We start from the raw sequence: 72,089 nt of genomic DNA on the forward strand, positions 1-72,089 counted from the left end.
CTGGAAAGGGAGGGAGAGATGAAAAAGACGAGAGGGTGAAGAATACTGCCCGGTGAGACACCAGTGTTAATGGGTAGAGTGGGAAAATTGGAATCACTCACAGAGACATACTGGAGCCTGTCACTGAAGTAAGATTGTAGGTATTGGAGGGAGTGACCTCTTACTCCGTAATGTTGCAATTTAAGAAAGTTAATGTGTTTACAGTATCAAAACGTCTTATGTAGGTCAACAAATAAATGAATAAGTTTTCCAAGGGCTGCATAAATGAAATTAATCATACTAACTGGGCATGATTGGTCCTTTTTTGGGCCTGAAGCTGTTATGGGAAGAACTAAGTATAAATAGGAGTAAGGCTGCGTGTAAATTAACTTTAAAATAATTTAGACAAAATCTGCAGAATTGATATTGGTCTATAATTGTTGACTTCAGAGAGATTGCTGCTTTTAAGGACTAAGGTTACTCTTGCTTTTTTTCTCAAAATATCAGGAAAGGTTTAGAGTTCAAATAATTTGTTGTAGAGCAATGCAATGGCTGGAGCTAAAAATCTAGAGGCTTTTTTTGTAAATTAGGGGTGGTATCTCAACATACAGTATCTATGCATGAGGTTCATTCATCCACTACAAACTACCTCAAGCCCATCATCATCCAACAAAAATCTGCTATCAGAACAATAAAACTGTCTTCAAACAACACCCAACCTCTCTTTTTAAAATCCCTGAACATGCTACATATACACTCGCTCTACACATTCTCTTGTGCTATTTACAAGTACAAAACCTTGTTCCTAAATGCTAACCCTGATCTGAAACTCTCCATTGATAGATGTAATAGAACCCACAAGCACCACAACATAAATATCTCTTCGATATAATTTTTTTATATAAATTGACAGTCAGGATAATATAATTGCCAATCAGACTAATATAACTTTGAATCAGGGTTTTTCACCCACAGGGTAATTGATCAATGGAACTGCCGACCCACCAAACCCATAACTGCCAAAACTGTGCTGAATTTCAAAATATACCTGGAAAAAATCATGAAGGCAAACTGGGAGGGGGAAGGGAACCTTCAACAAGCCGACGACTTCCTGTTCTCACTGAGGCTACTAGGGTTAGTGGCCCTCAGGTAAATCGGGTAAAATATTATTCCCAGACAATTACAGCATAACTGATAAAGTTAGGCTAGAGTAATAAATTTCTGGTAAATTTAGAGTGATAAATTTTTAGAGTAATATAAATTTAAATTTCATATTACTTGACTGACAGCTATAAATGCCAATCAGCCTTCAATATGCTCTTCGGTGAAATATTTATAATCAAGAATAGAACTCATAAATAGGCCTAAACAAAAAATAAAAAATGGACATCAGTTTGCATATAAATCTCCTGAGAAGATTCCTCGATTAATATACATTTCCTTACAAATCAAATAGTGTCACCTTAAGTACATCTCAGATTGTCTTCTTCACCAACTCCAATGCTAAATAATATTACAACAAAAATGTCCATAACTTAGCTACAGAGTATATTACATTTTAAATAAATTTCCACAGGAAGCAAAAAAAGGAAGCACATTATTTACATATATATGAAGAAAAACATTTAAAGCTTTGTTTTACCTTTGCTAAATTAAAGAGATATTTCTATACAGTACTTATAAGCAATTTTGAGTTTTCCTAGTGACAGCTTCTCCAGTTCTTTCTTGGTCATCTAACTTTCATAAAAGAACAATATAATAAAATATCTTCATATCTTTACCTTTTCATTGTGAAGTGTATTTCTCAAGCAAAATATAATTACCTCTGAAGAACATCCAACTGGCATTGTGATAGCACACTGTTAGATTAAAGGTAAGATAATATACCATTATCTGCCTCATTATCCTTCAACATTCTCTTAATTACCTTCCACACTCTAAGTGTTTAGCCTATTATCTGCATGTATCATCTTGTGCCTCTTCATATTACCAAGACGACTGAATCTCTTCCCACACTCTGGACACTCGTGAGGTTTGTCACCTGAATGCACTAACATGTGCCTTATTATATTTCCACGTTCTCTAAATTTTTTGCCACACTCGGCACATTGAAAAGGTTTCTCATCCGCATGCACCATCCTGTGAGTCTTCATATGTCCACGCTCACTGAATCTCTTCCCACACTCTGGACACTCGTGAGGCTTGTCACCTGAATGCACTAACATGTGAGTCTTCATATGTCCATGCTGACTGAATTTCTTCCCACACTCTGGACATTCATGAGGTTTCTCACCTGAATGCACTAACATGTGAGTCTTCATATTTCCACGCTGCCTGAATCTCTTCCCACACTCTGGACACGCATGAGGTTTCTCACCTGAATGCACTAACATGTGCTGTATTATAGTTCCACGTACTCTAAATTTTTTGCCACACTCGGCACATTGAAAAGGTCTCTCATCTGCATGCACCATCCTGTGAGTCTTCATATGTCCAAGCAGACTGAATCTCTTCCCACACTCTGGACACTCGTGAAGTTTATCACCTGAATGCACTAACATGTGAGTCTTCATATTTCCAAGCAGACTGAATCTCTTCCCACACTCTGAACATTCATGAGGTTTGTCACCTGAATGCACTAACATGTGAGTCTTCACATGTGAAGGACAGGTGAATACCTTCGGACACTGTGGACACTGGTGAGTCTCCATCTTCTTTATGACAGGTGGAGTTTGTGTGAAGGTTTTCTCCCCCGGATGTTGGGAGAAGCGTCAAGGCTTGAGTGTTGTTTCTTAGAGTTAGACTTGATGTGAGCACTTGGCGGTCAATGGTGGTGCTTCTTCTTTATGATAGGTGCAGTGTGTGTCAAGGTTTTCCCTTAATGCTCGTGCTGGACATCACCGGCTGGCGCGCTGCTAAAATGGCGGCGGTTGTTTACCCTCTCATCACCTAAGCGTTCCAATGTTTTTGTCTGGTTCCACATATCATTTTTCCTACTTCTTATTTATGTTTATAACTGGTCATTTACAATTAACGCTTGTATTTATCCTCATGTTTTTCAATCAAAGAATGTACTTTGGAATTGTTTCTTTAAACATAATGCCACACGATTACACTTTTTGAAGGAAACAGCTCTCTCACTGGGATACAAGATACTCCTTACATTGACAACACTAATTTTTTTGCCATTTCGGAAACCAGTTTTGGACGTTTCGCTTATGTGTACGTGTTCAATATTAAATCGACTATATAATGTTATTAATAATTAAATTATTATAAATTAAATAATTAAATTATTTATTATAAATAAATACTTAAAAAATGTATTATGTATGTTGTATTAAAAATTAAAAATACGGATGTACACTATTTCACTCGGAGATATTTGCATAATACGAATTATAATCTGAAAATATATACATATAACAATGTATAACCATGAATGAAAAATCAAACAGGAAATTACTTAAGCACATACGTGATAATCAATTCAATTTCTTTCTTTATTATGCACCCCATACCCATCCCGTGTGCGGTGGTGTAAAGGATTACAGAGGCATATAATTGGTTCAGGAACTGAACCCTCTAGTTCGTTTAGCTAAGCAAATAACAATGTTTGACGCTAGTTACAAAATTAACAATGTTGCATACACATGTACACACCCTCATATATACATGTACATATATATATATACGTATACACATATACATACACATACATATCTAATCACCCACACAAATAATCTTTGTGTCACAAGTGACACAAAGAGGTGTCACAAGTGATCAACAAGAGGCTCACAACAGTCACTATACAAGGCACTTTACATCTATAGTGAGTCACACAGTTACTATAGTCTTGCTCCACACCCACCCAACTGGGCGGCAGCTTTACAGTCATGTGCTCCACACCCACCCAACTGGGCGGCAGCTTTACAGTCATGTGCTCCACACCCACCCAACTGGGCGGCAGCTTTACAGTCATGTGCTCCACACCCACCCAACTGGGCGGCAGCTTTACAGTCATGTGCTCCACACCCACCCAACTGGGCGGCAGCTTTACAGTCATGTGCTCCACACCCACCCAACTGGGCGGCAGCTTTACAGTCATGTGCTCCACACCCACCCAACTGGGCTGCAGCTTTACAGTCAGGTCCATGCATTACCTACAGTAAGCAAATTTTGGATACTTCACTAAGATTTCGGGCAGCACATCATTATGAATGAAGTACTTACACAATTCTTGGACACTATTAATGGTGTTATCTCTAAATTCCGCAATTTTTTCACATTCCATTATATAATGCCGCAAAGTATGCGAATAGTTCTGCTGACAGTTTACATTTAGTCAAATCTACATCAGGAGATGTTACAAACTGCCAGAGGTATTTGTAGCCGAGCCTAAGCCTAGCAGTGGTAACATCTAGAAGTCTGCTAACATTATTGGATGACCCATAGACGTGCGGTTCTTCCTGCATAGTAGAATGATGATAGATGGAGTAACTGGTGTGAATTTCACTTTGCCTCAAGTCTCCGTAATTTAGTTGATGTTCCTGGGATATTGCTGCCCTCAGACTGCTCAAAGGCAGTCCAAGTTGGTAATCAATCAACCTGTCCTCTTAAAAAGAACGTCGCTTTTGGCCGTTTGCCCGTATGGCCGAATATGGACGTAATTTGAAAATGAAAAAAAATTGAAAATAAATTTGGGATTTTTTTTTTCAACAACAGTAAGTCAAGGGTCCTCTGCTAGGTTAGGTGGGCAGAAAATTCTCATAAAGTTTCAAAACGTTATGAAAAACGTTAATTGAAAGTTCCTCCTCTAAGCTCTCCGAGGAGGGCCGGACGACTCAAACAGAAAACGGAACAGTACGTCACTTTTGTGAGTCGATTTCATTTCAAATTACGTCCAAATTTGGCCATAGTGCGCATACAAGCCAAAAGTGACGTTATTTTTAAGAGGACGGGTTGAATCAATTCCCTCTTTACGAGCAAAAGTCTTGGCTAGCTCATCGGTTCTATCATGCATTCGGAGACCAATAATCAACACGTCATAATATACTTTGGCTGATATGCTCATCAATATGGAAGTTCTTAAGTTTTTTCCTTTCATAATTTTCCTTCGTGGTTATACATTGTCTTCAACTCTACATTGTCATACTATTCATTACGTGTTAATTTTTTCATGAAGCCTGTGAGGTGCGGATAAAAGATAAACTTATAGCCAGTTTTTTTTATTTACTCTTTGTAATTCTTCATATAGAATATCGTAGCATTATATAGAATAGGGGAGCAGCACAATGCTGCGTATACCTAAGCTTATCAATGAAAAAAAGGGATTTATATACACACACACACAAATATATATATATATATATATATATATATATATATATATATATATATATATATATATATATATATATATATATATATATATATATATATATATATATATATATATATATGTCATACCTAGTAGCCAGAACGCACTTCTCAGCTTACTATGCAAGGCCCGATTTGCCTAATAAGCCAAGTTTTCCTGAATTAATATATTTTCTCTATTTTTTTTCTTATGAAATGATAAAGCTACCCATTTCATTATGTATGAGATCAATTTTTTTTTATTGTAGTTAAAATTAACGTAGATATATGACCGAACCTAACCAACCCTACCTAACCTAACCTAACCTATCTTTATAGGTTAGGTTAGGTTAGGTAGCTGAAAAAGTTAGGTTAGGTTAGGTTAGGTAGGTTAGGTAGTCGAAAAAACATTAATTCATGAAAACTTGGCTTATTAGGCAAATCGGGCCTTGCATAGTAGGCTGAGAAGGGCGTTTTGGCTACTAGGTACGACATTGGTTCTTTATTATGCACCCCATACCCATCCCATGGGCGGTGGTGTAAAGAATTACAGAGGCACATAATTGGTTCAGGAACTGAACTCTCTAGTTCGTTTAGCTAAGCAAATAACAATTTTGACGCTAGTTACGAAATTATTAATGTTGTATATACATGTACACACTCTCATACATACATGGAAATTCCGGGCTGTGACGGGTTCAGAGACTGCACAACAGGAACTATAACAATGGGTGGACCTAAGATAATAGTGGCAGTCATTTACAACCCTCCCCTAAATGACAGAAGACCTAGACAGGAGTTTGATAGGAACAACATGGCAACCATTAATATAATAAGAGAGAGCAGCTTCAGTTGCCTGCAGGAATGGCTCAATAAGACTCTTAATCATGAGCGATTTCAACCATGGAAAGATAGACTGGGAGAATGGGGACCCACATGGTGGTGCAGATACGTGGAGAGCTAAACTCTTGGAAGTGGAAACAAGGAATTTTCTGAGTCAGCATGTCAAGAAACCCACAAGAGTGAGAGGCAATGATGAACCAGCTAGACTCGACTTGATATTCACCCTAAATGAGTCAGAAATAAGAGAAGTCAAAGTTGAAGCCCAAATAGGAATGAGTGACCACAGTGTACTGACCTTTGAGTACTTGGTGGAGGTAGGAATAACCTATCCAAGGATGGGATCGGAGGGAAAAAGATTGAATTACCGAAGAGGAAAATATGACGAGATGAGGAACTTCCTCAGGGGAATACCATGGGAAACAGAACTTAGAGACAAGAATGTGCAGGTCATGATGGATTTTGTCACCCAGAAGTGCCAGGAAGCTGCAGACAGGTTTATCCCTGTCCAAAAATCAAATCAAATCAAATCAAATCAAATGTTTATTTAGGTAAGGTACATACATACAAGAGATTTTACAAAGAGTGATGGATTTATAGATAGAGCTAGTACATACAATGCCTAAAGCTACTATTATGCAAAGCGTTTCGGGCATGAAAAACTTAAATGACTAAAGCTTAATACTAATTTGAGCATAAGGAATAAAATGAGTTGAGAACAAATAAAAAAAGAGTTAAAAAGGGGGGGAACATGGCTGAAAAAGCAGCACAAATACAATTCGATCGACAAACAGCGTCATTAAAAAAAAAAAAGACATTGGTTGACAACAGAGGGGTAAGGTAGGTTACAGGGAATTTATTAGGTAGTGCTTCGTTTTTATCTTAAACTGGTTGAGAGAGGTACAGTCTTTAACATGGTTGGGAAGGTCATTCCACATTCTGAGTCCCTTGATTTGTAGAGCACTTCTAGATTGATTAAGTCGTACTCTAGGAATATCAAAACTATTTATTTCTGGTGTGGTGCTCATGGGCTCTGTTACAACCTTCAATGAAGCTTTTGAGGTCAGGATTGGCGTTACAGTTCAGCGCTTTATATATGTATAATACACATGAGAGAATGTGCAGTGACTTAATATCTAACATATTCAGAGATTTCAGTAGGGGTACCGAGTGATGTCTGGGGCCAGAGTTGGATATTGTCCTAATAGCAGCTTTGTGTTGAGTGATTAGAGAACGTAACAAAAACCTGAACAAAAACAACAAAACAAAAACAAAACAAAACAAAAAACAAAACAAACAAAAACAAAACAACAAACAAACACCACCAAAACAACAAAAACTGAACAAAAACCACCTAATTATCGCAGGGGACTTTAATATTGACCTCTGCGAGCCAGAACACCCTACTGCTGTTAGCTTCCTCAACTGTATGAATTCCTGCCTCCTCATACCCTTAATCACTAGACCTACTAGAATCACTGATAGCACTGCCACGACTCTAGATCACATCTGGACCAACATAACCTCTCCGCTTACTTCAGGTATAATCACCGATAGCACTACAGACCACTACCCCACATTTCTCTTAACTAACATTAGCAAACCACCTCTAGAAACAAGGGAGTTAAGCTTTAGGCTGCACAATGAAACTGCTATAAACAATTTTATAACTGCTGCTGATAATGTCAACTGGGAGTCCGAGTTAGGTAACATAGGGGACATCAACCTAGCAGTGCAATCTTTTCTACAAACAACTCTTAGCCTTTATAACACCCACTGTCCTAGGCTTACAAAACAAGTCACAAGCAAAAGGCTTAACAATCCTTGGCTTACAAAGGGAATACTGAAATCCATTAACAAAAAACACGACCTTGAGAAGAAGTATAGGTTAGGAATTGTCTCCAAAGAATTCTCAAAGAATTACTCATTATTGCTATCTAAGATAATTAGACGAGCCAAAACTAATTACTACGAAGATAAATTTACTCAAATAAAGAGCAACATTAAACAAACTTGGAGCACAATTTCACAAATATTGGGATCAAAGAAATCTTTAAATAACAAACCGACTCTCCTGTCTAATAACGATGGTCAGCTTTCAGCCTCTGATTCTGCTATTGAGTTTAATAGGTTCTTCTCTTCCATTGGTTCATCCCTTGCAAATGATATTCCATCTTCCAGTACTGACATTAAGGACTATCTTACAGGTAACTATCCACAGTCTCTGTACCTAAAGCCTATTAACTCCACTGACGTCAATGAGATAATCCTTTCCCTTAAAACCAAGTCTGGTGCCCTTGAGGAGATACCAACTTTAATTTACAAAAAAGCCTCCAGATCTTTAGCCCCTGCTATTGCTTTGCTCTTCAACAAGTCACTTGAACTCCAAACCTTTCCAGATATTCTAAAAAAAGCGAGAGTAACGCCTGTCCACAAATGTGGTGACCCCACAGATGTTAACAACTACAGACCTATATCAATCCTGCCAAACTTGTCAAAAATTTTTGAAAAACTTATATACAAGCAGCTTTACTCATATCTAGCCAAACTCAATATACTTAGCCGTTGCCAATATGGCTTCAGACCCAAAAAAAGCACTAACGATGCACTTATTAGTATGCTTAACTCGATTCATACAGCTCTTGATAAAAAGGAGTTCCCTGTTGGGTTATTTGTGGACCTGCGTAAAGCTTTTGATACTGTCAACCACCATAACCTTCTTCTTAAATTACATCATTATGGAGTCAGAGGACACTCCCTACAATACCTCGAGTCCTACCTTACTGACAGGCTCCAATATGTTTCTGTGAATAATACAATTTCTCCCACCCTACCCATCAACATTGGTGTTCCTCAGGGCAGCATACTTGGCCCTCTCCTCTTTCTCATCTACATTAATGACCTTCCAAATGCCTCCCAACACCTCAAACCAATTCTATTTGCTGACGACACAACCTTCATTTACTCCAGTCCTGACCCTCTTGCTCTAAATGCCACAGTAAATACTGAGCTAAATAAAGTCCATCTTTGGCTAACTGCCAACAAACTCACCCTTAACATTGACAAAACCTTCTATATTCTGTTTGGCAATAAATCCTCTAGTCTTATAAATCTCAAAATAAACAATACCCAAATTTGTAACAAATTAGATGGCAAATTCCTTGGCATTCTCATTGACCACAAGCTGAATTTCCAGGGACACATTCTAAATATATCTAAAAAAGTTTCAAAAACTGTGGGCATTCTTTCTAAGATCAGATATTATGTACCACGCCCTGCCCTGGTGACTCTCTATTACTCCCTTATCTATCCTTATCTCAACTATGGTATTTGTGCTTGGGGTTCTACTACCCAAAATCACTTACGTCCTCTAATTACCCAACACAAAGCCGCTATTAGAACAATATCCAACTCTGGCCCCAGACATCACTCGGTACCCCTACTCAAATCTCTTAATATGTTAGATATTAAGTCTCTGCACATTCTCTCATGTGTATTATACATATATAAAACGCTAAACTATAATGCCAATCCTGATCTTAAAAGCTTCATAGTAGGTTGTAACAGAACCCATGAGCACCACACCAGAAATAAATACAGTTTTGATATTCCTAGAGTACGTCTTAATCAAACTAGAAATGCTCTGCAAATCAAGGGGCCCAGAATGTGGAATGACCTTCCCAACCATGTTAAAGACTGTACCTCTCTCAACCAGTTTAAGATAAAAACTAAACACTACCTAATAAATTCCCTGTAATCTACCTCACTCCTCTATTGTCAACCCATGTCTGTTATTTTCTTTTTTTTTTTTTTTTTTTAATCAACACTGTTTGTCAACCTATTGTATTTGTGCTGCTTTTTCAGTCATGTTTCCCCCTTTTTTTTTTATCTTTATTTGTATTTGTTCTCAACATCTTTTATTCTTTATGCTCAATTAGTATTAAGTTCTAGATATTAATGTTTTCTTGCCCGAAACGCATTGCGTAATAGTGGCTTTAGGCATTGTATGTACTAGATCTATCTATATATCAATCCATTAATGTAACATCACTTGTATGTATATACCTTACCTGAATAAACATCTGAATCTGAATCTGAATCTCTGTAAATGATTTTGGGTAGTAGAACCCCAAGGAGTTCTAGGAGAAAAGGAGAAAAACGAAAAACAACAGAAAAAACCATGGTTCAACCAGGAATGCAAGGTAGCGAAGAAACTGAGTAAAAGAACATGGAGAAACTACAGAAATAACAGAACACCAGAGAGCAGGGAGAGATACCAGAGGGCCAGAAATGAGTATTTCAGAGTGAAGAGGGAAGCAGAGAGACAGTTTGAAAATGACATCGCGAGTAGAGCCAAGACCTAACCAAAGCTGCTCCACAGCCATATCAGGAGGAAAACAGCAGTGAAGGAACAAGTGATGAAGCTGCGAAAAGGGGATAACAGATACACAGAGAATGACAAGGAGGTGTGTGAAGAACTCAACAAGAGATTCCAGGAGGTCTTCACAATAGAACAATTACCCAACTATACCCAAGACTATACCCAAACCTCTAAGAAGCAAGAAGAGATGTTACAAAAGTTAGAGAACCATTTTAACTCCCTACAACAGCAACACACTGCAACCCAAGACGAATCAGACCAACTTAAACTCCTTGATTCTGTCATCATCTCATCACAGGATTTTCCCCATGAAACTGACAGAGAAGACTGTACTGCCATCGTGATCCAGGAATTGCGTACTTAGTTGAATTATTCAGTCGAAGCAAGTGACATTAAGTCAGCTTATAGAGTGGGTATGAAATCATCTGGTACAAATAACAGGAAGATTCGTGTGAAATTAGATAGCTGCTCCCGCAAGTCAGACCTTATCACTGCTGCAGTCGCTAGGAAATCCGATGTTTATGTGAACGAATGTCTAACCAGATTCAGACAAAATCTCTTATTTAAACTACGTGGAATTTGCAAAAGATCCCCTGCTATTAAACATTGTTTTGTGCGCGATGGTAAAATAATAGCTAGGAAGACTGACTCTGGAAAAACTTATGTCATAACCACTGAAGCACACCTCACTTCTTTCCTGGATGACTGTGGGATATCAGCTGATTAACCAGAACATAATTTGTAGTCTCACATACAACCAAAGTGTACTTAAGCTCTGCCTTTCCTTTCCATAGGTTTTTATTTTTATTTTTTGTTTGTCATCTTTGTTGTTGAAATTGCTTGTTTTTTACTCTTAATTATTTGTTCTTAGTTAATTCCCTTGTCACTAAACCTCGGGCTTTTTATTACCCTGTTAATTAAAGTAACTTGGTATTTGTTTCTTGTAATCATTTATTGGAATTAATTAATAGTATAATTGTTTATATAAGCATCTACCTCAGTATCATAGTAAAATCTTCCACATGAATATACTCTCACCCTGTTTATTTTTACACTTAGATTTATATTTGAGTAAATTTCTAGATATAATTAGATTTACATGTCATCTTTTTTTTCCTTTTTTTTTCTCTCGGAATTATCTATTTGAGCTCACTTTGTTTTCTTAGGTTCATACCAATTATAGGATTTTAATTAACCATTACTAAGCTAATTATTTTCAAGATCATTTTACTTTATGATTATTATTTTTCTTATTATTTTTTATTTTACATTTATATTGTCAGTCGATCTCTACTAATTTTTTGTTTTTTATTTTATATAACTTCTGTGTCCTCCCTGGCTATCTATTGGATCTTTATTTTACTTCTAAATTGTTACTATTTTATTGTATTTGCTTTTATTCTTGTGTTTTGCTTTATCGTGTATCTTGTATCGTGATCCCTCTGCATCTCTATGCACACTGATATTGATCCTGATCAAAATCTTCTGTCTCATATCTACACCAACCAGCACATTGATCATCATTATTGCAAGTATTTCACAGCACACCAGGCTAAAAACAAACTCCAAAATAGCACCTGCTTATCAGTTTACAACCAAAATGTTAGATCACTTGGTAAACATTTTGACGATTTAAATGCATTACTCACAGCACTAGGTACTAACTTATCGTTCATTATTTTAACAAAAACTTGGCTAAATAAAGGCTATACCCAACTCTACAACTTAGCTGGTTATAAAGCCATTCATAACCGACCCCTGGGGACGTTGATCCTAGGAACTTCCCAAAGAGAAGTTACTCACTGAATTTGTGCGCCCCTTGAGGGACTTGAAGTAGAGGGGGGTAGAAATGATAGACGCTCGAACGCTCATCCGCTCCTGACGACCCTGCTCCCCCTCCAACTTTATCAGCTGCTCCTTGAGCCCACAACATCCCTAACATGATGTAACAACCCCAGAAGGCAGCTAAGTACCCAGTGACCTAAATGTGACCGAAATATTCGACAAAACCTAACCTACTACCTCATCTCGACCTCATTAGTGTTGCTCCCTGGAGGAAGCTAACCTGACGTTTGCTGCTGCCATATCAACAAGTCTACCCCATCTGCTGCGTACATCTCTGCTGCTACCATGCTAAACAATTCTAAGCTCGGCAAGGCCGTAAAGAATGATAGCACACCTATCAGGATGAACCCAACCAACCAAGCTAGCAACAGGAATAATGCGGCTGTCTCCCCCTTAGGGGCTACCGGGGGGAGTACCGACCCTCCCTGCGTCAACAATAACAAACCTTCCCAGCTGATTGAAGCGTCGTCACTGACTCGAGCCTTACAACAGTTATGTAACCATATGGAGCAACTTAAACGAGCTGCCTCTCCATGTACTGACTTTAAGCGTCCCGCTGATAATCCATGGCTCAGATTATTGACTCAAATACATGATGACCAAAAGTCTATAATCCGAGAGCAGTCGGACCTGATAATGAAGCTTCAAAGTGATGCTTTGGCAATGCACAAGGCTAACCAAGATCTGTCTGCCAGAGTCGGCCACCTCGAACATGAATTAAACTCTCTTCAGATCTCGGTTACTAACTTTAAACCAGCAGAAACCTCTAAGAAGCAAGAAGAGATGTTACAAAAGTTAGAGAACCACTTTAACTCCCTACAACAGCAACACACTGCAACCCAAGACGAATCAGACCAACTTAAGCTCCTTGATTCTGTCATCATCTCATCACAGGATTTTCCCCATGAAACTGACAGAGAAGACTGTACTGCCATCGTGATCCAGGAATTGCGTACTAAGTTGAATTATTCAATCGAAGCAAGAGACATTAAGTCAGCTTATAGAGTGGGTACCAAATCATCTGGTGCAAACAACAGAAGGATACGCGTGAAGTTAGATAGCTGCTCCCGCAAGTCAGACCTTATCACTGCTGCAGTCGCTAGGAAATCCAAGGTTTATGTGAACGAATGTCTTACCAGATTCAGACAAAATCTCTTATTTAAACTACGTGGAATTCGCAATAGATCCACTGCTATTAAACATTGTTTTGTGCGCGATGGTAAAATAATAGCTAGGAAGACTGACTCTGGAAAAACTTATGTCATAACCACTGAAGCACACCTCACTTCTTTCCTGGATGACTGTGGGATATCAGCTGAATAACCAGAACATAATTTGTAGTCTCACATACAACCAAAGTGTACTTAAGCTCTGCCTTTCCTTTCCAAAGGTGTTTATTTTTATTTTTATTTTAATTTTTACTTTATTTTTTGTTTGTCATCTTTGCCTGTTTTATACTCTTAATTATTTGTTCTTAGTTAATCCCCTTGTCACTAAACCTAGGGCTTTTTATTACCCTGTTAATTAACCATTACTAAGCTAATTATCTTCAAGATCATTTTTTTATGATTATTATTTTTCTTATTATTTTTTATTTTACATTTATATTGTCAGTCTCTACTGATTTTTTGTGTTTTATTTTATGTAACTTCTGTGTCCTCTCTGGCTATCTATTGGATCTTTATTTTACTTCTAAATTGTTACTATTTTATTGTATCTGCTCTTATTCTTGTGTTTTGCTTTATCGTGTATCTTGTATCGTGATCCCTCTGCATCTCTATGCACACTGATATTGATCCTGATCAAAATCTTCTGTCTCATATCTACACCAACCAGCACATTGATCATCATTATTGCAAGTATTTCACAGCACACCAGGCTAAAAACAAACTCCAAAATAGCACCTATCTATCAGTTTATAACCAAAATGTTAGATCACTTGGTAAACATTTTGACGATTTAAATGCACTACTCACAGCACTAGGTACTAACCTATCGTTCATTATTTTAACAGAAACTTGGCTAAATAAAGACTATACCCAACTCTACAACTTAGCTGGTTATAAAGCCATTCATAACTGTAGGCCTAATAAAAAAGGTGGTGGCACAGCTATATATTACCGAGATACATTTATCTGCAACAGTGTTATTAGTGACAGAGATGACTACTGTGAATATACTTTTGCTCAGTTTACAATTAAATCCCTTAAATCCTCTTTGACTATTGGAGCCATCTATAGATTTCCTAATACTAACATAGCTTCTTTCTCAGACAACCTAAGGAATCTTATTATAAACAACAATCTCAACAAAAACCACATCATTCTGGGAGGAGACTTTAATATTGACCTGGGTCAACAAAACTGCTCTCAAGTTGACTATTTCCTTAACAGCATGAACTCCTGTATGCTAATCCCCACAATCACCTAACCTACCCGAGTCACTCAAACATCAGCCACTACCTTGGACCACATATGGACAAACATAACAGCTCCCCTTGTATCTGGTATAATCTACGACAGAACAACTGACCACTATCCTACCTTTCTCATAGCGAACATGGACATAACACCACCAAAAAGCAAGAAATTTTCATTTAGGCTACACAGTGAATCAGCTTTAGACAATCTTACAGAGGCACTTCACAATATTAACTGGGATTCTGAATTCAATAATACCCATGATATAAATTCATTAGCTAACCTCTTCCTCTCCAAAACTCTAAGCCTCTACAACCTTCATTGTCCCCTTCTTACAAAGCAAGTAACTGACAAAAGATTAAACAATCCATGGCTCACAAATGGCATTCTCAACTCAATCAACAAGAAACATGAATATGAAAAGAAAGTTAGGATTGGCCTAGTTTCAAAGGAAGTAGCTAAAAGGTACTCATCAATGCTTACCAGTATCATAAGAAAGGCAAAACTTGCATATTATGTGAATAGATTCAATGAAGCAAAAGGCAACATGAAAAACACTTGGAAAACTATCTCTAGTATCCTAGGAACTAAACAACACTCACATAACCAAATAAAACTCTACAAGGATGGGGATATACCGTCAACTGATTTAGAAATGGCAAATGAATTTAATAGTTTCTTTTCATCGGTTGGTGCTAATCTTGCCAGTAAAATTCCACAGACTCAGACACATATTAACACATATCTCTCAGGCAGCTATCCAAACTCTCTTCTCCTTTCACCAATCAGCCCGGCAGATGTTGTGTCCATCATACACTCTCTAAAAACCAAGGCAGGGAACACCAGTGAAATTCCGTCCATTGTGTACAAGAGAGCCTCCCATGCCCTTGCCCCACCCATAGCACTACTGTTCAACAAATCTATAGAGTGTCACACCTTCCCTGATATCCTCAAAAAAGCAAGAGTAACGCCAGTCCATAAAGGAGGCAATCCGGCGGACATAAACAATTATAGACCAATATCAAATCTACCCATTCTATCAAAAATATTTGAAAAAATTATTTACAAACAGCTCTATTCCTACCTCGTAAAATTCGACATACTCAGCCCCTGCCAGTTTGGCTTCCGGTCCCAAAAGAGTACCAATGATGCAATCATTAGTCTCCTTGACATTATCTACTCAGCCCTTGACAAAAATGAGTTTCCGATTGGACTCTTCATTGACCTAAGAAAAGCCTTTGATACTGTTAATCACAACTACCTCTTATTTAAACTCCAGCATTATGGAATCCGAGGCCTTGCCCTTGACTACATCCGATCCTATCTTAGTGACAGACACCAATATGTAACCATCAATGATACAACTTCTTCCACTCTACCAATTACCGTTGGAGTGCCACAGGGCAGCATCTTAGGACCTCTTCTATTTCTTATATATATAAACGATCTGCCTAATGTCTCTAATATTCTCAAACCTATATTGTTTGCTGACGATACTACCCTTATCTACTCAAACCTCAACCCACATACACTAAATAATGTTGTGAATAATGAATTTAAAAAAGTCCACTTATGGATGTCAACGAACAAACTAACATTAAACATCGAAAAGACTTACTACATCTTATTTGGAAGCAAATCATCAAATGCAATTCACCTACAGATAGACAACATTAACATCAGTAATAAAAATGATGGCAAGTTTCTTGGCCTATTCCTAGACAAGAGACTCAACTTCAGCACCCACATTCAACACATAACTAAGAAAGTCTCTAAGACAGTTGGTATACTCTCCAAAATCAGATATTATGTTCCTAACTCTGCTCTCCTCTCACTATATTATGCACTAATCTACCCCTATCTTAATTATGGTATCTGTGCATGGGGGTCTACCACTGCAAACCACCTTAAGCCCATCATCACACAGCAAAAATCTGCTATCAGAATAATAACTAACTCTGCTTTCAGACAACACTCAGCTCCCTTGTTTAAATCTCTAAACTTGCTAAATATTAACTCCCTCCACACATTCTCTTGTGTCAACTACATTTACAAAACCCTGTTCTTAAATGCAAACCATGCTCTGAAACTCTCCCTGGACAGATGTAATAGGACCCATTATCACCACACCAGAAATAAATATCTCTTTGATATCCCCAGAGTTAAACTTAATCTGTGTAAACACTCTATGCAAATTAAGGGACCTAGTCTATGGAACTCACTCCCTAGTGAATTGAAAAACTGTAAAACTTTTGCCTTATTTAAAAGCAAAACCAAAAAGTACCTAACTTCATCTATTTAGTTTCCTACACTGAGCTTTAAATTTGCTCTGTACCTAGTGGTACCCAATCTCCTAATTTTTATGTAATATCAAACAACCTTATCATTTGTTCATTGCTGTCTTCTTTTATGTGCTAGCCATATGCTGTATTGTGACTACCAATTTTTGTCAACTACCATTCAAGCTGTCATTGCAATCAATCTTATATTGTTTCTGCTGTATTGTGCCTACCAATTTGTTGTCAACTACCATTTTAAGCTGTCATTGCAATCAATCATAGCTACCTATGTGCTTTAATATACTGTACCTATAATTTTCTCTCATCTTTTTTTTTTTTTTCATTCCATGTAATCTGTTATCATTTTTTTGTCTATAAATTTTGCAAGTATTTACCTCCTTAAAATTTTCTTAGATTAAGGACCTGCCCGAAACGCTGCGCGTGCTAGTGGCTTTACAAGACTGTAATTACCATAATTGTATCCTCACAATCCTTATGTACATTCTTGTATATGCATAAATAAATAAATAAAATAAAATAAAATAAATAAACGTCAGCAAAGATCAGTAACCAAAGAAAATGGGAAGAGCACCGTGGCGGGTAAGCGAGCGAGCGAGTGACGTCATCACAACAAAGGTTGCTATAGACGTCTCCACGACTCGTGAAGTTCGCCTGTCTTAAAGACCTGTGTCCACAATACCCGCCAAATTGTCCCTCCCACAGTACTCTCAGGACACTTGTGACAGTGTAAGTGTGTGGTGAGGCCACACCATTGAGGATATACCACGAGGGAGAGACAAAACTGTTGAAGGAAGGAGTCACTGGCTCCACCTGACCACCTTGTTCCTCGCACTCTCATCATCCGTAAGTTCTTGAGTACTTTCTGCTCCACCATTGTCTTACACCTCAACATGCAATTGTTGGGGTGTGGAAATAGGCCTATGGCAGTGTTGGGGTGTGGACATTGGAATATCGAATATGATAATTTTTATAATAATAATAATAATAGAGAAAATCTACTGGGACTGTGTGGTGTTGCAAACCCATGACCAAGGCATTGCCAGCTGCATACTCTACCACTGTACCACCACTGACTTCCTAAAAGTCTTACAATCAGATTTCTACTGATATCACAGGAAGTCCTGAAGCCAGGCCAAGTTTTACGTAAGGCCCCTAAGCACTCAGGTGAAGGGGTTAAGTATTGTAGTTGAACACCGTATGCCCATCTTCAGATACACAGAAAATCGCACTAAGGAGATATACATCAATGAACAATCCACTGGGGCTGTGAGGTGACGCAAACATTGCAGGTTCGCATCGCCTCACAGCCCGAGTGAATTTTCTCATTGATGTATATCACGTTAGTGTGATTTTATGTGTAAATAATAATATTAAAAATATTATTATTATTCAAAAGATTGTGTACAAAGAACATAAGAGTAATAAATGAATAATGGCTTTACCATTGTGATCATTGCTGTCTTCTTATATGTGCTATCAATCTGCTGTATGGTGTCTGTTAATCTTGTTTAAATTAACAATCAAGTTGACAATGTAATCAACCAGAGCTTTAATAAACCAATGTGCTTTAATATACTTACTATTCTCTCTCATCTCATTTTTTTTTCTTGCAATGTATGTTATCATTTTATTAATTCTGCTAGAATTTACCTACTTAAAATTAGCTGTTAGGTAATAGTTAGATAATGACCTGCCCGAAACACTGCGCGTACTAGTGGCTTTACAAGATTGTAAATACTATGCTATGTATTCTCTAACACAATGTACCTTCTTGTATATAAATTAAATAAATCAATCAATCCATAAGGGCCGTGAAGAGGGTTCGAACCTACATCAGAGAAGATCCCAGACGCTCCTTAACCACTTAACTGCGCCAACCGAGAATACGCGGTTTGCCAACCGAGAAAGCTCATTTTGATTTTTTCGTACCCATTCTAAATGTGTGCGAGGTTGGTTGTGTACGAAATGGACTCTTAGGACCTCCAGTGAGAGGTAGCCATCTAGGAAAAAATTCCCCTTATGCCCTAGGGCTGCTGGCTGGGTTAGTACCGAGTGACACACGCGCCTCTGGCTCCCAAACACCTGTCCGACGCAAGTTGAAAGATCGTGCTTTGTCGGTGAAATTCAAACCTTAATGTTTAAAGAATATAAGGGTCATAATATTGGTGAAGCTAGACGCAATAGGACCTAACACAAAGATCAGATGCAAGTGATACAGCACCTATGAGGACGATACAGCGAGCGTATCCAGTTGTAGCTCTGAGCGCCACCCTTGCCCATCTATGCTATCTCCAATTTATTTAGATGATACATAGATGAATCGTTTTCTGCATTCATTGATGATGCATCTGATACAAGTAGCATAGATGAGCAGTGTTAGCGGCTTCCATGGTGGTGTTTTCCATAGATATTTTCAAGAATAGCTGAATCTCTTCTTTACTGACGGACACTCTTTGAGGCTGGCTGAATCTCTTCTTGTGTGGGACCTTACAAGGGGATCTTTTCATGACTACCTTACAAATTGATCTTTCCCTGTAATCTTTTCAAGACTACCTTACATTTTACAAGCTTGGCTACATACTACCTACAGGTACTAATGCCAAGGGTGTACATGAGTGCGTTATTTGCAAGCACACAGAACAAAGAAACAGGAAGCGAAATTCTATCTGTACCTGGTGCAACGAGAGCGAAGTTGCGCTGTGTACCCTGGACTACTTCATTGATTATTACTCACTTCCGAAGTACTGAGTGTGTAATACAGTGTGTTACTGTGTAAATAGTGTGTGAAACTGTACATATTGTAATTTTAGTGAATTTTTAACACGTAATATTGCGACAATAAACATTTATTGTGGACACATTACTGACACATGTATCACAGTTTCATGGAACATTATGAACATTCTGCTGTATACATATTGTAAAGGATACAAATATGCATCATATATGCACACAGGCATAAGAAATATTGCCAGAACAACCGTGGACATTTTCAAGAGGAAACTAGATTTATTCCTCCAAGGAGTGCCGGACCAACCGGGCTGTGGTGGGTATGTGGGCCTGTGGGCCGCTCCAAGCAACAGCCTGGTGGACCAAACTCTCACAAGTCAAGCCTGGCCTCGGGTCGGGCTTGGGGAGTAGAAGAACTCCCAGAACCCCATCATCCAGGTATACGATAAAAAAACAAACAAATAAAACCAAATTGGAAATACATAAAACAGATAATTGAAAATATATTTGTGCCAACATCTGGTGCTTGAATGGCCCGCGCGACCGTGTCTGGGCGTGTCACGCATGGGCCACCAGCCCCTGATGACATCACAACGCACCTTGTCCACATCCCCAGAGCCAAAGTAAGTGGAATTTGGTATTTATTTTTACATAGATATTGTGAGAGTTTTAAGTGGTGGAATAAATGAAATTGTTATAAGGAATTGAGCTCGGAAAATTTCTAAGAATTTTCTTTATTCTTTAACCTTTATTCCTGTCGTGATATTCAATTAGGTCGCCTGAGGAAGGACTTGCTTAGCTAATACACCAGTGTAGTAAGCAGCTCATTCCTCACTTTGGGACCATGTATGAACAATTGACTAGGCGCGAGCAAACGCCGAGACCCCAATGAAAATTGAAATCCCCTCCACTTGGTCGTCGACCTTCGCCAATCGCTGAAGCGAATCTAACGAGTAGGTCCTGGGCTCTCACAACAATAATTTATTGTTATGTGGTGCCGTATATTTGGTCCAAAACTCAGAATCGGTCTCAATTTTATTAGTCGAGTGTGAAGAACACATGCATAACAATAATAGTGTGTGGGGTGTAACGAAAAGACAGTGTTAACCATAACAACTTAGTTTATTCAATAAAGTACTAACTACTACAACAAAACAAAAAGAAATGTCAATGACGTTACTCGAAATCCTTCCTGTGACACTATCAATGACAGCTAGACACCAGCCCCTCGAACTGCATAATGAACTAACTCGAACATAAGCGTGAACACAGAGGCATCAATAAAAAAAAAAGAACTAACAGATCTATAATCACAATTACAACAAATGACACAGTGGGTTTTGAAACACGTCTCCAGTAACCTCCTAACTGTTCTACGCCTCAGTGCAGTCTACACCTGCAATGGCGGATGCAATGCAATCAAATCAATAGTCTTTCAATGACAACAATAACTAATGGGTTCACTGGCAACTCCAGCAAACCTTCCTCAAATTAATCCTTACGTTAACACTCCGTGCCACGGACGATCAACAATCAATAACAATTGATTTACGTTAATAACACAAGAACATTTACGTTAATAACAAAATAGCATTTACGTTAATTTAATAACTCTTACAACTGTCACTAGTAACGCAGAAATTACACAACACTCTACCTGTCGAGCATTCAGTGAGAAAATCCCATTAATTAATCCCTGTACTACCAGACAGCTGATTAATCTCTTTACTAGTTACGTTAATTTACGTTAATCAGTTACTAATCACTCAGCGATGGTAAACTCTGATTTACAATGTCCAAAGTGCTAAGAGAACGGTAATCACTCGTGATTAGCTTTAGAGTAATTAATTATTATCCTCAAGATCAATAATTAAACAATAAAAATACGCAACCTTTCACACTGGCTCAGCAATTTACATTAAGGTATGAATTCCGTCTAAGCCTTCCATACTCAGACCAATTCAGGTGGCTAATAACAGTAATTAGCTCCACGTTTACGTTATTCTAAAATGACGTTACTCCTCCCACGAGTCAATCAAGTGCCGGTACTTCCGGACAGATAAATAATGACGTTACGTTAATGGAACAATGAAGCATTCGTGTGAGTCGATCAAACAAGGATCGAGGTTAATTATTTTGACTTCCTGAAACACGTCAATTACCCGGCCCACTGACCATTAATTACGACAGACAATACTGGTTGATACCTGGTTGATGGGGTTCTGGGAGTTCTTCTACTCCCCAAGCCCGGCCCGAGGCCAGGCTTGACTTGTGAGAGTTTGGTCCACTAGACTGTTGCTTGGAGCGGCCCGCAGGGCCACATACCCACCACAGCCCGGTTGGTCCGGCACTCCTTGGAGGAATAAATCTAGTTTCCTCTTGAAAAAGTCCACGGTTGTTCCGGCAATATTTCTTATGCTTGCTGGGAGGGTGTTGAACAACCGGGGACCTCTGATGTTTATACAGTGTTCTCTGATTGTGCCTATGGCACCCCTGCTCTTCACTGGTTCTATTCTGCATTTTCTTCCATGTCGTTCACTCCAGTACGTTGTTATTTTACTGTGTAGATTTGGTACTTGGCCCTCCAGTATCTTCCAGGTGTATATTATTTGATATCTCTCTCGTCTTCTTTCTAGTGAGTACATTTGGAGGGCTTTGAGACGATCCCAATAATTTAGGTGCTTTATCGCGTCTATGCTTGCCGTATATGTTCTCTGTATTCCCTCTATTTCAGCAATCTCTCCTGCTCTGAAGGGGGAAGTGAGTACTGAGCAGTACTCAAGACGGGACAACACAAGTGACTTGAAGAGTACAACCATTGTGATGGGATCCCTGGATTTGAAAGTTCTCGTAATCCATCCTATCATTTTTCTGGCTGTTCAATATTTGCTTGGTTATGCTCCTTAAACGTTAGGTCGTCAGACATTATTATTCCCAAATCCTTTACATGCTGTTTTCCTACTATGGGTACATTTGATTGTGTTTTGTACTCTGTATTATGTTTAAGGTCCTGATTTTTACCGTACCTGAGTACCTGGAATTTATCACTGTTAAACATCATGTTATTTTCTGATGCCCATTCGAAAACTTTATTAAGATCAGCTTGAAGTTTTTCAATGTCTTCAGCCGAGGTAATTTTCATACTGATTTTTGTGTCATCTGCAAAGAATGATACGAAGCTGTGACTTGTATTTTTGTCTATATCTGATATAAGAATAAGGAAAAGCAGCAGTGCAAGGACTGTACCCTGAGGTACAGAGCTTTTAACTGCACTTGGACTAGATTTTATATGGTTGACCGTTACTCGCTGAGTCCTGTTTGACAGAAAACCGAGTATCCAGCGTCCTACTTTACCGGTTATTCCCATTGACTTCATTTTGGGTGCTGTCACGCCATGGTCACATTTATCGAAAGCCTTTGCGAAGTCCGAGTATATCACATCAGCATTCTGTTTTTCTTCTAATGCCTCAGTGACTTTGTCATAGTGCTCAAGTAGCTGTGAGAGGCACGATCTTCCCGCTCGAAATCCATGTTGGCCTGGGTTGTGAAGGTCATTGGTCTCCATGAAATTGGCGACCTGACTCCTAATCACTCTCTCAAATACTTTTATGATGTGCGATGTTAGTGCAACTGGTCTATAATTCTTTGCCAATGCTTTGCTCCCTCCCTTGTGTAGAGGGGCTATGTCTGCTACTTTAAGTGCATCTGGTATCTCCCCAGTGTCCAAGCTCTTCCTCCACACTATACTGAGTGCCTGTGCTACCGGCACTTTGCATTTCTTTATAAATATTGAATTCCATGAGTCTGGACCTGGGGCTGAGTGCATGGGCATGTTTTCAATTTCTCTTTCAAAATTTAGTGCGCTCGTGTTGATATCAGTTATGTTTACAGGGGTTTGAATATCCCGCATAAAGAAATTGTCTGGATCTTCCACTTTCATGTTTATTGGAGTGCTAAACATGTCCTCGTACTGCTTTTTTAGGATTTCACTAATTTCTTTGTCATCCTCCGTGTATGAACCTTCACTTGTATGAATAGGTCCAATACTGGCAGTGGTTTTTGCTTTTGATTTCGCATATGTGAAGAAATATTTTGGACTTTTCTTTATTTCCTGATTTGCTTTCTGTTCTAACTGCTTCATATGAGTGTTTCAATTTTCGCTCGATTTCTTCAATCTCCCTATTTAAATTATTCCTTCTTTGACAGGAAATTTGTGTCTGCATAATCAGTTCCGTTATTTTTTTCCTGCGTTTGTAGTGTCGTCTGCGTTCTCTTTCTATGTTGGATCTCTTTCTGGCTTTCCTCAAGGAACATGTTTCAGACAGACTTGATACGCTTCCGAAGTCAGTTTTTCTATTCCTTCTGTAGGACTTGTATTACTTAGAACAGTTTCCCATGGAATGTTTGTAAGTTTCCTGTTTATTATCTCCCAGTCTATCCATTTATTATTAAAATTGAATTTACTGAATAGCCCCTCTCGCTTTATCAACGTTTTAGGTCTATTCTGAGTATTGATGGTCGTTTGCACTTCAATGAGCTTATGATCTGAGTATGTGGTATCTGATATTGTAATGTCTCTGATAATGTCTTCATTGTTCGTAAAGACCAGATCTAGAATATTTTCATTTCTCTAATTCTTATCCGGCTGACGGCTAGGCTCCTTGAGACTACCGAAGCTGCTTGCAGGAAAGTAAATTAACCCAAACGTATTCTACGTTACTCAAATTGTCAAAGAACAAATTCCCTTACAGCAATGGGCGTTCCCTTGGTTACGTTATATTAATTGCCTCGCATCACCTCACTGAATACTGGACTTCGATGTCCTACCAGATAAACAGGAGAATACATGTGTACCCAAGTACTCGTCTACAGCCGAGTTCACCCACGACAATGACAAATCACACTAACAAATCACAGTGATTTACGTTACAATGCGGTTGCAATGACAATTCTGCAGAACCTAGTAAAATAATATACAGGACATGAACCCTCTAGAACACTGCCCCACAATGACTTTACTGAACTGCAATCACATACGGTGATTGCTCAACTCTAGCAACAATCACCATCAAATAACAACCCCTTTGCAATAACATACTCGGCAAGTACTATAATTTCCAAATATTAGAATACTGCACACACTTCCTGTTGCAAATGACCCCAGTGCTCTCAATAACCCCTAGAACATAGGTCCACACATTGCAATCACCACAGTAAATAACACAATAACACTAGGCACCGTGACACTACGATTATATATATATATAATTACTGCTGACACATGTAGCCTACAGTTATCAAACGTTATTGGGAACGCTAAGGAGATCTCGCACTCCTTAAATCACATGGGTGAGTGATTTATCGATCCCGCATGCCAATAAACACTATCGAGAGTTACGTTACTCGACAGAGCGATGGCGGTCTCTCCAGACAGCCTCGTCACTCACCAAATTCTACCAAAATTATGTTAATACTGCAACCACAATACATATATATATATATATATATATATATATATATATATATATATATATATATATATATATATATATGTCGTACCTAGTAGCCAGAACGCACTTCTCAGCCTACTATGCAAGGCTCGATTTGCCTAATAAGCCAAGTTTTCATGAATTAATTGTTTTTTTGACTACCTAACCTACCTAACCTAACCTAACCTAACTTTTTCGGCTACCTAACCAAACCTAACCTATAAAGATAGGTTAGGTTAGGTTAGGTAGGGTTGGTTAGGTTCGGTTATATATCTACGTCAATTTTAACTCCAATAAAAAAAAATTGACCTCATACATAATGAAATGGGTAGCTTTATCATTTCATAAGAAAAAAAATAGAGAAAATATATTAATTCAGGAAAACTTGGCTTATTAGGCAAATCGGGCCTTGCATAGTAGGCCAAAAAGTGCGTTCTGGCTACTAGGTACGACATATATATATATATATATATATATATATATATATATATATATATATATATATATATATATATATATATATATATACAGAGCACCACTTGGTTTCCGAACCCCTTGGGGACGAGACCCGTCGGTTAACATGTAAGTTCGTATACGAGAAATAGAGGGGAAAAAATAAACTAGAAATGTAAAAACAAATTTTTCCGAAAAAATTTACGAAAAAACTCTAGGGGAAAAAATCGACAGGTTCAAAGCGTAAATGCGACTGTGTTTTGTTTGTACTCACCAATAAGTGAAGTCCTGATCCGCTTTATAAAAGTCCTTAATTGTTCCTAACTGATTATTAAGACGTCTGGCAAACATCCTCTGGATGTTTCCTGCCAGCCTGCAGTCACATCCTGCCTAAAATATACGATGATGTACTGTACATTTAAGAAACAAATCTGGGTCACAGGTCTGTGGAGTGTGGTTAGGCTTACGGAGTCAGCCGGTCCCTCCCCCACCACCAACACACCTCCCCCTCTCCCCCCACCCCAAACCCATACACACACACACACACTCAAAGGTCACGTGGTTCATGGTTCACTTCAACACCCATATATCGCTTCCTGCCTGCCTGCCTCCTTCCCAGCCTGCAAGCCTGCCTGCCTGCCTGCCTCCTTCCCAGCCTGCAAGCCTGCCTGCAAGCCTGCCTGCCTGCCTGCCTCCTTCCCAGCCTGCAAGCCTGTCTGCCTGCCTGCCTCCTTCCCAGCCTGCAAGCCTGCCTGCCTGCCTGCCTGCCTCCTTCCCAGCCTGCAAGCCTGCCTGCCTGCCTGCCTCCTTCCCAGCCTGCAAGCCTGTCTGCCTGCCTGCCTCCTTCCCAGCCTGCAAGCCTGCCTGCCTGCCTGCCTCCTTCCCAGCCTGCAAGCCTGCCTGCCTCCTTCCCAGCCTGCAAGCCTGCCTGCCTGCCTGCCTCCTTCCCAGCCTGCAAGCCTGCCTGCCTCCTTCCCAGCCTGCCTGCCTGCCTGCCTCCTTCCCAGCCTGCAAGCCTGCCTGCCTGCCTCCTTCCCAGCCTGCAAGCCTGCCTGTCTGCCTGCCTCCTTCCCAGCCTGCAAGCCTGCCTGCCTGCCTGCCTCCTTCCCAGCCTGCAAGCCTGCCTGCCTCCTTCCCAGCCTGCAAGCCTGCCTGCCTGCCTGCCTCCTTCCCAGCCTGCAAGCCTGCCTGCCTGCCTCCTTCCCAGCCTGCAAGCCTGCCTGCCTGCCTGCCTCCTTCCCAGCCTGCCTGCCTCCTTCCCAGCCTGCCAGCCTGCTTCCTTTCCAGCCTGCCAGCCTGCTTCCTTTCCAGCCAGCCTGCCTCCCTCCCTGCCATCATGCTAACGGGTAGTGTGTGTTAGGCTTATCTTCGGGAATGAGCCGGTCTCGCCCCCACCACCAACAAACCACCCGCCCCCCTACATCCCATCTCTCAAGGTCACGCGGTTCAACCGCGACTACCACTCACTCCCTGCTGCGCCTGCCTGCCTGCCTGTGCCTGCCAGCCTGCCTTTCCCTCCCTAATTCTCACTACTTCCATCCCTTCCTGCCTACCTCCTAGCACCTCTCCCTACCTCCCCCTCCCTCTTAGCATCTCTCCCTACCTCCTAACATCTCTCCCTACCTCCCCCTCCCTCCTAGCATCTCTCTCTCCCCCTCTCTCACTGATTCTCCCCCCCCCCCTCATTCATACTGCCTCCCACCTAAACTCCATCGTCCATCCACCCACCAGTCAGCCATCACTGATGCAATGCGTGCATTTGGAGCCAACATGGTGCACAGATGTTTCTTGATTGTGCAGATATGTAAAACAAAAGCACAGAATGAACATTCCAGCCTTATGGCAATTCAAAATAATAGGAATAATAGGCCGTGAATCTGTGAAGTCACAGTGGGCAAACTGGACCATCTCCCACCCACCACAACAAGCCGGCGTGACGCTTGGCGGACCCCTTCCTACCCGAACTTTGTTCGGGTAGCATGACTCCCCAACCCCAATCGGGAAACTGGAAGTTTCGGATAACTAAAGTTCGGAAACCAAGTGGTGCTCTGTATATATATATATATATATATATATATATATATATATATATATATATATATATATATATATATATATATATATGTATATATAAATAAATCACACTTGTCACATCCCTGGGAACAATACAAGAAATTAAGACCACACTGTGGTACACTCCATAATAATCATTGCCAGGAATCACTGACGTTACACACACATTAACCTGAGCGCTCAGTGTTGGAATTCCACACCTGCAAGACTACACATGGAAATGATATCACTCCATCCCACGGACGATCAAAAATGCTTTAATTATCACAATGGAATATAATTATTACATGGACATCCTCTCTGTCCGTGGCTAATCTATGTATACTCTGTTCCCGTGTGTACCCACACACACACACACACACACTGTACGTCTGTGTACACAAGACGCAAGTCCCTCTGGACTGACAAGATGACAATAAAGGGTGATTATCTCCTCGTCCACACTTCACTTCACCTCCACAGGTGCTGCGTGACAATGTGGACGGAACACCTGACTTCGAATTCAAGATTTAAGAGACTAACTGATCACCAGAAATACACACATAGGTATTTACTCATTCATACTGCCGGCTTACACACCATTCCCATACATCAGGCACCCCGCTACGGGTGGCTGCCTCAGTCACGGCAGTAGTAGGTGGCGTAGGCGGTGATAGTACATCACGTGGTATTTTACGAACAATTGGCGCGCACTCGAACCCCTCCCCTCACAACACGGCTCAGTTCGCACCCTCGACCCACCGGTAAAGCGAGGCGTTCGTACCCAGGTGATGCGCACAATGATAGCATCTTACACAAACATGGGAAATCTGCCTTAAAACTCTGACACGAATTTCCCCGTTCCCATCGACTGCTACAGAGTACTAGCAGGTATTATTAATAATCACTGGTATGGGATCTACAAGTCTGTTACTGCTCGTATGCACATTACCCCACAATCCCAGATCACTGTACCTCTACCCACTGTACACAATGTCTTTCTCCAATCCAAGCAACAACTTCGGCCGGATTCTGTGACGACCCCCGTCGTCGATGAAGCAGGAGGTGAAGCAGTTGAGTAATCAACCCACCACGACGCCCTATACTCAATTTGGCCGAATTGAGTACAGAGAGCGTCTTGACAAAGTAGCAGCTATGTTCAGAATGACGCTTACACCCGCAATTCCCGCGTCCTCCTCGAAATAACCAATGAGAGGAAGGCATACAGCGGCCTACCCCTCTCGACCAATCAGCGACGGTGTAGCACAGCCCCTAGGGCAACTCCAAGATGGCCAACCAACATGGCGGCTCAAGATGTTTACTAAGATGGCAGCTGTTTCCATGACGATGACTGGCTAGCGCGCGGGAGGCCCACAGCTCACCCCACGCCTGGGGCCTAGCTGTTCCCGCGCAAAGTTGAGTCTCGCTCAAGCCATACAATGAGGTTACCTTGAGGTGCTTCTGGGGCATAGTGTCCCCGCGGCCCGGTCGTCGACCAGGCCTCCTGGTTGCTATCGGCATATCTCTTCTACTCTCATATCATCATGCTATGAGATGATGCTATCGGCATATCTCTGTCCACAGATGTGCTACTCCGGCCAGGGTAACATTTCTGGACTGCTGATGAATGGGGCTCTCACATGAGCCCAAACACTAGATGTTTCGGTTGCTGGTTACCAAGCTTAAGTCCGCACACTTAACAAGTGTACTGGCCTCCACAGGCATAAGAGCACTATTGTAAGTGAGCTGGTGAACCATCTCCTCACAGACATGTTCAGGGAAGGGAATTTATCATTTTACAAAGAAAAAATGAATTTTTGGGAACACTTTATTTCATGCGCACAGGGGGAATTTCACAATAAACTCGGCGCAGCATGGTGGTTAATCGACTGAGCTATGACACGGATAAGAATTGCAACCAAGAAATCAACTTGACCTACCACGGATCTTGCAGTCTCTCCGAGACACAAACCAGGTTTTTACACAATTTCCCCATGCACCTGAGCTCTGTCAATAATCTGTTCTACCTCTTTGCCCTTACTTCATTACACACTCTCGGACGTAGGTTCGAACCCTCGTCACGGCTCTTGTGGATTTGTTCATATCAAACTTGAAATGAAACAAACAAACAAACTCATTTCAAATTTGTTCATATCAAACCTACCCATACTATCAAAAATATTTGAAAAAATTATCTACAAACAGCTCTACTCATACCTCGTAAAATTTGACATACCCGGCCCCTGTCAGTTTGGCTTCCACTCCCAAAAGAGTACTAGCGACGCAATTATTAGTCTCCTTGATATAATTTACTCAGCCCTTGACAAAAATGAGTTAACGACTGGACTCTTCATTAACCTGAAAAAGGCCTTTGATACTGTTAATCACAACTACCTCTTGTGTAAACTGCATCATTATGGAGTCCGAGGCCATGCCCTGGACTATATCCAATCCTATCTTAGTGATTGACACCAATGTGTAGCCATCAATGATATATCCTCTCCTACTTTACCTAACCATTGGAGTGCCACAGGGCAGCATCTTGGGACCTCTCCTATTTCTTATATACATCATTGGTCTGCCTAATGTCACCAACATTCTGAAACCTATATTGTTTGCTGATGATACTACCCTCATCTACTCTAACCCCAACCCACATACACTAAATAATGCTGTTAATAATGAACTAAAAAAAAGTCCACTTATGGATGTCAACCAACAAACTAACACTTAACATAGAAAAGACCTACTACATCTTATTTGGAAGCAAATCAACAAATGCAATTCAGCTTCACATAGACAATGTTAACATTAGTAATAGAAATGATGGAAAGTTTTTTGGCCTATTCCTAGATAAGAGACTCAACTTCAGCACCTACATACAACACATAACTAAGAAAGTCTAAAACAGTTGGTATACTCTCCAAAATCAGATACTATGTACCTAACTCTGCTCTCATCTCAATATATTATGCACTAATCTATCACTATCTTAATTATGGTATCTGTGCATGGGGTTCAACCACTGCAAACCACCTCAGGGCCATCATCCCCCAGCAAAAATCTGCTATCAGAATAATAAATTCTGTTTTCAGACAACACTCAGCCCCCTTGTTTAACTCCCTAAACATGCTAAACATAATCTCATTCCACACATTCTTTTGTGTCAACTACATTTACAAAGGCCTGTTCTTAAATGCAAATCATGTTCTGAAACTCTCCCTGGACAGATATAATAGGACCCATTATCACCACAACAGAAATAAATATCGCTTTGTTATCCCCAGAGTCAAACTTAATCTGTACACACACAATCTATGCAAATAATGGGATCTAGTCTATGGAACTCACTCCCTAATGAATTGAAAAGTTGTCCAACTTTTGCATCATTCAAAAACAAAACTAAAAAGTACCTAATCTCATCTGCATAGTTTTTTTACCTTGTTGCTTTAAAATTGCAATGTATCTAGTGCTACCCAATCTCCCAATCTTCATGTACCCAACCCAAACAACTTTACCATTGTTATCATTGCTGTCTTCTTATATGTGCTTTCAATTTGCTGTATGGTGCCTATTAATCTTCGTTTAAATTTCCAATCAAGCTGTCAATGCAAGCAATCAGAACTTTAATATAACAATGTGCTCTAATATTCCTACTAATCTCTCTCATCTAACTTTTTTTCTCTCTTGCAATGAATCTGTTATTTTATCAATTCCGCTAGAATTTACCTACTTAAAATTATCTGTTAGATTAAGGACCTGCCCGAAACGCTGCGCATACTAGTGGCTTTACAAGATTGTAAATACCATGCTATGTATTCTCACAAACCCAATGTACCTTGTATATAAATAATTAAATAATTAAATAAATAAATAAAAAAATTTGATGCATCACGCTATTGTGATTTCTATGTGTAATAAGAGTATTGTTCAATTGAAGGGACAGCAGTTACACATACTGTACTAATGAAGCCACTATTACGCAAAGCGTTTCGGGCAAAATTAATAGTAATATAGAAATTTTTTAATTATTGTTGTGATGGGGTAAAACACTTAATACTATAAGAGAAGTAAGTTAACAAAATGAGAATGTTCAAGGAAAATAAAAAATTAATACAAAGGTGATTCATAAGGATGACAAGCATTTATTTATTTATTTATATACAAGAAGGTACATTGGGGGTTAAGAGAGAACATAGAAATGAAGTTGATTTTACATTCCTGTAAAGCCATTAGCACGCATAGAGTTTCGGGGAAGTCCTTAAACTAACAGATAATTTTAAGTAGATAATTTACAGTAAAATTGACAAAAAATATGTACAGGTACTTTACAGCCTTACTTTACAGGTACAGAGTATAGTCAGAGTACTGGCATAGATTATTACATTACGGAGTCAGTAGTTCTAGCAACAGTACAGTAGTTTATTTACATTAATTACTGAATGGAAATACAAGGTGTATTTTAGAACTGCTCCTCATGACATTTTCTTGGAACATATCAGAACATAGAGTAACATAAACATACTATAATTTAAGGTTAATGGGGCCAACACTTACAAATAACCAAGATCATAAAGGACACGAGTAAACACTTTATCAAAGAAATGCATGAAATTAAATGACATTAAATGTAGACAGTAAATGTAGAAATTATATGAGTAATACAGTGTGTCCTCGCTTGAACGAACTATATGGGGGCGTAGCCGATTCATTTCAGCGTGGAATTCATTCCATCAATCCGGCCCCAGCATCCCCCTTCCCCCCCAAAAAAAAAATTAATAATACATATGCCAGTACACATTTGCCTTTTGAAAAATTTAAATAACAAAGAATTTGAATTGCAATGAAATAAATTGATATTGCACGATACAGTACTGTACTTACCCTACCAGTTGAGTTTTGTAGTGCAAACTTTGTTAGTCTTAATATCCTGAGAGTGCCACACATATGAATATAAATTGTTTAAAGAACAGTAACTTTTCAAACAAATGTACATTATACACTACAGTCTGTACATAAAGTACAGACTACTAGAATCACACTACTGCAGTACACTTATATCATATAAACTACACTTTTTATATTTAATGTCATTAGAACTGTGCTATACAGCTCAATTGGTACTCCCAGGTAAGTTATGGCTAGTGCTGTGTGCTGGTCTAGTTGCCTGGGCATCCTCAGAAGGTAATTACCTAAGTGTAATTACCTAAGTGTAGTTACAGGATGAGAGCTACGCTCGTGGTGTCCCGTCTTCCCAGCACTCTTTGTCACATAACGCTTTGAAACTACTGACGGTCTTGGCCTCCACCACCTTCTCCCCTAACTTGTTCCAACCGTCTACCACTCTGTTTGCGAAAGTGAATTTTCTTATATTTCTTCGGCATCTGTGTTTAGCTAGTTTATATCTATGACCTCTTGTTCTTAACGTTCCAGGTCTCAAGAAATCTTCCCTATCGATTTTATCAATTCCTGTTACTATTCTGTATGTAGTGATCATATCACCTCTTTTTTTCTGTCTTCTAGTTTTGGCATATTTAATGCCTCTAACCTCTCTCGTAGCTCTTGCCCTTCAGTTCTGGGAGCCACTTAGTAGCATGTCTTTGCACCTTTTCCAGTTTGTTGATGTGCTTCTTAAGATATGGGCACATGTAAGATAAGGTGTGTCCTTGCTAGTACTGGGTGCTGGTCCAGTTGCCTGGGCATCCTTGGAAGGTGAGTCCTTGCTAGTGCTGGGTGCTGGTCCAGTTGCCTGGGCATCCTTGGAAGGTGAGTCCTTGCTAGTGCTGGGTGCTGGTCCAGTTGCCTGAGCATCCTTGGAAGGTGAATCCTTGCTAGTGCTGGGTGCTGGTCCAGTTGCCTGAGCATCCTTGGAAGGTGAGTCCTTGCTAGTGCTGGGTGCTGGTCCAGTTGCCTGAGCATCCTTGGAAGGTGAGTCCTTGCTAGTGCTGGGTGCTGGTCCAGTTGCCTGAGCATCATTGGAAGGTGAGTCCTTGCTAGTGCTGGGTGCTGGTCCAGTTGCCTGAGCATCCTTGGAAGGTGAGTCCTTGCTAGTGCTGGGTGCTGGTCCAGTTGCCTGGGCATCCTTGGAAGGTGAGTCCTTGCTAGTGCTGGGTGCTGGTCCAGTTGCCTGGGCATCCTTGGAAGGTGAGTCCTTGCTAGTGCTGGGTGCTGGTCCAGTTGCCTGGGCATCCTTGGAAGGTGAGTCCTTGCTAGTGCTGGGTGCTGGTCCAGTTGCCTGGGCATCCTCAGAAGGTGAGTCCTTGCTAATGCTGGGTGCTGGTCCAGTTGCCTGGGCATCCTTGGAAGGTGAGTCCTTGCTAGTGCTGGGTGCTGGTCCAGTTGCCTGGGCATCCTTGGAAGGTGAGTCCTTGCTAGTGCTGGGTGCTGGTCCTGTAGGCCTACTGTGAAACCATACCAAAACTTTTGAATCTTAGTTTGTTTCTTTGTTGTGAGCTTCTTTACAATATCTTTCATAATATATAGTTTCAGTTAAATATCATATATCTTATTACATACATATCTTTCAGTTAAAGCCTGTTTCATCTGCTTTGTACATTTAGAACCAGCTTAGAGTATTAGATATCATGTGCTGAGAAATTTTATGCTAATATGCATTAGTACTTCCAACATCTGCACTTAATGCCTCGCCACAAATTTTTTTGTTAATGATGCATTGCCTCTCTTTAAATCAACATACCTATTCAGTGCTAGCCTTGAAATTGTCTATGTTTAACTTCACAGCAAGTCTTTCAGCTGCATTTCTAATAGAATCAACTTACAAATTGTTTTATTTAAAATATTATTATTGTTAGTTTGAAGTTTTATACATTTTATACAGTACATTTTATACTGTATTAATCTTAAGCTGTGCATGGCATACAGTGGTACCTCGGAATGCGATTGTCCCTGTATGCGAGGTTTTCGGAAGGCGAGCAGTATTTACTCCAAAAATTTGTCTCGGAAGGCGATGGTTACTTCGGGACGCGAGTTTGTTGATACGCGTACAGGCCGACCTAGCGCGTGGTGGTTCGGCGATCGTCGCCCCTCTGCCCCGCTGCCCCTCAGTTTACCATTGTCTCGCGCTCAGTGACTACCCCCACATCAATTCTTCTCGCGGATTTTCAGTGTTTTGTTGGATTTTTGGTGATTTGTCTATACAATTTGTTATTATATATCTCACCATGAGTCCCAAGAAAGCCAGTGGTAAGGATAAAGGCCAGAAAGCTCATGTGAGGATGACAATAGAGGAGAAACAAGAGATCATTCGGAAGCATGAGAACGGTACACGTGTTGTTGAACTTTGTAGGCAGTACAACAAAGCCACATCAACAATATGCACTATACTTAAGAAGAAAAATAAGATTATGGGTGCTAATGTGGCAAAAGGAGTAAGAACATTAACGGCACAAAGACCACAAATACTTGAAGAAGTGGAAAAGTTGTTATTAATTTGGATACAAGACAAGGAGTTGAGGGGTGATAGTGTTTCGGAGGCCATTATTTGTGAGAAAGCCAGGGTGTTGCACGAAGACCTTCTAAAGAAGACCCCTGCAACGAGTGATGCAGATAAGAAAGAGTTTAAGGCAAGCAGGGGCTGGTTTGAAAAATTTAGAAAGAGAAGTGGTATCCATAGTGTTACAAGGCATGGGGAGGCAGCCAGCTCAGACAAACCAGCCGCTGGACGATTTATTGAAGAATTTAAAGAGTTTGCAGAGACTGGGGGATACCTACCGCAACAAGTGTTTAATTTGTGATGAAACAGGACTGTTTTGGAAAAGAATGCCTAAGAGGACATACATTACCAAGGAGGAAAAATCCTTGCCTGGACACAAGCCTATGAAAGATAGGTTTACGCTTGTGCTGTGTGGAAATGCGAGTGGCGATTTGAAAATTAAACCCTTGCTAGTGTATCATTCTGAAAATCCAAGGGTTTTCAAACAGTATAATGTGCAGAAAACCCATTTGTGTGTGATGTGGAAGTCTAATAAAAAAGCATGGGTGACTAGGCTTATTTTTTCGGATTGGGTGAATGAAGTGCTGTGCCCTGCCATAGAAAAATATCTGCAGGAGAAACAATTGCCACTCAAAGCCGTGCTTCTCCTTGACAATGCTCCTGCTCATCCTCCAGGCTTGGAAGATGATTTGTTGCCTAAATACAATAAATTCCTCACAGTTAAATTCCTTCCTCCTAACACCACTCCTCTAATTCAGCCTATGGACCAGAAAATCATAGCGAATTTTAAGAAACTGTATGAAAGGGCACTTTTCCGGAAATGTTTTGAAGTGACTGAAGCCACAAACCTCACCCTCAAAGAGTTCTGGAGAGAGCATTTTAACATTTGTAGTGCTTTAAAACTCATTGACAAAGCCTGGCAAGAAGTGACTCAAAGAACCCTGATCTCTGGCTGGAGAAAATTGTGGCCTGAAGGTGTGAGAGAACTAGACTTTGAGGGGTTTGAGCCTATAAATGATGCGCCTATTGTTGAGGAAATTGTTAGTCTAGGCCAGCAAATGGGCTTGGAATTGGATGGTGATGATGTGGAGGAGTTGGTGGAAGAACACAACGAAGAACTGACCACCGAAGAACTCCTAGCCCTTCAACAGGAACAGCAAGCCAACACAGCAGCGAATGATTCTGCAGTGGAGGAGGAGGTGGCAGCAGCACCAACAGCACCAGCGAATGTCCCTTCTGCAGTAATTAAGAAGGTGTGTCAGATGTGGGAAGAGATTCAAACAACTATTGAACAGACTCACCCAGAGAAAGCTGTAGTAGGCCGTTGTCTTAATCTTTTCAATGACAATGTGATGCCTTACTACAGAGACAGCTTGCGAAGAAGGGAAAAGCGAGCTTCCATGGACAGATTTGTGGTGAGGAAATCGAGCAGTGAGCCTCAACCAGGACCTAGTGGCACTCAGGTTAAACGTCCCAGGGAGAGCACACCAGAAAGGTCCTCACTGCCTGATGTGATTATGGAAGGGGACTCCCCTTCCAAACAGTAACTCCTCTCCTCCTCCCCCCTCCTCACCATCTTCCATACGCCTACAGCACTCGACAGCAAGGTAAGTAATAACTGGAACATAGTTTTGTAGGTTTATTTAGATGAATTAGGTAAATTAGGTATAAAAATTTAGTTTGATGTGGGGTTTTTGGGGTAGTCAGGAACGGATTAATTCATTTCCCTTTATTTCTTATGGGGAAATTAACTTCGGAATGCGAGTTTTCGGAAGGCGAGGCGTCTCCAGGAACGGATTAAACTCGTATTCTGAGGTATGCCTGTACTTGAATGAGTGCTATTTTGCCCCTGCCCTTCCCCGCGATGTAGGCGTTGCTCAGCTTCATGTGCAGGTTCCCGCCCTTTCGGCGGCACTCATAGCGGAAGACTTGCATGCCCGGGGCCTTTTGGCTTCGGCCTTGCCGTTCTTTTTCCTCCTGGAACTGTCCTCGGATTGGCTCGTGGAGGATGTGAGGACGCTTGGGTCCGTCCCAGGGTCCGGCGCCTTGTCCTCGGCAGCGCGTTCGTCCGCTGCCTTGTTGAAGCTTTTCACACTGATTTTGCGGGATACGGTTTCCCTGTTTTATGCTTCCCGTTTCGCATGTCGGCAGGCGGTGCTGGGTTCCTCCGTGGAATCTGCTTAGGCTCTGGCTCTTAGGCGGTCTTCACCTTTTTGTCCTCTTCTGTTTGAGGAGTCGGCTGTCGCGCAGTTTATTCAGGCTGCGTCGTCAACTTGTCGTCCGATGTCGGACTTGTTGGTTTTCCGGGGGTCCCGGGGTGGGTCTTCCCGGAAGGGTCGTGCCAGGGCTCGGGGTTCCTCTCGTTGTGGTAGGCCACTGGTGTCAGGTTTGGGTTCCGCTCGTGCTTCGGACCCGCCCTCGTCTGGTCGGTGCGGTGTTCGCTCTGTGCGGGGTTTTGGGTCTCGTAAGGGGCTGTGGCCCTTTCGTGGTTTGCCTCATTGATGGGGCGATGGGGGGTGGGGGCTTGCGCTGTTCACCCCCGCCTGGTCCCAAGATTCGTGGGCGTTTCGGGTCGTGTCTGTTGCCTGCGGTGGCGTTGGGGGGGGGGGGGGTCGGGGCTGGCAGGGCAGGTTTCTTCACCTGCGCTCTGTCTTGGAGTGGGTTCGCTTGGGCGGTCGTCGAAACGACGTCGTCCCTCAGATGTGCTTCCCGTCTGTTTCTAGTCCCAAAATGGGACTGCACGGACCTGCGGTTCATTTTGGACTTGTCCCGTCTGAACCCCTGGGTTCATTGCCCCTCCTTTTGGATGACTACGCTGTCTCAAGTTCGGCTCCTCTTGGAGCCGGGCACTTGGATGGTGTCCCTGGACCTCCGGGATGCTTATTGGCGTGTTCCAACCCATCCGCGATTCAGGGACTGACTCGGTTTTGTTGTGGGGCGTCTGAGTTACCGCTTTCATTGTCTCCCGTTCGGGTTGAACCTGGCACCTCGCGTGTTCACACGCCTTGCGTGGGTCGTTGTAACCCATTTGCGTCTCCTAGGTGTTCGGGTGTTGACCTACCTCGACGACTGGCTGGTTTGGGCTCCCAGCTGGTCAGCTTGCTTGCTATCCAGGGATTTGGTTCTATCCCAGCTCGCCGGGTTCGGGTTCTTGGTGAACTGGTGGAAGTCCCATCTGGTCCCCTCTCTGGTTCGGACTTGGCTGGGTCTCATTTGGGACTCTCGGACCGCCTCCTTGTCTCTCCCTCCAGAATCTCTCCTGCGGGTGCGGTCCTGCCTTCGTCTGTTTCTGGTGGGCCCTCGGGTCACCCGACGGTTGCTCGAGGGGCTGTGCGGGAGTCTGAACTTCACGATGGTAGCCTACCCGCCGGGTCGGGTTTGGCTTCGTCGGCTGTTCTGGTTCCTTCAGGGTCACCCCTTTCGCCTCTCTCGCGATCACTGGGTTCAACCCCCGGGGGCCTTGCATCGGCTGCTGCGTCACCGAATTCCTCTTCGGGTTTTTCGGGGTTCAGTGCCTTGGCGCCTGCCCGAGCCCCTCACTCGATGTGTACACGGATGCGTCGTCTCTCGGCTGGGGCTTTGTGACCAGTGCTCACCAAGCAGGCCAGAGGTGTTGGGATCCGCCCTTTCATCGAGCTCACAGCACGGTGCGGGCGTTCGCGGCAGTGTGGTTTACTCTTCGGAGGATTTGGGTCGCCCGCGGATCGACGATTCGGCTCCATTCGGACTGCTCTCTGGTGGTTCATTGCCTGAACCACGGGGGTTCGATGCGGTCCTTGTCTCTTTGGGGTTGGTCGCTTCGGGTGACTCGTCTGCTGATTTCTCGGGGTTTGGCTCTCCTGGCGGTTCACGTACAGGGCGTGTCCAACGTCTTCTCCGACGGCCTGTCTCGCTTTGTTCTCCTCTCCACGGAGTGGACGGTCGACGACGTTTCCTTCCGTTGGCTTTGCCAGACGTTCGGGCGCCCTGAGGTGGACTTCTTTGCGTCTGTGTGGTCGCGGCGTCTTCCCGTGTATGCGGCGCCCTTCCCTGATCGCGAGGCCATCGGGGTCGATGCCTTTTGGCTAGACTGGTCGAGGTGGGGGTTCCTGTACCTCTTTCCCCCGGTTCGGCTGTTACTCCAGGTCCTGACTCGCTTGGAGACTTACCAGGAGAGAGTAGTCCTTCTGACCCCTTGGTGGCCGGCCCAGCCTTGGTTTCAGGCACTGCTTGCTCGGTGTCCGAACCCGAGGGTTTTTCCGCAACTCCGCCTCTTTCAGCAGATCGGGTCGGTACGTCACGTGGCTGGTTCGATCTTCTCCTTGAGTCTTCGCATATGGTTTTTTTGACTCTAGTCTATCATCATCTCTATGGTGATCAGGTGGCCTCTTTGTTGGTGTCCCACCTGAGGGCTTCTTCTTGGCAGCAGTATGAAGTTTCCTGGCGATCCTTCTGTTTCTTTTTGTGTCTTCGTCATGTTAGTTTGTTGTCTGTTAGGGTGGTCTCTTCCTTTCTCTCTTAGTTGTTTTAGGAGCGTCATCTTATGCCTAACACTGTCGCCTCGTATCGTGCGGCAATGGCAGAGCCGCTTCAGCTTGCCTTCGGTATCGATGTTACGTCGGCGCTGTTTTGCAAGCTGTTTCGTGCCTTGTTTCTCCTCCGGCCTGCTCATATGCCGCTTGAGCCGTCCTGGTCTTTGGACAGAGTGCTCACTTACCTTTCGTCTCCTCATTTCGTTGTGGCCCCTTCGGTCCGGGATTGTTTCTCCAAGGCTCTTTTCTTGTTGGCATTAGCCTCTGGGGGTCAGGTAGGGGAGCTTCATGCTCTCCTCCGGCACAGGGGTTTCTGCTCTTTTGGTCGTGGAGATTGTTTTGTTCGCCTGCAGGTGTCTCCTACTTTTCTGGCGATGAATGAGACTGCTGCATTCTGGAGGGGTCCGTGGGTGGTTGATGCTTGGTTGGTCTGGCCGGGGGTGCATCATGTTTTGTGTCCGGTTGCGGTGCTTCACCGTTATTTGCGCGCCACGGCTTCTGTGTCCGGGGACGTGCTTTGGGTTGATCCGGTTTCCCTTCTTCCCTGTTCGCGGATTCGGGTTTTCCAGGTCTTCCGCAGGGTTATCAAGTCCAGCCACCCTGTGGTCTATCCCCGTGCCCATGATGCCTGTAAATTCGCGCCTCTTGCTGCCGTCTTTGGGAATATATCTTGGTCTGATATTTGGGCGTGGGGTTTTTGGCAGTCGAAGAGGGTCCTGTCTGCTCATTACCTCGTGAATGTCCCTAGGCCCCGTCAGGCCTGTGTTGCTTTGGGTTGGCGGTTGCAGCCAGTTGTCTCGACTTCGAGTTTAGGGGTGAGCGAAGACCACCTCCCGGGTAAGTCCCTCTTTTTTCCGTCTGTGGGTAGTTAGCTCCCCCCAGAAAACCAGCGTTGAATGTAATGAAACGCCATTTTCTGGGTGAGCCCCTGAGGCTCACCGGCATCCATCCCTCCGGTCGGCATTTTTGTTGCGTTTTTGACATCCAGCCTCAAGAACTGAGGTGTGGGTAGTCGGCATGGAGGGTCTGGGGGGGGGAGGGGGAACCTGCGCAGACAGTGGTGCGGCGACGTGTGACGTCACACTAGTTTGCTTGTTTTCTGTTGGGGAGTTCTATCCACTAGTTCGGCTTTTGGTATCAATTTTCATCAGAATAGCGGTTTGTTTTGAGGCACTTACCTTTCTGGGTGCCTGTTCCGGTCGATGGCAGACATAGAATGCTTCCAACTACACGGGGGTTTCTATAGGCCATTGCTCCCCTTGCCTCTCTGAGGGGGCCCTGGTTCTGGCCGTGGTCCCCGGTAGGCCTAAGAACTCCATACACATGACTGATGCCAAAGTCTGACATTAGCATATCAGCCTGGGAAAGCTCTGGGGAGCCTCCAGAACTCACCCAGAAAATGGCGTTTCGTTACATTCAACGCTGGGTTTTTTTATTTCATTTTCTAAACATATACTATGTTTTGGTGGAAAAAATTTAGTCATAGAAACCTTAAATTTGTTTTCTTTTTCCCCTAATAGGTAATACTGCTTCCAGTCTTCTCGGCTACCAAGGACGATAGCAAACACAACTTCTACCCATTAATGATGGTAAAGACAATTTTATTCTTGTTGTACTATTAGTATGTGTGGGCTATCATGTTGATGTCAATAATACACTCACCATCAGATTCAGATTCTTTATTCAGGTAAAGGTACATCCATTGAGTTACATACATACATAATGATGGATTTAAAGATAGAGATAGTACATACAATACTTAAAGCCACTAGTACTCATAGCGTTTCGGGCAAGGTGAAGGGGGAAGAAACACTTAGACTAAAACTTAATAGTAATTGAGCTTAAAGTATAAATTGCATTGAAAAAAATTAAAAAAATTGGAGGGGGGAACAAGGCAGAGAAAAGCAATTATACAAGTTGGTCAACAAAAAGCATTGATTACAATAATAAGACTTAGGTTGACATTTAGGGGTAAGGTATGTTACATGGAGTTTATTAGGTAGTTTTGAGTTTTTATCTTAAACTGGTTGAGAGAGGTACAGTCTTTGACATGATTGGGAAGGTGTCAAGGTTCTCACCCATTCCTACCTTATATGGTTTGGGGCTGTTCCCGTGGGTCTTCTCCCCTCCGTACCAGACGCCACTGCCCGCCCCGGGGCTAAACCCAGTCCACTAAGGGCTGGCCTTATATATATACCCCTAGCGAGTAGAGAGGTTCAAGTCAACCTGTATCACACCTGAACCTGCCCGTCTTGACACTGGGACACTCTCTTAGATATCTGGTCTGCCCGAGGTCACCAGCTGGGTGTTTATACTTGTGTCCCGGCAACACTTCAGTGGTCTCATTAGTTATCTTAAATCAAGGATGCAATCTCATGTGCAGTGCAAGGCGACATAAATGGTTTCACTCAAAATAGCCCTAGAGAATGAAGGCTCACTCAAACACATTGGTAAGATTAAAAGTTTACTGAAGAAAATATATACACTTGCAATAGGAAATAATATAGGTAGAATTGTCCGATGGCAGTAACACTCTTCTTGCTCCATCTCTAGCAACACGGTCAGCTAACTGGGTCCACTCTTCCGTCGGCGGGCACACACCTCGCACTTACCTCAATCGTGAAGGGATCCAGTTGGATGTTCAGTCAGTGCAAGATGTATCCTTTGCTAGTTGAGCTGGACCCTAGGCTACCACATAACCGTTCTGCGGAATGCAAGAAATTTAGTTTCAGCACTCAAAAATCTAATTTTTTTTACAATTTATAAATAAAAATATTTCAGCTCCCAGACAGGCCCCCCACTTGTTATGGGGTACGTGGCTGTACTGAGAAGGGCCAATAGTTAGAGTCAAGATGTATCTAAAATAGTGGGATAGATAGGGCCGGCTCCCCAAGGAATAAATGTTCCTAGTAATGATTCTATATTTTAAATTACAGGTCTGCTGTCTAGTAGCTAATCATCTACACCACTTCAACAGGATGAATTGATACTTCTCATACTCTAACTTATTTATTAAAACCCTCTAATAACCCCCATATCCATTAATACAATAAATTTCTTTACCACTCTACCTTACATTAAACACCTTGGTCCACATAGACAGGATGCAGAGTTTACAATTACAACTAGGGTAAAGACTACTTGGAGTAGGACACTAGTAAAGGCTCTAGATAGCCTGGTAAAACTTGAGCACACGTGGTTTTACTAAAACACCCAAGAGTAATCTTAGGGATATAAACACTAGCTTAGGCTACACAAGAACTTAACTACACAGTTTTGCCAGAACACGGTAACACAGTATTATACTTATCTTAGATAATAAATGTAGAATGAGGTTAGGGAAAGGGAGGAGGAGGAGAACAGAGCCCACGCGGAAGAGTGTGAACACCACAACAGCCAGAACCAGAGAGAGCGAGAGCAGCCTCCTCCGCTCTCTTAAATATGCTGCTGGAAAGGGTACCTAGCTAATCGTACAGCCATAAACATAACAAGTCTTCACCAACATTCATTACTAGTTACTTTAACAGTTCTAAGAATAGCTGGGAACTAGTTCAATATTATATTTAATAGTCAACAAGCCCAGAGTCTGAATAATCTGTGAGTAACAAGGTTCATCTTACATCTGGCAAGGAAGACTGAGACAAATATGCATCAGGTATGAGAAGCCTTGAATATAAACATTATTGTTAATTAAATATCCCTCTTACACAACTATTTGGAACTTAATTTGACCTCTGGTTTCTGAATGGGAACCGAGGGTCATAACAACGGCATTATTTGCAGTATCTATGGCATATTTTACAACATTTTTTCACGGATGTGGTACAATGTGTGGTCACTTGGTGTTTTATTATAATACAACTGGTATAAATTTAATATTTTGTCACATATTATTGTCACATGTGTAAAAAATGTTTTATATTTCAGGAAATATGAAATTTATTATGAATTGTTTTCACTATATACACTTACTCAATATGTAGATGTTTTTACACCAGTATCGGACATTTAGAAATGTCCTTCTCGAAGGACTTTCTCCTTAGAAATCTCCATCCTCGAGACTGTGATACTCGTCAAAACATTTGTCATAGCACAATGGGAACTTTCATGCTGTGCACCAAGTTAAGACCAATTTTACGTTTTTGTTCCCTCTTTTTCGTTGTTTTTCATACAATGCACTCACGCTGGGCTACTGCACGCTTTCCAGTTGGTGGTAAATACCTTACATTGTGTGTCAGAAAGGCGTCCTTGTAAGCGAGCCTGGGTGTGGGAGCATGGTGCAATGTTGGGTTCACAATGGGGCCTTTGTATGCCAGGAATTGGTTTGACAAACTTTTCTAGTAATTGTGTGTCTACAGTAAAACTGAACGCACAGAAATTTCATTTACCATCTGTTTTGACAAAATACGTATTGTAACTGTTCAGCATTATTACATCAACAAGGTGGAAAAACATCTTCTTGGTTCACTTCACTGTTTTCTGTACACACTCTACTGCCCCTACCATCATATCACATTTATCCACTAAACGCATGTTGATGTTATAGTCCAAAACACAATCAGGCTTATAGATTATTTGTTTTGTTTTTCTGTTCACCTTGCCACTGTCCACCATTGTACCATCGTAAACGGTAGTCAACATGTTCACTTCATGCCTGTCTTTCCACTGCACTGAAAGCATTGCACCAGTTTTTCTTAGCTCATAATCACCAACCTACATAGCAGTGTGAAACATTGGCATTTTCCTTTGTTTTGCCTTCACTGTGCCACACACACTAGCTCTATTATCAAGCAAGAACCTGGTTAGCAAGGGACTGGTATAATAGTTATCTGCGTATAATATGTGGCCCTTGTTCAGATATGGTGCAAGCAGTGACTTCCCCACACTACCCGAGAAGCCATGATTGTTATTAGCAGGAATGTCTACACTTGTACCCGTATACATTATCATGTGTAACACAGTTCCTGTTTCACAGTCACAGAGTACACAGAATTTAAATCCAAATCTGAGGCGTTTTGAGGGAATATACTGCTTGAAGGCAGACCGTCCTTTGAAAAGCACAGGGGATTCATCAGTCGCCAGCTTCTGAGCTGGTACGTAGAAATCTCTGACTTTCAAAGAAGTTCATTCAGGATGTGCCTCACCTTCCGAAGTCTATCATCTTCAGTCTGGTCTTCATTATTTGCAAAATGAAAACACCTGAGGGTTATCGCAAATCGGTCTCGAGGCATATATTTCCCAAACAATGGTGTTGGAATAGTTTGATGTTTGCTCCAATAATGGTCGAGTACGTGTTTGACACAATGCTTCATCAACATACACATACATTTCACCTAAAGTCGTATCTTTCCATCGCTGTAATCGTGAAAAATCGGATAACTCCTCACCATTGAGATCAGTCGTATATTTGTTCGTTTCCTGAACAATATGCTCCATGAGCGGCTCATCAAAATATGCAGTAAAGTAGCCCATTTCACACATACCTGTATTATATATCACGCCATTAGTCCCAGGAAAGTCAGTGGTAAGGCTCAACATATGAAAACCCATGTAAGGATGCCATAGAGCAGAAACAAGAGTACAGAATGTCTCTTCTTCAACAATTAAGAAAATGTGTGCAGCATGGGAAGAATTGCAAACCTTTGCTGAAACGACTCACCCAAATCAAGCTGCTGTAGGCCGTTACCTTAACCTATTCAATGACACTGTGATGCATCATTACAGACAAATGTTAAAATGAAGGGAAAAAATGTATCTTGACAAATTTGTAGCGAGACAAACAAGCACTGAACCACAACCAGGTCCTAGTGGTATTCAGGGAAAACGTAGGAGAGAGAGTACCCCAGAGAAAGCATCACTGCCTGATGTAATAATGGAAGGGGACTCCCCTTCCAAACAGTAACAACTCTCTTCCTCCCCCCTCATCACCATCTTCCATACCCCATCAAAAGCCCTCCATAAAGGTAAGAGAAACTTTGGTACTGTATTGTAGTTAGAAAAAAAACATTGTATTCAGTATAAAATGTATTTGTATGTTAATATTTTGGAGGGTGGGGAACGGATTAATTCAAATCCCTTTATTTTTTATGGGAAAAATCTCTTCGACTTATGACATTTTGAGTTACGATCCATCTCTGGGAACGGATTAGCATCGTAAGTCAAGGCCCCATTGTAATGGGTTTGTTCCCATTTCCAGTTATAACATCATTCATGTTGTAAACAATATTACCAATTCCTGCTCCCGAATAGCAAACCCTTAACTTGTTCCCCCTATCCTTGGCACAAAACATTTTAGCCAAATACCTCACCTGGGAATCTCCCACAATGAAAATTCGCTTAAGTACTCTCATTACTTTGTGAGCATCTTGAGGGACTTGCGCTCCCTTCGTTGTCTTCCCTTTCGAGGGACTAAGACCAACTTAAACTAAGAATACTTGATCTTTCCTCCATTATCACATACGATACATACATTTCCTTCCATTATTCATAAGAAAGTAAGGACGGGTTTTGTTAGTCTGTACTCTCGGGTACGGCTTACAAGCAGCCCTACTGCTGCAATATGTTACCTAAAAATATTATCCTATACTCCGGGATATATTTATAAAAAATATTGGCCCTTCTGTGGATATGTTAATCTGTTAGTAATATTAACTCTGCTCTAGAATAGCTAATACAAAAAATGTATGTTAATATTATATAATTACTATTAGTAAAAAAAGTACCTGCACTGAAATATTACTTTTTTTCGAGGTGACACTGTACTGTAATAATACATATAGCTTAACCAAATATTCTTTCCACAGGATAACAAGCCAGAGGAATGTTCAGTGTGTTATAACGATTATGATGACAATCAGCTACGGCCTCGTACACTGCCGTGCGGCCACACATTCTGCTCCCAGTGTATTGACAATGCTATCGAGAATGGTCAACTGACCTGCCCCAACTGCCGTGCCCAGCACACTGCCACAGCTGCTACTCAGTTCCCAATTAGCTACGCTGTGGAGGCTTTAGTTAGGAAACTGAAAGATATCCAGCTAACACAAAAGAAAACTGTACCAGTAAAAAAGAAGTTACATTCCCTGGTGCAGGAGCAGAAGAGCAGCATCAGCAGCCTCATTACTAGCTGTGAAGAGGTACTGTCCCAGCTGGGGAAGTATCGGGGCCAGTTGGGGGACTGGAAGACTTGCCACCTCCAGCTACAGGACAGACTCTATGCTCTGGTAGAGCAGAACAAGTCAGCAATGAAGCTCTTGGAACTGGAGGATACCAGTGTGGTGGATATGACAATACAAGGAGAGGAAGGGAAGACTCAGCTGCAGGCCATGTTGGGGAGCCTCGACACAGGCAACACCCCACAGGAAGTTTACACAACCATAGGCACAGCTGATGAGTGCAGCATGAAGATAGAAGATTGGCTCCAGAAGTGCCGGGAACTCTTCCCAAATGTCAAGACTGTCCACACCTCAGTGAAGGTACGCTGCTGAAGGTCACATTGTTCTCACCCAACTGTGTGTAGTATTGCCTCTATATAAACACTTTTGACATGGAGACACATCAAGATGAGAGTTGACTTTATATATAGGAAATTTTTTGCTCTAACACCTGAAACATTGTTATTAATAAAGTCAACTGTCATCTTGGTGTTTCTCTACACTGTGGTCAGTGTAGAGAAACATTACTTATATTGTCAAATTACTTTACTCATTCTGATGCTTCATTATATATAGTCCAGTTACTTTACTCAGAGCCTGATGCTTCATTATAGTCCAGTTACTTTACTCAGAGCCTGATGCTTCATTATAGACCAGTTACTTTACTCAGAGCCTGATGCTTCATTATAGTCCAGTTACTCTACTCAGAGCCTGATGCTTCATTATAGACCAGTTACTTTACTCAGAGCCTGATGCTTCATTACAGTCCAGTTACTTTACTCAGAGCCTGATACTTCATTATAGACCAGTTACTTTACTCAGAGCCTGATGCTTCATTACAGTCCAGTTACTTTACTCAGAGCCTGATGCTTCATTATAGACCAGTTACTTTACTCAGAGCCTGATGCTTCATTACAGTCCAGTTACTTTACTCAGAGCCTGATGCTTCATTACAGTCCAGGTTCCAAATTAATGTTTGTGTTGGTAATGACAGGTGCAGGAGACCATCAGGGAGGCCCTGGAGATGATGACCACAGAGACAGGTGCCACAGCTGACCCCGTACACCTGGGAGACTCAGCCTCCACCATTAATGTTTGTGTTGGTAATGACAGGTGCAGGAGACCACCAGGGAGGCCCTGGAGATGATGACCACAGAGACAGGTGCCACAGCTGACCCCGTACACCTGGGAGACTCAGCCTCCACCATTAATGTTTGTGTTGGTAATGACAGGTGCAGGAGACCATCAGGGAGGCCCTGGAGATGATGACCACAGAGACAAGTGCCACAGCTGACCCCGTACACCTGGGAGACTCAGCCTCCAGCATCATGAATAAAGTTCAGGAAATCACTGGAGAGATCCCCCAGAAGCAATTAACAGTAAGTTTTTTATTTTCTCTCGTGGTTCATATCACAAGATATTGAGTTGCGTTTTGAGGAGAGGAAGCCTGTTCTTAGGTTTATGGAGGTTCCCCAAGGTCAACTACTGACTTTCTTTAACATACAATACACAATACTTGCCTAACTCCTGGTAAACATTTACTGGTAGGTGAACAACAGAAACAGGTGAAAAGAAACATGTGAATCATTTCCGTCCTGCATAAAGATTGAACCTGTGATCCTCTATTGAACCCGGGATCCTGGCCCCCTCACAGAGGCGCAGAGAGTGGGTGACACTCCACCAACCTACCGGGAAAGCATCCAGGAAGACAGTGAACCAAAACAGACCACTGCTGGGTTCCAAGAGACTGAAGCCTTAACACTGCTAATAAACTCCCAAACAATGCCAGCACCAACCCCCAGCCAGTGAGGGGGGCTGGAGCTACAGGTCCAGCACCAACCCCCTGCCAGTAGAGGGGGGCTGGAGCTACAGGTCCAGCACCAACCCCCTGCCAGTAGAGGGGGGCTGGAGCTACAGGTCCAGCACCAATCCCCTGCCAGTAGAGGGGGCCTGGAGCTACAGGTTCGGCACCAACCCCATGCCAGTAGAGGGGGGCTGGAGCTACAGGTCCAGCATCAACACCCTGCCAGTAGAGGGGGGGCTGGAGCTACAGGTCCAGCACCAACCCCCTGCCAGTAGAGGGGTGCTGGAGCTACAGGTCCAGCACCATCCCCCTGCCAGTAGAGGGGGGCTGGAGCTACAGGTCCAGCACCAATCCCCTGCCAGTAGAGGGGGGCTGGAGCTACAGGTACAGCATCAACACCCTGCCAATAGAGGGGGGCTGGAGCTACAGGTCCAGTACCAACCCCCTGCCAGTAGAGGGGGGCTGGAGCTACAGGTCCAGCATCAACACCCTGCCAATAGAGGGGGGCTGGAGCTACAGGTCCAGTACCAACCCCCTGCCAGAAGAAGGGGGCTGGAGCTACAGGTCCAGCACCAACCCCCTGCCAGTAAAGGGGGGCTGGAGCTACAGGTCATGCACCAACCCCCCTGCCAGTAGAAGGGGGCTGAAGGTCCAGCACCAACCCCCTGCCAGTAGAGGGGGGTCTGGAGCTGCAGGTCCAACACCAACCCCCACTACCAGTAGAGGGGGGGGGGGGTCTGGAGCTACAGGTCCAGCACCAACCCCCTGCCAGTAGAAGGGGGCTGGAGCTACAGGTCCAGCACCAACCCCCTGCCAGTAGAAGGGGGCTGGAGCTACAGGTCCAGCACCAACCCCTTGCCAGTTGAGGGGGGCTGGAGGTCCAGCACCAACCCTCTGCCAGTAGAGGGGGGCTGGAGCTACAGGTCCAGCACCAACCCCCTGCCAGTAAAGGGGGGCTGGAGCTACAGGTCCAGCACCAACCCTCTGCCAGTATATAGAGGCTGGAGCTACAGGTTGTCACGCGCCGCTCACCTTGGCCTTGTGTTGCATGAGGTTACAGATAAACAGCGGGGGATCGTGCTACTGATCCTATAACCTCACGCCGTGGGACTTCACTCCCTCCACTAGGGTATCACATTTCACCCCAGGGAGCTCTCCTAGTTGTGCCTCAAGACCGGCCATCACTATTTGACCTTGGACCCAAGGGGGAGAGGAGAAGGCCCAGCCCACACTACTAAACTCAATCCTGCAGTATGTGACTCCACCACCGGGCCTGCCCACCTGTGCTTGCAGAGAATTTGCCGGACTTCCGGCCGTAGCCTCACTTCCACTTCTTCCTTCCTGGTCGCCAGCTGGATAATTCTCTCTGCGTCCCTGCAACGCCGTTAGTTCAAATATAATATATTTACAGCAGCCTAGGACCTTACTGTGTACTGCCAATACTAGAATTCAAATGTACAGTCATGTTGCCATCTCAGGGTCACTCATTAGGGAATGCCAGTACCAGTGTTCAAATCTCATGTCGTGTTGCCAACACAGGGTCTCTCTCTATGCCATGCCAGTAACAGTACAGTATAATCATGTTATTAACCACAAAGCTCAATGAGATGGAGGTTATACCAAAAGCAGTGATAAAATAGTAAAAGTTTACTCAAAGTAAACTACAACACACAAGATACATGTATGAATTTATGGAAATAATAATAATAATAATGATGACAGCAGGGCTCCTCTGGTGGCCGCCAGCAGCTCGCATCAGCTGATGAATTAAAGGGATCACTGGCCCCCCTCTCACTGGGGCGGCTCCGTCAGCGTCGCTCCTCACTCCTTCACGGGCCGGCCACACGCTGTCTTCACCACTCAGTAGAATAATATAGATACGTGCTGTCCCACAGCCTAATCTACTCCTATGACTTATATGCACTCTAATAAATGCCTACGCATAATAATAGGCCTATCTTGCCTAACAATCAAGGGAAATATGATCTACCTTAACATATCCCGTCCTCAGATGCCTAGGCTCCAGTCACCCGTTGGGTACTCCGTTCCTCGCGTTGTTCCCAGTGTTCCAGAAGCATCACCAGTCCAAAGGTGTGAAGATCCTCGGCATCTCCGTGCTCATTCCCTGAGTGATGTTCCTGGGCGTTGGCTCATCCATTCGTCACTGCATGCGTCGTTCTCTCAAGCATTCCTTCACCGAGACCACACTCAAGGATCGGGATGCACTTTCTCCCTTCTGGGTTCCTAGTAGGCGTGATCTAATCACAACAGCTCTGAATGCTTTGGAGTTCCACCGACAGCGAGTCACTCGCTCCTCCAGCCGTCGTAACTCTCTCAACTTCTCCAAAACTATTAGCACACGGTCCTCGGCGCCCTTTCACCGCTGGATTAGGCTTCCTCGCACTTCCCTTAAGTACTGCAGTCCTTGGTAGTCACTATATACTCGTCAGGCTGTGTATATCCACTTATGGAGGCTCCTAGACCTCAGAACTCAAGAGCTCAATCGGCGCACGTCCGCTCTCAACGAAGCGCCAAGTATCTCTGAGCGCCTGGTGCTCTGCAGGCGGGCCAGGTCTCTCGGTGACGTCACAGACCCAGGGGCGGGCTCTGATGGGTCAATGAAGTCATGTGACCTCAGCCACCAAATTAGAGGGCGTCGTACACAAAATGGTGGATTTGCAGGCCAGGCGGTGCCATTTTGTTGTACCCATGGCTCGACTTATCCATTTCTCTGCAAATTTACAAATGCAAATTTCTCCCCAAATTAACAACCATTCTGAAAGCCTCACCTCAAAAGATTCCCTGCGCCTCAGAGAACCTGCAGGTAAGCTAATATGACTCTTACAGCTGGCATATGGGAGAAACTGTAGGGGACACCATCACATGGTCCAAGGACTAATCCCCTGCCAGTAGAGGGGGGCTGGAGCTACAGGTCCAGCACCAACCCCCTGCCAGTAGAGGGGGCTGGAGCTACAGGTCCAGCACCAACCCCTTGCCAGTAGAAGTGGGCTGGAGCTACAGGTCCAGCACCAACCCCCTGCCGGTAGAGGTGGGCTGGAGCTACAGGTCCAGCACCAACCCCCTGCCAGTAGAGGGGGGGCTGGAGCTACAGGTCCAGCACCAACCCCCTGCCAGTAGAAGTGGGGTGGAGCTACAGGTCTAGCACCAACCCCCTGCCAGTAGAGGGTTTTTGGAGCTACATGTCAAGCACCAACCCCCTGCCAGTAGAAGGGGGCCGGAGCTACAGGTCCAGCACCAACCCCCTGCAAGCAGAGGTGGGCTGGAGCTACAGGTCCAGCACCAACCCCATGCCATTAGAAGGGGGCTGGGGCTACAGGTCCAGTACCATCCCCCTGCCAGTAGAGGGGGGCTGGAGCTACAGGTCCAACACCAACCCCCTGCCAGTAGAGGGGGGCTGGAGCTACAGGTCCAGCACCAACCCCTTGCCAGTAGAGGGCGGCTGGAGCTACAGGTCCAGCACCAACCCCCTGCCAGTAGATGGGGGCTGGAGCTACAGGTCCAGCACCAACCCTCTGCCAGTAGAGGTGGGCTGGAGCTACAGGTCCAGCACCAACCCCCCCCCCCCTTGCCAGTAGAGGGGGTTGGAGTTACAGATCCAGCACCAACCCTTTGCCAGTAGAGGGGGGCTGGAGCTACAGGTCCAGCACCAACCCCCTGCCAGTAGAGGGAGGCTTTGAGCTACATGTCTAGCACCTAACCCCTGCCAATAGAGAGGGGCTGGAGCTAAAGATCCCGCACCAACCCCATGCCAGTAGAGGAGAGAGGGCCTGGAGCTACAGGTCCAGCACCAACCAACCCTGCCAGTTATATGGGGGCGGGGCTGGAGCTACAGGTCCAGCACCAACCCACTGCCAGTAGAGGGGGGCTGGAGTTTCAGGTCCAGCACCAACCCCCTGCGTGTAGAGGGGGGCTGGAGCTACATTTCTAGCACCAACCCCCTGCCAGTAGAGGGGGGGGGGCTGGAGCTACAGGTCCAGCACCAACCCCTTGCCAGTAGAGGCGGACTGGAGCTACAGGTCCAACACCCTGCTAGTAGAGGAAGGGCTGGAGCTACAGGTCCAGTACCAACCCACCCTGCCAGTTGAGGGGGAGCGGGGCTGGAGCTACAGGTCCAGCACCAATCCCCTGCCAGTAGGGGGGGGGGCTGGAGCTACAGGTCCAACATTAACCCCATGCCAGTAGAGGGGGGCTGGAGCTTCAGGGCCAGCACCAACCCCCTGCCAGTAGAGGGGGGCTGGAGCTACACGTCCATCACCAACCCCCCTGTCAGTAGAGGTGGGCTGGAGCTAAAGGTCGAGCACCAACCCCCTGCCAGGAGAGGGGGGGCTACAGGTCCAGCACCAACCCCCTGCTGCAGAGGTGGGCTGGAGCTACAGGTCCAGCACCAACCCCATGCCATTAGAAGGGGGCTGGGGCTACAGGTCCAGCACCATCCCCCTGCCACTAGAGGGGGGCTGGAGCTACAGGTCCAGCACCAACCCCCTGCCAGAAGAGGGGGGCTGTAGCTACAGATCCAGCACCAACCCCCTGCCAGTAGAGGGGGCTGGAGCTACTGGTCCAGCACCAACCCCCTGCCAGTAGACGGGGGCTGGAGCTATAGGTCAAGCACCAACCCCCTGCCAGTAGAGGGGGGCTGGAGCTACAGGTCCAGCACCAACCCCCTGCTAGTAGAGGTGGGCTGGAGCTACAGGTCCAGCACCAACCCCATCCCATTAGAAGGGGGCTGGGGCTACAGGTTCAGCACCATCCCCCTGCCAGTAGAGGTGGGGCTGGAGCTACAGGTCCAGCACCAACCCCCTTCCAGTAGAGGCGAGCTGGAGCTACAGGTCCAGCACCAACCCCCCTCCCCCTTGCCATTAGAGGGGGCTGGAGCTACAGGTCCAGCACCAACCCCCTGCCAGTAGAGGGGGGCTGGAGCTACAGGTCCAGCACCAACACCCTGCCAGTAGAGGGGGGGCTGGAGCTACAGGTCCAGCACCAACCCCCTGCCTGTAGAGGGAGGCTTTGAGCTACAGGTCTAGCACCTAACCCCTGCCAGTAGTGACGGGCTGGAGCTACAGGTCCAGCACCAACCCCCTTCGAATAGAGAGGGGCTGGAGCTACAGATCCAGCACCAACCTGTTACGGCCCTCTCGGGTCGCAACCGGGTTCTTTCTCTGATGTTGTTAGAGGTAGGGTATCCGGCCCCAAGCTAGTAGTGGCTTTCAAGGGATGTGATCTGTAACTCATTAAAATAAAAGGGGAAGGCAAAAACTTAATAATATAATTATTACCGTCACCATAAATAATATAAAGATTATCACAAGGGGGAGGAATAAACACTATAATATACAACGTAGTCTTCCTCTGAAGACTCTGGACGTTCACGGTGCTCAACGATGCTAAGCTCTTGGTCCTCTTGTGGCCTCACAACGAATCCTTCGATTCTCTTTAGTCTACCCTGGCCACAGGCCAGCCAAATCACAGTTCCACTGGGGGCACCGTCGTGGAGGCCATCAACCACAAGTCCAGCCGGTAGCTGGCAGGTTCCAATCAGCAACGCTGGTTTGGCCACTCCACGACCGATACTAGGGTAGCGAGCCCTAGTCAGGAGCCTCGTGTGATCCCACAGATCACTCTCCTCACCACAACACCCCAGTGGTTAAGCGTCTCCACCAGTCAGTCCCGGGTACGACAATCCCTCAGCTGCCACGTCACAGGCAGACTAACACCACAGTGTTCATCCGGGGGGGGGTGACTCACAGCTGCTGCAGCAAATACTTGGAGACAAGACGGCTGCCTTGGGTAGACTGATCCAACTTCCATTACAGCAGTCCCAGGTCGACTCTGTAATCAGACACGTCATCAGTACTAGGGACACTCTAGGGCACGTCACTTACAGGCTTAGACACAAACGTCCACCTATCCGCTCCCTAGATGGCGTTGCTGTCCAAGCGTCACCTCACCAGAGGTCAGCAGCGGCTGTGTTATGAGCTGATCAGGACGGGAAACTAGCCCTTGTGGCTGGTATTTCATGTCCTCACTTGATGGCGCCGTCCAATTGGAGGGGGTTTCGGGAGCTGACCCACAGATGGCGTGGTCGTCACTGCTCCGTGCTCGGACACTGGGCTCGGGTCCGTAACACAACCCCATGCCAGTAGAGGGGGGGGGGGCCTGGAGCTACAGGTCCAGCACCAACCAACCCTGCCAGTTGATGGGGGGGGGGGGGGGTGCGGCAGGAGCTACAGGTCCAACACCAACCCATTGCCAGTAGAGGGGGGCTGGAGCTACAGGTCCAACATCAACCCCCTGCCAATATAGGGGGGCTGGAGCTTCAGGGCCAGCACCAACCCCCTGCCAGTAGTGGGGGGCTGGAGCTACAGGTCCAGCTCCAATCCCCTGCCAGTAGAGGGGGGCTGGAGCTACAGGTCCAGCACCAACCCCCTGCCAGTAGAGGGGGGTTGGAGCAACAGGTCCAGCACCAACCCCCTGCCAGTAGAGGGGGGCTGGAGTTTCAGGTTCAGCACCAGCCCCCTGCCAGTAGAGGGGGTGCTGGAGCTACATTTCTAGCACCAACCCCCTGCCAGTAGAGGGGGGGGGGGGCGGGGCTGGAGCTACAGGTCCAGCACCAACCCCCTGTTAGTAGAGGAAGGGCTGGAGCTACAGATCCAGTACCAACCCACCCTGCCAGTTGAGGGGGGGCGGGGCTGGAGCTACAGGTCCTGCAACAACCCCCTGCCAGTAGAGGAAGGGCTGGAGCTACAGGTCCAACACCAACCCCCTGTTAGTAGAGGAAGGGCTGGAGCAACAGGTCCAGTACCAACCCACCCTGCCAGTTGAGGGGGGGGGGGCGGGGCTGGAGCTACAGGTCCTGCAACAACCCCCTGCCAGTAGAGGAAGGGCTGGAGCTACAGGTCCAACACCAATCACCTGCTAGTAGAGGGGGGCTGGAGCTACAGGTCCAGCACCAACCCCCTGTCAGTAGAGGAGGAGCTGGAGATACAGGTCCGATACCAACCCCTTGTCAGTTGAGGGGGGGGGGGCTGGAGCTACAGGTTCATCATCAACCCCCTGTCAGTAGAGGTGGGCTGGAGCTACAGGTCCAACACAAACCCCTTGCCAGTAGAGTAAGGGCTGGAGCTACAGGTCCAGCACCAACCCCCTGCCAGTAGAGGTGGGCTGGAGCTACAGGTCCAGCCCCAACCCCCTGCCAGTAGAGGGGGCTGGAGCTACAGGTCCAGCACCAACCCCCTGCCAGTAGAGGTGGGCTGGAGCTACAGGTCCAGCACCAACCCCCTGCTAGTAGATGGGGCCTGGAGCTACAGGTCCAGCACCAACCCCCTGCCAGTAGAGGGGGCTGGAGCTACAGGTCCAGCACCAACCCCCTGCCAGTAGAGTAAGGGCTGGAGCTACAGGTCCAGCACCAACCCCCTGCCAGTAGGTGCTTTCCTTGACTGGCTTCAGTTTATGTGTAGTGTAATGTGCTGATTGTGGTGAATGTGGTAGGTGTGGTTGACTGATAATGGGTCTCTCACTGACTAAAGGGGATAATGGGGCTGACATTGTCCACAGGTGATAATGGAGCTGACACTGACCACAGGTGATGATGGGGCTGACACTGACCACAGGTGATAATGGGGCTGACACTGACCACAGGTGATAATGGGGCTGACACTGACCACAGGTGATGATGGGGCTGACACTGACCACAGGTGATAATGGGGCTGACACTGACCACAGGTGATGATGGGGCTGATACTGTCCACAGGTGATAATGGGGCTGACACTGACCACAGGTGATAATGGGGCTGTCACTGACCACAGGTGATAATGGGGTTGACACTGACCACAGTTGATAATGGGGGTGACACTGACCACAGGTGATAATGGGGCTGGCACTGTCCACAGGTGATAATGGGGCTGACACTGACAACAGGTGATAATGGTGCTGACACTGTCCACAGGTGATAATGGGGCTGACACTGACCACAGGTGATAATGGGGCTGACACTGACCACAGGTGATAATGGGGTTGACACTGACCACAGTTGATAATGGGGGTGACACTGACCACAGGTGATAATGGGGCTGTCACTGACCACAGGTGATAATGGGGTTGACACTGACCACAGTTGATAATGGGGGTGACACTGACCACAGGTGATAATGGGGCTGGCACTGTCCACAGGTGATAATGGGGCTGACACTGACAACAGGTGATAATGGTGCTGACACTGTCCACAGGTGATAATGGGGCTGACACTGACCACAGGTGATAATGGGGCTGACACTGACCACAGGTGATAATGGGGTTGACACTGACCACAGTTGATAATGGGGGTGACACTGACCACAGGTGATAATGGGGCTGGCACTGTCCACAGGTGATAATGGGGCTGACACTGACAACAGGTGATAATGGTGCTGACACTGTCCACAGGTGATAATGGGGCTGACACTGTCCACAGGTGATAATGGGGCTGACACTGTCCACAGGTGATAATGGGGCTGACACTGACCACAGGTGATAATGGGGCTGGCACTGTCCACAGGTGATAATGGGGCTGACACTGACCACAGGTGATAATGGGGCTCACACTGACCACAGGTGATAATGGGGTTGACACTGACCACAGTTGATAATGGGGGTGACACTGACCACAGGTGATAATGGGGCTGTCACTGACCACAGGTGATAATGGGGTTGACACTGACCACAGTTGATAATGGGGGTGACACTGACCACAGGTGATAATGGGGCTGGCACTGTCCACAGGTGATAATGGGGCTGACACTGACAACAGGTGATAATGGTGCTGACACTGTCCACAGGTGATAATGGGGCTGACACTGACCACAGGTGATAATGGGGCTGACACTGACCACAGGTGATAATGGGGTTGACACTGACCACAGTTGATAATGGGGGTGACACTGACCACAGGTGATAATGGGGCTGGCACCGTCCACAGGTGATAATGGGGCTGACACTGACAACAGGTGATAATGGTGCTGACACTGTCCACAGGTGATAATGGGGCTGACACTGTCCACAGGTGATAATGGGGCTGACACTGACCACAGGTGATAATGGGGCTGGCACTGTCCACAGGTGATAATGGGGCTGACACTGACCACAGGTGATAATGGGGCTCACACTGTCCACATGTGATAATGGGGCTGACACTGTCTACAGGTGATAATGGTGCTGACACTGTCCACAGGTGATAATGGGGCTGACACTGACTACAGGTGATAATGGGGCTAACACTGACCACAGGTGATAATGGGGCTGACACTGACCACAGGTGATAATGGGGCTGAGACTGACCACAGGTGATAATGGGGCTGACACTGACCACATGTGATAATGGTGCTGACACTGACCACTGGTGATAATGGGGCTGACACTGACCACATGTGATAATGGGGCTGACACTGACCACAGGTGATAATGGGGCTGACACTGACCACAGGTGATAATGGGGCTGACACTGACCACAGGTGATAATTTTGCTGACACTGACCACATGTGATAATTGGGCTGACACTGACCACAGGTGATAATGGTGCTGACACTGACCACTGGTGATAATGGGGCTGACTCTGCTCACTGGTGATAATGGGGCTGACGCTGACCACAGGTGATAATGGGGCTGACACTGACCACAGGTGATAATGGGGCTGACACTGTCCACAGGTGATAATGGGGCTGACTCTGCCCACTGGTGATAATGGGGCTGACACTGTCCACAGGTGATAATGGGGCTGACACTGACCACAGGTGATAATGGGGCTGACACTGTCCACAGGTAATAATGGGGCTGACACTGACCACAGGTGATAATGGGGCCGACACTGTCCACAGGTGATAATGGGGCTGTCACTGACCACAGGTGATAATGGGGCTGACACTGTCCACAGGTGATAATGGGGCTGACACTGACCACAGGTGATAATGGAGCTGACACTGATCACAGGTGATAATGGGGCTGACACTGACCACAGGTGATAATGGGGCTGACACTGACCACAGGTGATAATGGGGCTGACACTGCCCACTGGTGAAAATGGGGCTGACACTGCCCACTGGTGATAATGGGGCTGACACTGACCACATGTGATAATGGGGCTGACACTGCCCACTGGCTATAATGGGGCTGACTCTGCCCACTGGTGATAATGGGGCTGACTCTGCCCACTGGTGATAATGGGGCTGACACTGACCACAGGTGATAATGGGGCTGACACTGTCCACAGGTTGAGGACCTCCGCAGGATGAGGGAGCCCGTCAAGAGGCTGGTGGAGGCTGGCCGGGTGTTGGCCGTCCAGGAAGACCAAGATGGCCGCCGCTCCGCCAGGATAACTCTACAAGACAGACAGCTGTACCTCCACCCACTCCTGCGTCAGCCCACGCCCGCCCACGCCCACACCCTCCAGGTTACTTTATTACACCCACTATTCTTACTGACATTACTGACTTACTGAGTTATGATAACTAATATGATAACATTTTGTTATACAGTTATCAGCATGATTTATTTAATTTTCTGCAGGAGAGTGAGGTTGTGGGCGTGCTGGACCCTTCCTGCACCCTGGCGTTCCTTGACCTCGGGTGGGCGGGGTCAACAAGAGGGCGGGTCACCATTCGGCTGACCCCTGACACTCCGCTGGCCAGACAGTTTGTTTTGTTGTGTACGGGCCAGCGGGGCCACACCTACCGCAACACTAAACTGTTGCGTGTGTGGGACAAGGGTCAGTCGTGGGAGTGTGTGGTGGGCGGAGACTACGAGAGTAATGATGGTTGGGGAGGAGCCCCACTGCTGCCTGACCTCCAGGGGCAGTACCGGGAGTCAGCCCAGGCAGGAGCTGTGATGGCTTCGGGTGGGCCGGGGGGTCCCACGAGTGCCCGGTTCATCATCACCACCAGGGACAACCAGGATGGTGTCCAGTGGTTAAATGTCTTCGGTGATGTGGTGAGCGGCCTGGATGTGGTGAGGGCAGCAGTCAACCACAGTGACATTAGGGAGGTGACTGTGGTGGACTGTGGTGTTGTGCTGCCACTCTAGTTCACTGTACTACCACCATCACTACTGTGGTGTTGTGCTGCCACTCTAGTTCACTGTACCACCACCATCACTACTGTGGTGTTATGCTGCCACTCTAGTTCACTGTACCACCACCACCACTAGTGTGGTATTGTGATACCACTCTAGTACACTGTACCACCACCATCACTACTGTGGTGTTCTGCTGCCACTCTAGTTCACTGTACCATCACTACTGTGGTGTTGTGCTGCCACTCTAGTTCACTGTACCATCACTACTGTGGTGTTGTGCTGTCACTCTAGTTCACTGTATCACAACCATCACTACTGTGTTGTTGTGCTGCCTCTCTAGTTCACTGTACCACCACCATCACTTCTGTGGTGTTGTGCTGTCACTCTAGTTCACTGTATCACTACCATCACTACTGTGGTGTTGTGCTGCCACTCTAGTTCACTGTACCATCACCATCACTACTGTGGTGTTGTGCTGCCACTCTAGTTCACTGTACCATCACTATCACTACTGTAGTGTTATGCTGCCACTCTAGTTCACTGTACCACCATCATCACTACTGTGGTGTTGTGCTGCCACTCTAGTTCACTGTACCATCACCATCACTACTGTGGTGTTGTGCTGCCACTCTAGTTCACTGTACCACCACCATCACTACTGTGGTGTTGTGCTGCCACTCTAGTTCACTGTACCACCACCATCACTACTGTGGTGTTGTGCTGCCACTCTAGTTCACTGTACCATCACTACTGTGGTGTTGTGCTGCCACTCTAGTTCACTGTACCATCACTACTGTGGTGTTTTCCTGAAACTCTAATTCACTGTACCATCACCATCACTACTGTGGTGGTGTGCTGCCACTCTAGTTCACTGTATCATCACTACTGTGGTGTTGTGCTGCCATTCTAGTTCACTGTACCACCACCATCACTACTGTGGTGTTGTGCTGCCACTCTAGTTCACTGTACCATCACCATCACTACTGTGGTGTTGTGCTGCCACTCTAGTTCACTGTACCATCACTACTGTGGTGTTGTGCTGTCACTCTAGTTCACTGTACCATCACCATCACTACTGTGGTGTTTTGCTGCCTCTCTAGTTCACTGTACCTTCACCATCACTACTGTGGTGTTGTGCTGCCACTCTAGTTCACTTTATCATCACTACTGTGGTGTTGTGCTGCCACTCTAGTTCACTGTACCACCACCATCACTATTGTGGTGTTGTGCTGCCACTCTAGTTCACTGTACCACCACCATCACTACTGTGGTGTTTTGCTGCCACTCTAGTTCACTGTACCATCACCATCACTACTGTCGTGTTGTGCTGCCACTCTAGTTCACTGTACCACCACCATCACTACTGTGGTGTTGTGCTGCCACTCTAGTTCACTGTATCACCACCATCACTACTGTGGTGTTGTGCTACCTCTCTAGTTCACTGTACCACCACCATCACTACTGTGGTGTTGTACTGCCACTCCAGTTCACTGTACCATCACCATCACTACTGTGGTGTTGTGCTGCCACTCTAGTTCACTGTACCATCACCATCACTACTGTGGTGTTGTACTGCCACGCTAGTTCACTGTACCATCACCATCACTACTGTGGTGTTGTGTTGCCTCTCTAGTTCACTACACCATCACTACTGTGGTGTTGTGCTGCCACTCTAGTTCACTGTACCATCACTACTGTGGTGTTGTGCTGCCACTCTAGTTCACTGTACCATCACTACTGTGGTGTTGTGCTGCCACTCTAGTTCACTGTACCATCACTACTGTGGTGTTGTGCTGCCACTCTAGTTCACTGTACCACCACCATCACTACTGTGGTGTTGTGCTTCCACTCTAGTTCGCTGTACCATCACTACTGTGGTGTTGTGCTGCCACTCTAGTTCACTGTACCATCACTACTGTGGTGTTTTCCTGAAACTCTAATTCACTGTACCATCACCATCACTACTGTGGTGGTGTGCTGCCACTCTAGTTCACTGTATCATCACTACTGTGGTGTTGTGCTGCCATTCTAGTTCACTGTACCACCACCATCACTACTGTGGTGTTGTGCTGCCACTCTAGTTCACTGTACCATCACCATCACTACTGTGGTGTTGTGCTGCCACTCTAGTTCACTGTACCATCACTACTGTGGTGTTGTGCTGTCACTCTAGTTCACTGTACCATCACCATCACTACTGTGGTGTTTTGCTGCCTCTCTAGTTCACTGTACCTTCACCATCACTACTGTGGTGTTGTGCTGCCACTCTAGTTCACTTTATCATCACTACTGTGGTGTTGTGCTGCCACTCTAGTTCACTGTACCACCACCATCACTATTGTGGTGTTGTGCTGCCACTCTAGTTCACTGTACCACCACCATCACTACTGTGGTGTTTTGCTGCCACTCTAGTTCACTGTACCATCACCATCACTACTGTCGTGTTGTGCTGCCACTCTAGTTCACTGTACCACCACCATCACTACTGTGGTGTTGTGCTGCCACTCTAGTTCACTGTATCACCACCATCACTACTGTGGTGTTGTGCTACCTCTCTAGTTCACTGTACCACCACCATCACTACTGTGGTGTTGTACTGCCACTCCAGTTCACTGTACCATCACCATCACTACTGTGGTGTTGTGCTGCCACTCTAGTTCACTGTACCATCACCATCACTACTGTGGTGTTGTACTGCCACGCTAGTTCACTGTACCATCACCATCACTACTGTGGTGTTGTGTTGCCTCTCTAGTTCACTACACCATCACTACTGTGGTGTTGTGCTGCCACTCTAGTTCACTGTACCATCACTACTGTGGTGTTGTGCTGCCACTCTAGTTCACTGTACCATCACTACTGTGGTGTTGTGCTGCCACTCTAGTTCACTGTACCATCACTACTGTGGTGTTGTGCTGCCACTCTAGTTCACTGTACCACCACCATCACTACTGTGGTGTTGTGCTTCCACTCTAGTTCGCTGTACCATCACTACTGTGGTGTTGTGCTGCCACTCTAGTTCACTGTACCATCACTACTGTGGTGTTGTGCTGCCACTCTAGTTCACTGTACCACCACCATCACTACTGTGGTGTTGTCCTGCCACTCTAGTTCACTGTACCACCACCATCACTACTGTGGTGTTGTGCTGCCACTCTAGTTCACTGTACCACCACCATCACTACTGTGGTGTTGTCCTGCCACTCTAGTTCACTGTACCATCACTACTGTGGTGTTGTGCTGCCACTCTAGTTCACTGTACCATCACCATCACTACTGTGGTGTTGTGCTGCCACTCTAGTTCACTGTACCATCACCATCACTACTGTGGTGTTGTGCTACCACTCTAGTTCACTGTACCATCACTACTGTGGTGTTGTGCTACCACTCTAGTTCACTGTACCATCACTACTGTGGTATTGTGCTGCTACTCTAGTTCACTGTACCAGCACCATCACTAATGTGGTGTTGTGCTACCACTCTAGTTCACTGTACCATCACTACTGTGGTGTTGTGCTGCCACTCTAGTTCACTGTACCATCACCATCACTACTGTGGTGTTGTGCTACCACTCTAGTTCACTGTACCATCACTACTGTGGTGTTGTGCTGCCACTCTAGTTCACTGTACCATCACCATCACTACTGTGGTGTTGTGCTGCCACTCAAGTTCACTGTACCATCACCATCACTACTGTGGTGTAGTGCTGCCACTCTAGTTCACTGTACCATCACCATCACAACTGTGGTGTTGTGCTACCACTCTAGTTCACTGTACCATCACCATCACTACTGTGGTGTTGTGCTGCCACTCTAGTTCACTGTACCATCACTACTGTGGTGTTGTGCTGCCACTCTAGTTCACTGTACCACCACCATCACTACTGTGATGGTGTGCTGCCACTCTAGTTCACTGTACTACCACCATCACTACTGTGGTGTTGTGCTGCCACTCTAGTTCACTGTACCACCACCATCACTACTGTGGTGTTGTGCTGCCACTCTAGTTCACTGTAACACCACCATCATTAATGTGGTGTTGTGCTGTCACTCTAGTTCACTGTACCATCACCATCACTACTGTGGTGTTGTGCTGCCACTCTAGTTCACTGTACCATCACTACTGTAGTGTTGTGCTGCCACTCTAGTTCACTGTACCACCACCATCACTACTGTGGTGTTGTGCTGCCACTCTAGTTCACTGTACCACCACCATCACTACTGTGGTGTTGTGCTGCCACTCTAGTTCACTGTACCATCACCATCACTCTTGCATCACTGCGTGTTTTGATGCCAATGTAATTTAAGGACAGACTTTTTTCACAATATCATCATAACTTCACTATCTTTGGTATTATACTTTGGTATCATATACCTGACAATCACGGCTGTATCACCATCAATGCTATATCTTCCCAGTCCTGTAACCTATCATTGCTGTATCACTATAGCTTCACTATCACCTCTATATATCACCATCACCTCAGGCCCCACACTTGGGGTCATATACTGACCATGTTGAATAACAAATTGTTGGTGTCACTATATGACAGCTATTGTCACTGTTATATCACCAACAGCTCACTATCACATAACACTATCACTGCTACACCAACATCATTTCACTTTCACTGCATTATCTTCTCGTTGATATTTTTCCTCCTTACATTTACTGATATATCACTATCACTGTCATATCACTATCACCTCACTATCACTGCTATTTCACTATTACACGGGTGTGTTGTGATATTACCATACTGGACCATGGTGTGTTGTGATATTCCCATACTGGACCATGGTGTGTTGTGATATTATCATACTGGACCATGGTGTGTTGTGATATTACCATACTGGACCATGGTGTGTTGTGATATTACCATACTGGACCATGGTGTGTTGTGATATTACCATACTGGACCATGGTGTGTTGTGATATTACCATACTGGCCCATGGTGTGTTGTGATATTACCATACTGGTCCATGGTGTGTTGTGATATTACCATACTGGTCCATAGTGTGTTGTAATATTAACATACTGGTCCATGGTGTGTTGTGATATTACCATACTGGTCCATGGTGTGTTGTAATATTACCATACTGGTCCATGGTGTGTTGTGATATTACCATACTGGTCCATGGTGTGTTGTGATATTACCATACTGGACCATGGTGTGTTGTGGTATTACCATACTGGTCCATGGTGTGTTGTGGTATTACCATACTGGACCATGGTGTGTTGTGATATTACCATACTGGTCCATGGTGTGTTGTGATATTACCATACTGGCCCATGGTGTGTTGTGATATTACCATACTGGTCCATGGTGTGTTGTGGTATTACCATACTGGACCATGGTGTGTTGTGATATTACCATACTGGACCATGGTGTGTTGTAATATTACCATACTGGACCATGGTGTGTTGTGATATTACCATATGGGTGTGAGGTGGTGTTATGACCACACATACACCAGTATGATCATACTGTAGCTGGTGTATGATGTGCTCAAACTGTATAGTGATGTCTTGGTTGATTAGCCTAGTGTCATGAATATTAATTTATGTAGTTATTCTTCTTTCGACAACACACTAGTATTAAATGTGTATTGCCAATGTATTCCACATGTATCTATGTATATTATATATCTGTACTATAAGTCCTTGCCATGTATTTGTGGATATATATTAGAAGTCTAGTGAATAGCAGTAGCCTAATGTCATGTAGCTTGAAAAACATCCGTATATGCTTATATTATGGAATGCTACATAATGCTGTATAGGAAATATTATGTGAACTATGATGGAGAATGTATAAATTTAGGTCTCGGATGTATTACTGTCATGTATATTGTGTAATTTCCTTTCATTATTGTTCATTACATTGTCCTCTAACATTAAATTAGATTTTGGCACTGTGAGATGTATACCACATAAACATGGTTTTGATACACATGTTGTATATATATATATACTTTATATTGTATTCATGTATGCTTATGTATAATGGCTGGCTGGCAGACGTCTTGAAATCCTCCCTTAACCCCACCTCCCTTCTCCTGCCAATGTTACCATGTCTTGCTAATATGAATTCTTTGTTCACATATTTTTATATCATGATATAATCTTTAATGTACTGAATTATTGATATGTATTATTATGTAAGGTTGTGTATTATAGTCTTTATTTTGTTGATATATGAATTAGAAGTTCTTGATCGAGATATGTCTGTATATGAGCTTGAGATATTTGAAAGAGAGGAGTCAGCTGACTCATAGAGGTGGATACAGTGTCGCTCCCGGCCAGAATGGCTCTGGGCGGTCACTCTTTGATTTTCTCAGTTGATTATTATTATTAACATCTTTATTGACAAAAATAATTACAATTTTGCCTAATCTGAGGATTTTGATAGTCTTATTAAAGTGAGGATAATGTTGGTATTCACTGTCATGCAGGACAGAGGGTCATACATAAGACAATAGGTCTAAACTGTAGGCTGAAGCACATATATATCATGGTTACAATCAATGTTTTAATGTATGGATATGTGAAAACAACTTTCTATTGTGCACTGTCACACAAGAGCAGGGATGGTTCATAAGTGATGCAGCTTAGAAGTGATATAAATAAAAATTGTTCTTCATTCTTTAAAATGGACAAGCAAATTTTGGATAAATTGTTAGGATGTCGTCCAGAACACCTGATTCAATAAAATTGTTACACAGTTGGTGGTACAAGAGGCCAGGAGGTCTAAAGTCCTTTACGGTTTCACATTCAACAATATAGTGTTCTAGTAAATGCATTAAAGGTTTATCACAGAATTTACAATCTGAGTATTCTGGTAGTGGCTCAGCCTCACTAACCTGCCAGATGTGTCTATAGCCAAGGCGAATTCGCGCAATGACTACATCACACTGCCTGGTTCGGTTACTGTGCTGACCATTCAAATACCTATTATTACAAAACTTGTCATAACTTTTAATACTGCAGCTTTCAGGCCTCTGGGCATTTCTTAGTTCTTCTAAATCTGAAGTAATTTCTTTAATTTGTATGTTATTAATAATTGCATTACATAGTCCAAAGTCATAATCAATGTTTTCTTTCCTACAAGCCTCATTGGCCAATCGATCTACAAAGTCATGTTTTCCAACTCCAACATGGGATGGGATCCACACAAATTTTATACAAGAGTTATTATCATTGGCAAAAATTACATTCCATTTAATATTACAAGCTACTTCCAACATACATTGTGATGGGTTATTTAAGGACTGCAGAGCACTTTTAGAGTCACAGAAAATAACTCCACCACCATTGAGCTTAAGGTATTCAGTGGCTAGATAAATACCCAATAGCTCGGTCTGTGTCGTGCTTGCCCAGTTGTTCAATCTCTGTGTACTAGTCATGATCATTTCATTCCCTTTATACACTGCACATGCACAACCTGTTCTACCAGTGCCTAACTGCACAGAGCCATCAGTAAAGGCATAGGATTCAGTCGGTTTGAGAATTTGAAGATGACTGTCAATAGCTTCTAATGTTATACATCTCAAAATGTCAGTGTTATACATTTGTTTTAAACTGATGGGAGTATAATGCAGAGAGACCTCCACATCTTTCCAAGGGGGAATATAGTGAACAGTTTTATCAGGGTTAAGAGACACATTCAGTTTCTGAAGATTATAGGCACAACAACTGAGCCACACACTGTAGGGAGCTTTTTGCGGCGGATTGAGGGAACAGTCAGAATTGTTTAGAATGGATCTCAATTTAATTTGAATAGAGCTGGGGGGACCATTATTTTTCAAAGTTTTGGCGCAAAACATAGTACTAAGTAGAACTATTCTTTCGTAAATGGAAGGTAAGTTTAGTTCCTTTCTCATGTTAACAATTCTGACAGTTCTAGGACAACCCAGGATGATGCGCATGGCATCATTCTGTACTACATCTAGGCCTTGTAATTGTTTAGGAGAAAAATTAAGAAGATGCAAGGCATAATAATCAACAACAGATCATGTAAAGGCAATATGAAAACTACGAGCATATTTTATGGTAATGCCAAATCCTTTGCCAACAAGAGCTTTGAGAGGTTTAAGACGCTCAACTAGTTTTTTGCCCAGGTTGCTGACGAGATTTGTATCATTAACCTCGACTCCAAGATATTTATAAGACTCGCAAGTCTCCACGGGCATTCCATTAATAGTATAGTTAACATGAAGAGAACGGGGAATAAGAACCCTTGTTTTATCAACAGAGATTATGAGGCCACATTCTACTACTTTCTTGGAGAATGCATCAAGTAACACTTGTAGCCTTGGTTTACTGTGTGCCATAATACAAATATCATCAGCATAACATATAACAGTTTCAGTAGTTTGTACAGGTATGTCATGGATAAGTTTGTGCATAAGTATATTGAAGAGCATAGGGCTTAGGACACCACCTTGAGGTGTGCCTAGCTCGAATGCATCTGTTCTTGTACTTTTAACTCCTTTAAATAGGATACTAGCACGCCTGTTGGATAGGTAGCTCTTTATCCAACTCGGAAGATTACCTTTGATTCCAAATTCAGCAAGTTGCTCTAATATTATTTTGCCATTCGCTACATCGAAAGCTGACTTTAGGTCAATGAAGGTTGCCTGTGTCCCATCCTGGGAGTTTACAAAATATTCAGCAAAGCATGTTTGTGTGCTACACTTGGGCATGAACCCATATAGGTTTGGGGCCAGTTTTTCTTTGACCTGAAACATGACACGATTGAGAACAATTCTCTCCAAGACTTTACACATGCAAGATGTAAGGGAAATGGGTCTGAATTTTTGAGAGTTAGGTTTAGGAATTGGTATTATGAGACTTTGTGTCCAATTCTTTGGCAAGATATCTTGTGAGAGACTCATTTGATAGAGGTCAAGCAGAGGGTGGCTAGGGACATCATTCAGTAAGCTCAAGATGTTATAAGTTATACCATCCTCACCAGGGGCAGTTTGCTTAGGTTTTCCTAATGCTGATGTTAATTCAAAGGGGGTTATAGGAAACTGATCCGTTAAATCTGGTGAGGAGCGTGCTATTTCAATATTAAAGTTTCTGGTAATGTTGGTATTATTTAAATAATGCAGTATATCTAGGGGTAAGGAAGAAATTTGTGACACTAGACCATTGAGCTAGGAGCATGTCAGCATATTCTGCAGGAGTATGATGAAGCTGAACTTTGGTTGAAGGTTTGGTAATGTTTTTAATTTTGTTCCACATTTCTGATAATGTTGTGGTTCTATTGATACCTTGTAGGGATTGTTCTCAATATGTGTTCTTAACTTGACCCTTAAGCTCGCGAAAATCTCTGTTGGCATTAAGGAATGCAAGTAAATTGTCAGCTGTTTTGTCTCGTTTATAAGAGTCAGCAGCTGAAGCACTTTAGCTCGCTCTGCAATAATAATAATCAAAATCAAATCAAAAATCAAAATGTTTACTTAGGTAAGGTACATACATAAAAGAGATTTTACAAAGAGTGATGGATTTATAGTTAGGGCTAGTACATACAATGCCTAAAGCCACTATTACGCAAAGCGTTTCGGGCATAAAAAACTTAAATGACTAACGCTTAATACTAATTGAGCATAAAGAGTAAAATGAAAACATGGAATGAAAACATAGCTGAAAAAGCAGCACAAATACAATTCTGTCGACAAACAGCGCTCTTTAAAAAAAAAAACAGACATTGGATGACATTAGAGGGGTAAGGTAGGTTACAGGGAATTTATTAGGTATAGCTTCGTTTTTATCTTAAACTGGTTGAGAGAGGTACAGTCTTTGACATGGTTGGGAAGGTCATTCCACAATCTGGGTCCCTTGATTTGTAGAGCATTTCTAGTTTGATTAAGTCGTACTCTAGGAATATCCAAACTGTATTTATTTCTGGTGTGGTGCTCATGGGTTCTGTTACAACCTTCTATGAAGCTTTTGAGGTCAGGATTGGCATTACAGTTTAGCGTTTTATATATGTATAATACACATGAGAGAATGTGCAGTGACTTAATGTCTAACATATTCAGAGATTTGAGTAGGGGTACCGAGTGATGTCTGGGGCCAGAGTTGGATATTGTCCTAATAGCAGCTTTGTGTTGAGTAATTAGAGGACGTAAATGATTTTGGGTAGTAGAACCCCAAGCACAAATACCATAGTTGAGATACGGATAGACGAGGGAGTAATAGAGAGTCACCAGGGCAGGGCGGGGTACATAATATCTGATCTTAGAAAGAATGCCAACAGTTTTTGAAACTTTTTTTGATATATTTAGAATGTGGCCCTGGAAATTTAGCTTGTGGTCAATGAGAATGCCAAGGTATTTGCCATCTAATTTGTTACAAATTTGGGAATTGTTTATTTTGAGATTTATTTGATTTGAGGATTTATTGCCAAACAAAATATAGAAAGTTTTGTCAATGTTAAGGGTGAGTTTGTTGGCAGTTAGCCAGAGATGGACTTTATTTAGTTCAATATTTACTGTGGCATTTAGAGCAAGAGGGTCAGGACTGGAGAAGATGAAGGTTGTGTCGTCAGTAAACAGAATTGGTTTGAGGTGTTGCGAGGCATGTGGAAGGTCATTAATGTAGATGAGAAAGAGGAGAGGGCCAAGTATGCTGCCCTGAGGAACACCAATGTTGATGGGCAGGGTGGGAGAAATTGAATTATTCACAGAAACATACTGGAGCCTGTCAGTAAGGTAGGATTTGAGGTATTGCAGGGAGTGTCCTCTGACTCCATAATGATGTAGTTTAAGAAGAAGGTTTTGGTGGTTGACAGTGTCAAAAGCTTTACGCAGGTCCACAAATAACCCAACAGGGAACTCATTTTTATCAAGAGCTGTATGAATCGAGTTAAGCATACTAATAAGTGCATCGTTAGTGCTTTTTTTTAGGTCTGAAGCCATATTGGCAAGGGGTAAGTATATTGTGTTTGGCTAGATAAGAGTAAAGCTGCTTATAGATTAGTTTTTCAAATTTTTTTGACAAGTTTGGGAGGATTGATATAGGTCTATAGTTGTTAACATCTGTGGGATCACCACATTTGTGGACAGGCGTTACTCTCGCTTTTTTTAGAATATCTGGAAATGTTTGGAGTTCAAGTGACTTGTTGAAGAGCAATGCAATAGCAGGGGCTAAAGATCTGGAGGCTTTTTTGTAAATTAAAGTTGGTATCTCCTCAAGGGCACTAGACTTGGTTTTAAGGGAAAGGATTATCTTTAAAGAATAGGATCCTCTGTCCATGAGGAAGAACGAGTGTTCTTTTTTTTCCTTGATTTAACCCAGGTATCATAATAACTGGTAATGATACTGACAAGATCATTGTAAAAGTGGTCCACTGATACAGGTGTATACCCAGTGTACCACTTATGTACATAAGCCTTAAAGTGCTGTTTAAGATTGTCTGGAATGTTAATTTTAACTCTTGGATGAGGATTAGACCTAATATCCGCCACATTGTATTCACAATATATTGCAAAATGATCACTTACTAGTTTTGCGATGAGCTTAACGTTAACATTGCTATCTACTAGGCTGTATCCAATCACATAATCCAGTCTACCCCCCAATAAATGGGTCTGTTTATCAGTATCATACACAGTAATATTATGATCATTAAGGTATTTCAAGAAGACCCTTCCATTATTGTTACACTGAACATCACCAAGAGCCGTGTGACGAGCATTAAAGTCACCCATACATAACATAGCTGTGTTACCTGTAGGTGTCGGTAGCAGGTCTGCTTTAAGTACACTACATCGTCCATATATGTTATACAGTAGGAAATGGCTATTTGCAGTTTGTAATTTGAATTTTTCATAATGTATACTATCACTCCTGTGATTTTTAATTAGTTTACAGATTAATCCACTCTTAATATACGTGAGTAGACCAGTTCCAATATCGCTGTTGTATGCTATATACCCAGGTATCCTGGGTGGGACCTTCTTGATAGTTGTGGACGTATATGGTTCCTGTAAACAGATCACATCCATGTCTCTCATTTTAGCATACAAGATTACGTCATTTATCCGAAGATTAACACTTCGAATATTCCAAGAAAGAAACTTAATTGTTTTTGTTTGATGAGCCATGGTTAAGTGTCAAGGGAATTAAGGTAACATTTAAGCTCGTTAAACACTTGGACAACATAAGCAACTTTGTTCCGTGTGTCCTGAGTACTTTTGTCTAGGAGGCGTTTAACCTGAGTAGGAGTTGGTGTTCTCTTAAACTCTCT

At 43.9% G+C, this 72,089-nt stretch overlaps 1 protein-coding gene across 1 annotated transcript; it reads left to right on the top strand.

Annotated features, from left to right (window-relative positions):
• The first annotated feature begins 17,701 nt into the window (after positions 1 to 17,701).
• LOC138371156 (tripartite motif-containing protein 59-like) lies at positions 17,702 to 47,298 on the top strand. Its single transcript, XM_069335992.1, has 3 exons — positions 17,702 to 17,966; positions 41,332 to 41,400; positions 46,615 to 47,298. The coding sequence occupies exons 2-3, from the start codon at positions 41,395 to 41,397 to the stop codon at positions 47,296 to 47,298; spliced, it is 690 nt and encodes a 229-aa protein (XP_069192093.1). The 5' UTR covers positions 17,702 to 17,966; positions 41,332 to 41,394.
• The last annotated feature ends 24,791 nt before the right edge of the window (positions 47,299 to 72,089 follow it).

Source organism: Procambarus clarkii, chromosome 35 (assembly GCF_040958095.1).
Source record: "Procambarus clarkii isolate CNS0578487 chromosome 35, FALCON_Pclarkii_2.0, whole genome shotgun sequence".
Lineage (NCBI taxonomy): Eukaryota > Metazoa > Arthropoda > Malacostraca > Decapoda > Cambaridae > Procambarus > Procambarus clarkii.